Source organism: Tinamus guttatus, unplaced genomic scaffold (assembly GCF_059628265.1).
Source record: "Tinamus guttatus ecotype Peru unplaced genomic scaffold, ASM5962826v1 Tinamus_guttatus_pri_ptg000261l, whole genome shotgun sequence".
Lineage (NCBI taxonomy): Eukaryota > Metazoa > Chordata > Aves > Tinamiformes > Tinamidae > Tinamus > Tinamus guttatus.
Window position 1 is genome coordinate 1,455,172 of NW_028288795.1, and position 66,063 is coordinate 1,521,234.

General features: G+C 56.9%; 6 protein-coding genes across 7 annotated transcripts in view; 3 read left to right on the top strand and 3 right to left on the bottom strand.

The window, feature by feature from the left end:
* The first annotated feature begins 1,959 nt into the window (after positions 1–1,959).
* LOC148594287 (uncharacterized) lies at positions 1,960–7,097 on the top strand. Its single transcript, XM_088527168.1, has 5 exons — positions 1,960–2,035; positions 4,741–4,862; positions 4,971–5,449; positions 6,716–6,972; positions 7,039–7,097. The coding sequence occupies exons 1-5, from the start codon at positions 1,960–1,962 to the stop codon at positions 7,095–7,097; spliced, it is 993 nt and encodes a 330-aa protein (XP_088383294.1).
* Positions 7,098–7,914: 817 nt separating this feature from the next.
* Positions 7,915–37,076, top strand: ARHGEF18 (Rho/Rac guanine nucleotide exchange factor 18). Its single transcript, XM_088527145.1, has 26 exons — positions 7,915–7,979; positions 8,228–8,272; positions 8,657–8,737; positions 9,120–9,225; positions 9,562–9,730; positions 18,063–18,130; positions 19,301–19,361; positions 22,346–22,490; positions 23,294–23,406; positions 23,559–23,699; positions 24,899–25,149; positions 25,612–25,737; positions 26,693–26,810; positions 27,258–27,506; positions 28,318–28,394; positions 29,599–29,777; positions 30,170–30,261; positions 30,505–30,693; positions 31,246–31,383; positions 31,844–31,965; positions 32,406–32,462; positions 33,051–33,098; positions 33,656–34,123; positions 34,453–34,774; positions 36,309–36,431; positions 36,514–37,076. Exons 1-26 carry the CDS (start codon positions 7,945–7,947, stop codon positions 36,672–36,674), a joined length of 3,684 nt encoding a protein of 1,227 aa, XP_088383271.1. The 5' UTR covers positions 7,915–7,944; the 3' UTR covers positions 36,675–37,076.
* An 8,213-nt stretch (positions 37,077–45,289) lies between these two features.
* On the bottom strand, positions 45,290–48,027 carry LOC104567609 (ectoderm-neural cortex protein 1). Its single transcript, XM_088527187.1, has 2 exons — positions 46,228–48,027; positions 45,290–45,322 (listed from the first exon to the last, which is right to left on the bottom strand). Exon 1 carries the CDS (start codon positions 47,959–47,961, stop codon positions 46,243–46,245), a length of 1,719 nt encoding a protein of 572 aa, XP_088383313.1. The 5' UTR covers positions 47,962–48,027; the 3' UTR covers positions 45,290–45,322; positions 46,228–46,242.
* A 1,341-nt stretch (positions 48,028–49,368) lies between these two features.
* PEX11G (peroxisomal biogenesis factor 11 gamma) lies at positions 49,369–50,736 on the bottom strand. Its single transcript, XM_088527169.1, has 5 exons — positions 50,611–50,736; positions 50,359–50,544; positions 50,109–50,287; positions 49,965–50,015; positions 49,369–49,850 (listed from the first exon to the last, which is right to left on the bottom strand). The coding sequence occupies exons 1-5, from the start codon at positions 50,734–50,736 to the stop codon at positions 49,625–49,627; spliced, it is 768 nt and encodes a 255-aa protein (XP_088383295.1). The 3' UTR covers positions 49,369–49,624.
* Positions 50,737–52,808: 2,072 nt separating this feature from the next.
* On the top strand, positions 52,809–58,138 carry ARRDC2 (arrestin domain containing 2). 2 transcript variants are annotated; one of them, XM_088527147.1, is made up of 8 exons: positions 52,809–53,064; positions 56,236–56,302; positions 56,397–56,544; positions 56,795–56,897; positions 57,115–57,371; positions 57,575–57,734; positions 57,845–57,993; positions 58,079–58,138. In XM_088527147.1, exons 1-8 carry the CDS (start codon positions 52,809–52,811, stop codon positions 58,130–58,132), a joined length of 1,194 nt encoding a protein of 397 aa, XP_088383273.1. In that variant the 3' UTR covers positions 58,133–58,138. The 2 variants fall into 2 exon arrangements, with proteins under 2 accessions (XP_088383273.1, XP_088383272.1); XM_088527146.1 differs by lacking the exon at positions 52,809–53,064 and adding an exon at positions 55,100–55,376.
* Positions 58,139–62,169: 4,031 nt separating this feature from the next.
* Positions 62,170–66,063, bottom strand: part of IL12RB1 (interleukin 12 receptor subunit beta 1) — a 6,484-nt gene continuing 2,590 nt past the window's right edge. The window contains exons 3-15 of the mRNA XM_088527170.1: positions 66,038–66,063; positions 65,323–65,492; positions 65,102–65,253; positions 64,733–64,961; positions 64,573–64,655; positions 64,274–64,502; positions 64,036–64,206; positions 63,861–63,962; positions 63,568–63,708; positions 63,323–63,496; positions 63,181–63,265; positions 62,535–62,616; positions 62,170–62,448 (exon numbers count right to left, since the gene is read on the bottom strand). The exon at positions 66,038–66,063 is cut by the window's right edge and continues 89 nt beyond it. Of these exons, the coding sequence (XP_088383296.1) occupies positions 62,170–62,448; positions 62,535–62,616; positions 63,181–63,265; positions 63,323–63,496; positions 63,568–63,708; positions 63,861–63,962; positions 64,036–64,206; positions 64,274–64,502; positions 64,573–64,655; positions 64,733–64,961; positions 65,102–65,253; positions 65,323–65,492; positions 66,038–66,063 (1,923 nt within the window). The remainder of the gene's footprint in view (positions 62,449–62,534; positions 62,617–63,180; positions 63,266–63,322; positions 63,497–63,567; positions 63,709–63,860; positions 63,963–64,035; positions 64,207–64,273; positions 64,503–64,572; positions 64,656–64,732; positions 64,962–65,101; positions 65,254–65,322; positions 65,493–66,037) is intronic.

Below are 66,063 nucleotides of genomic sequence, written 5' to 3' on the forward strand. Positions count from 1 at the left end.
GCTTCATGGTTCCTTCCAGGCCTCCACCGGCTCCTCCCGGGCCCCGGATACGGCGGGACCCCCCCGATGCCTTTTCTGACACTCGTCGATGGGCCGGGAAGGGCAGCGCTCGCTGCGGGCACCGCGCTCTGCCGATGCCATCGAGCGCCGCGCGAAGCCAGCGGGGCCGCACGAAGCCCTGCGGAACTGCAGCCCTTGCTGGGTCCGTCCGCATTCCCGTTACCACAGGAGAGCAGCGAAAGCCGAGCGCATTGTAAAACGCTTGGGATTGGGGCCTTTATCCCTTCCGCAGGGGCAGAGCCTGGCGTGGGCAGAGCCCTGATCCCTGATCCTTATCGAGATCTTGTGGACTTCAGAGAAATTAAACCCTAATTCCTCCTCGCTCTTGTGGTTTCCCGGAGGTAATTGCTGTTCCAAGCTCTGCCAAAGCTGCGGTCTCTGAGTAATTGGAGCGCGCGCGGATCTCGCTCCGATTACGGCTCGGCGGGGCCGGCGCGTGCTCGGGACGCGGCGGCTGCCGGTGCCGAGGGCCGGAGCGAGGCCCTGGACTCCGCGTGCCGGGAAGAGCCGGGGGCGGCAGCCTCGTCCCGCGTCCCTGGGCCAGGCCCGGCCTCGCGCTCCGCCGTCGCCCTCGGCCTCCTCTGCAGCTCCCGGAGCCCCGCGTCGCCCCGCGGAGCGGGGAAGCGGCAGCTCCCGGGGAAGCGGCGCGGGCCGCGCGCTCCCTGCGGCTCCCGCGGGCCCGGCCCGGCTGCGCAAGCCTCGCACGACACGCGGCGGTTTTTCGCCGAACGGAAGAGGAAGCCGCTCGTGGCAAGCGCTGGCCCCGCGTCCATCGCCCATCCCGCCGCTCCCGGGCTCCCGCGCTGGCGCTTCGGGCCGCACGGCCCCGAGGCGGCTCCGCTCCAGCCCCCGGAGCCGCGCGGGAGCGGAGGGCAGCGCCGAGCCCTCCGTCCACGGAACCGCGGGATGGGAAAGGCGGGTTTGTTTGCGCCTTCCGAAAGGGGAAGTGGTGAGAGGATTGAGCCAGAGCGGCCCCGGAGCGGAGCGGCTGCGCGGCGGCCGCTGCCCCGCTGAACCTCCGCTCGCTGCCGCCTTCCAGCACCGGCGCAGGAGCGGCGCCGTCGGGAGCGAGCGCCCGGGGACGGTGCATGGGGGAGATGCCCCCGGCCTGCAGGGTAAGTGACCCCGGCGCGAGCTCCGTCCCGCTGCTCCTCTTCCTCGAGGCCTCGCGAGGAAGCAACGGCCTTGAAGGGAAAACACGAGGTGTTGCCTTTGCTGGGCCTGCCCCTCCGCGCGCATTGGAGGGCAAAACCCGGCCCCCCGGGAGCCTAAACTGCCCCGGCCTCATTGAGGGGCTGAGGGCTGCACTGGGGCTGCTGCTAAACAGGAGCATCCGCTTGGGAGCAGCCAGGTGGGGACGGTGCATTCGGGGCATTTGGAGATGGGCCCCGTGCGCCTGAGAGCCCGGAGGGGCTGGGAAGCGCTTGGAGAAGGGTCCTCGCTGGGGACGAGTGGCACGAGGCGGGACGGGGGCTCCCGCCTTCCCTCTGCGTCTCGGCGCGAGGCCGAACGGCAGCGTCGAGCCCGTGCCCCGAACCGCTGCCCCGGGCTTCACCGCGACACTTGCTCCGGCTGACGCGTGACAGCGCGGAGGTGTTGGCGGAGCGGGGGGTCACGGCGCGTTGACGGCTCCGCTCCCGGACCGGGGCGCGGGGGCCGCTCGTCCCCGTTCCTGCTGCGGGAACCCCTGGCCCGTCACCCAGGTGGGAACGCTGGAGCCCAGGAATTTCCCGCTGGCTACAGCTCCCATCAGCTGATGCTTCTGACAAAACACTTGGCTCCTGCACTCCCCCCTTGGCAGCCCCTGGGCTGCAGCCGGCGGCGCTGCCTTAGTGCGCGCCGCGCTCTGCCCCGCTCCGCGCGCTGCCCCGCGCCGCGCCGGGGCCGGGGGGCTCCCAGATGTCGGACTCGCTGCTCAACCACTCGTGGCCGTCGTTCTCCAAGCGCTGGAGGAAGAGATGGTCCTTTAAGCGAGGTAACGGCCCGGGGGGAGATGCCGCGCGGGGCCGAGCGCCCAGGTAGCCCAGCGCGCTGGCCCGCTCCGGGCTGCTCCTCGCTGCGGGGCGGCCGTCACCGCTGCTCCTTCCCTTCGACGTCTCCCAGCGCTCGGGAACGGGTTAAGCGGCAGCCGCTGCTTTCGCAATGGATGCGGTCGCCGCCGGCAGCGCCGCCGCGGCCCCGGGCTCCGCGGAGGGCAGCGAGCGCCGGGGCAGAGCGCGGCGCGGGCGGCAGCACCGGGACGGCAGCGCCGGCACCAACCGGCGCCGCAGCCCCGCGGGGACCCCCGGAGCCTCCGCTGCGCTCCCTGCCCGGTTTTGGGGGGATCTTGAGTGGGTCGTCCCCGCTCCCACCGCGCCAGGGCCCTCCTGGCGCTCGGGCAGGGGCCCTGTCCCTCCGCGGGCACAAAACGCACCCAAAACCAGGGCCCCTGGACGCGATAAGGCGGCCGCTCCGGCCCAGCGCGTGCCGGGCCGCTTATCTGCCGAGCGGCGGCTGCTGCCCGTGCCAAGGCCGCGGGCTCCGCAGGGGCTTCATCCCGCCGCTCCGGAGCGCCTGGAAGGGCAGAGGGTGCTGGGCTGCAGCCCGGGCTGCGCCTCAATGGTTTTTGGTTCTTCTCCGCGACGCTCTTGGTGCTTTCCCAGGCGTCTCGTGCTGGGAAATGCCCCGACGCTCCGGTCCTTCCTTCCTGCTGGGCCTGTTCCACCTCACACCGCAGTCCAGCACCTTTCCCCCCGGGAAGCGCGGGGAGGGCTCGACGCCGCCTGCACGGATGGCGCCCGCGCGTTCCCGCCGCATCCCGCGAGGAAGGGCCCCCGGAGCGGAGCCGAGACCCCCGGACCCTCCCTGCCCGCCCCGCGCGGCCGCTGCCGGCGGCTCCGTCCTTCCTCCCGGCTCCGTCTTTCCTCCCGGCTCCGCGGCGGTCGCCCTGCCAGGAAGGCGGCCCCGGCGGCCGCGGCTCTGCCTTGGGAATTCCTCCGAGGAGGCTCCCCGCGCAATCACCTTTTATGGTCCCCGGGCAGAGGCGAGTTAAGCAACCGCGCGGCCTAATCTGCTTAGTGTTGCCTTGAGGCAAACAGAGCGGCGCTCTTGAGAGTGTCACGTTGTCATCCCGCCTCCAGCCCGGCCGAGGAGCAGGGAATTCTGTCGTCCCGCGGGCAGAGACGCCCCATCCCCAAGAAGGAGCCCCGGCTCCAGGAGCCCGAAGAGGCCCTTGGTGGCCCTTGGTGCCGGCGGCCGCCCGGCTCGTGGGCGCAGGGCCCTGGTGACCCCCGTTCCCGTGTGCTCCGCACTGCCCTTCCCTGGCTCATCCCGCCGGAACCCCGGAGCGTTTCCCGCTCCGTCCACGCCGCGGGGCCCTGCGCACAGGCTGGGGGTGCGGGGAGCTCACGTTGCCTAAAATGGTCTCTGTGGCGCCGCGCGGCTGATTTATCGTGTGCTGAGCGGCGGCTCCGCGGGGCTGCCGAGCGGCTCGTGCCGCAGCCGGTGCCGTGTCCGGGTCCGGAGCCCCGCGTGGCGCGGACGGAGCGCGCGGATCGTTCCCCAGGCCTCCGCGGAGCCGCTGCTGCCTCCCTGCGCGGGAGCCACCCCAGGGGTGCGAGCGGCTCCGTCTCGGCAGCCTGGCCCCAACCCCGCTGCGAGGATGGAAAACACGTCGCTTTGGGCAGCTCCGGCTGGGAACGGGCTCCGGCCTCTCCCGGCTCCATCCCTGCAGCCTCCCGGGGCTCCGCTCCGCAAGGCGCCTTCCCAAGGCAGCAAAACTCCTTTGCTTCCTTCCTTGGAGGTAACTTGTACGAGGGGGAGCAAAACGCACCTTCTCCCCGGGACCTTCCCAGCCTCCTGGCTGCTCCGGAGGCCGCTGTTCCCGCTGTTCCCGGTGTTCCCGTGTCTTTGCTCCAGGTTTTAGTGACTTTTCTTTGCTGCCGTCTCTGGCTGCTGGCTTTTCTCAAGCGCTGGGCTCGTTGCACTGCTCGTTCATGGCAAAACACTGACTGTTGGTCACGGAGCAGCGCCGTTCCCAATGGGATGTGCTGAGCCCCTGCGGGTTCCGTGTTTCGGACAGACCCTTCCAGCCGTGGAGCGAGGCCAGTTCGCGGGTCCTGGGCAGGAATTCAAACTCTGCCACTTTCCCAGCAAAGCTGTTTAAATTTTCACTGCTCTTATAGCTAGAAAACCCTTCACTAAAGTAGCACCTTGAAGGAGCGTTTCCTTTCGTGTGTCATTTACGGCCCTTTGCATTAAATCAACCAGCGTGTTTAACCCCCGCGGGCCCCTCCGAGCGCCTGCGGCCGTTGCAGCGGGATCCACGGCGCAGCCCTCCCGCGTTCGCTGCCTTTTCTCCTTGGCACCGGCTATTTCTGGCTGCAATGTGTGGCATTAAACCCCCCAGCAGGACCTACCACTTCCAGGGGGGTGTTTTTAGCTATATTTTGCTCACGCTGATGTTTTCAGCCGCGACTTTTCCGGATCAGGCCGGGTTTCCAGCGGTTTCCCTTCATTCCCGTTGGGTCGGCCTGGCATCTTGCCGTGTCCTGCTCTTGTTCTCCCGCGCAGGGAAAACCCCCGTGCGTCGCACGCGCCCGGCACCGGCGCTGCCGGATTAGACACCAGGAGGGTTTTCTGCTCCGAGTAGCTCCCGCCTCCGGGCCGGCCGGGTCTCCATGTGGCTCCTGTCTCCCGCAGGCTCCGAGGGCAAGCCGGCCTTGCGGGAATTCAGCGCCCGCAGCGCTGCGGCCTCGCGGAAGAGCGTCCGGCCCTCCCTGACCACGGAGCAGGGCTCCTCCAGGAGCGTGGCCGAGGAACAGGCAAGTGTCCTGCTCTGCTGCCGCTCCCGGCGGGCTCTTTGCCGGGAAGCGGGCCGGGATGCGGGAAGGGCGGCCGGGCCGGCGCGCTGAGCTGCGCCCCCCTCGCAGGACTCGTCCCTGGAGCTGGACGTCGCCGCCGCAGACGCGCACAGCAGCACTGAGGACCTGCTCGCGGACTCCGCTCTCCATGGCACGGAGTATTTCCGAGATCTGGGATTCCTGAGCGCAGCGGCAGAGCCCGCGGCGCCGCCCGAGCCGGCTGCCCGCACCGCATCCACCTCCTGCCCGCGTGAGGAGACGCCGAGGGCTCTGAGCACAATGTCTGTGGACATCACGTTTTCCAAGCCCGTCTCCTGCTCGGTGCGTTCCGGGGAGGCCGAGCGCCGCTTCCCGAACAGCGACTGCGTTTCCCCGTGCGCAGCGGCTCTGCAAGAGGGACCTGGCACCTCTGAGTGCCCCGGAGCGCCGGGCAGAGCCCTGGAGCCGCAGGAGGCCGCGGAGACCTTCCCCACGCTCGTGAGATCCATGTCCACGTCCCGGAGACACAGCTGGGAGAGCCCCGCGTCGCCGCCGGGCTGCGAGCGCAGGTAGAGCCGGGCCGGAGCCGCGTCCCACGCGGGGCCAGGGTGCTGCATGGAGCTGGGATGCTGCACGGGGCCGGGATGCTCCATGGAGTGCTGCACAGGGCTGGGATGCTGCACGGAGCTGGGATGCTGCATGGGATCCAGGTGCTGCACGGGCCCGGGATGTTCCGCAGGGCCGGGATGCTCCGCAGAGCCGGGATGCTCCATGGCCAGGGCCCTCGTGCTGCCCCAGCCCCGGCTGCTGCTGCTGGAGGGTCCCCCCTGCGGCTTGGGATCTACCGAGGTGGCTGGAAACCTCCTGCTCGCCCCAGGATAACGGGCACTGCGGCAGCAAGAGGCTTTGACGTCTGCTTAGCAATAGGAAGAGCCTCTTCTGCCCGTGGGGCTGGGAAGAGGGTCTGTCTTTGGGCAGGGGGCACAAAACTCTGCCCAGGGGAACCCTCGAGCAGCACCAGCCGCCCCAATGTGCCCCAGCCCAGGGGCAGTTCTGTAGGGGCAGGACGGTGGGGCTGTGTCCCATGTCCCGTGGGCTGTGACGCCGTGGGCTGTGTCCCATGTCCCGTGGGCTGTGTCCCGTGTCCCATGGGCTGTGTCCCATGTCCCGTGGGCTGTGATACCGTGGGCTGTGCCCCGTGTCCCGTGGGCTGTGACGCCGGCACCGCGCCGTGCTCCGTCCCATCCCCGCGGCTCGGCCGGGCGTTTTCGCCCCCGCGCTTTCCCTCCCGACCAACATATCCATCCCGCTGCTGCCTACGCCTTAGGTGCAAGCCCGCGACGACTATTTTCCCCCCTCCTTATAAGATACCCTAAAATCATCCCAGCCTGAGGTCTGGACCACTCTTCTTGGAGCTCAGGCTTCGCTTTGCTGCCGCGCTGCTGCAGAACAGCCGGTTCACGCTGTGCAACAGGCGCACAAGCAACAGCGGCGCAGGGCGGCTGTCACCACGTCCCCTCGCTGTGCAGTGGAGCCCACGTGGGTGCAGGGCTGGGGAAGGGCCACGTGCCCCTATGTCCCCTCAACAACAGTGTCCCCCCCCTGTGACTGGCAGCAGTGACAAGTGACACTGATCCGCACACAGAGGCCGCTGGTGACACTAAGATCCCCCCTGGGCCTTGTCCATGGTTTTGCTCCCATGTTGGCACTGCCACAGCACCCAGTGTCCAGGGAACCGCGGAGCACCGGGAGGGCTGTTTTCCCCCTCATTTTTCCATAAAAAGCATTCCCAGGCCGGGCTCGCTGAGCCGCCCTGCGCCTCTCTCCCGAACCAGGTTCAGCCTCGACGCCACCGAGCTGGGCAGTGACCTGGAGCAGGAGGACGTGGCCGGGGGGGCCCCGTCCCGCGCGCGGCCCCTCGTGTCCCTGCAGCGGCGCCCGCGGGGCGGCACCGTCATCCAGGTGCAGATCGGGCCGCTGCGGCCCCGCGCGGAGCACGCGGTGAGTGTCCGCGCGGATCCCTGGATCCAGTTTAAAACCAGCGCGGAATTGCACGGCAAAGGAATTGCGCAGCGGTGCCACGTGTCTTCCAGTAAGACACGGGGAGGACCTTGGGGCACAAAGGATCAAGAATGTCCGTGACTTTTTACTCCTCCAGGAATGCGGCAGCAATGGGAAGAGGCTGAGGTCGAGGTCTGCGCCCTCCGCCTGCGCTGAGGCGTCCTCGCCGCGCGGCGTCAGCGCCCCTTTGCCGGCCGTGCAAGGTTCGTATGTGCATCCGCAGCAGCGAATGGATCCAAAACACAGCCATTTTTTGTGATTAAGAAGACACAAAACTGGCGATGTAGCCTCTGGAAGCCCAGACATCCTCTGCCCTTCCCTTCCCAGGAGCTCCCAACAAAGTCACGCTGACTTTGAGTTTGTTCCAGGTGCAGCCCGAGGGCAGACGTGCCCGTCTCCGGGGCCACATTGCCTTGGAGCCTGTCTGTGGCCACGGCACTGCTCCAGGATGGTATCCTAGGAACAAAATGCATCATCTGCTCTTAAATGCCCTCCTAAGGAGGCCTTATGAGCCTGAGGACAGAGAAATCCCTGCTCACAAGATCTTTCCTTAGCTCCAGCTCTTATTGCTGCAGAAGGTGGTGACAGGGCTTGGTTCATACGAGTGTGTCCCAGCTGACCTCGTCAGCACCACAGCTGATGCAAACTTAATTGGGGGCCAGTGCTGGGATTTATTAAGCTCTCCCACTTGTGAGGACCAGCCTGGGAGGTGAGGGGGAAGCTGGCTGCCATGGGGGTCCCCCTTGTTGCCCCCTTGTTGCAAACAGGATGCTCAGAAGTCACACAGAAAGGAGGGATAACACAGAAAGGAGGGATAACGCAGAAAGGGGATGCAGCCTTTCCCTCGCTCCGAGCATCCCTCTCACCAGCAAAGGCAGAGTTTGAACCTAGAAGGATTATCGGGGTCTAGCTGTGTAGCTTGAAACGTGGTGCTGGGCAAAGCAAGGCAGAATCCCTCCTGAGGGCATTTTGTGTTCCAGGTGTGGAGCCCCCTGCTCTGGAGATGCTGGAGAAGGACCACGTGTCCCCAGACCACGTGTAGGTATCGTCAGCCCTGGCCGCGCTGGCTCGTCTGGGATCCCCAAGCACATCTGAGCCCCTGGAGATCCCATATAGAATCACAGAATTCCTATCAATCCTTATCGTATCAGACCTTAAGGCCGATCCTGCTCCAAGCTGGGCTGGGCAGTTGGTCATAACGTGGCGCGTGACGCTTCATGGGGAGCAGAACGGGTTTGAAGGGCCTTTTCTAATCCCTCCTTTTCCTTTTGCCTCATCCTGGGCAGGCTGATCGTGCAGCAGGTCCTGCAGGAGCTGAAGCAGTATCATGGGTGAGTGTTTGGGAGTGGGAACCACGGCTTGGGAATGGGATCTGCCCCCTCGCACGAGAGCATCCCGCATTGCCCCGGCTCCTCTCCGAGCGCAGGGCTGGAGCTCCCATGTCCCTGCACAGCGCCGTGGAGGCCACGGGCCCCATCTGGCAAATGACACACAATCCTCCAGGGACAGATCCCTCGAGCCTTGTAATCGCTGGATTCTTCCCACGTTTCTCAAACTGGGGTGAAATCGCAAGGGGAAGTCGCCCTGTCCTTGCCTGTCCTGTCACCCTACGCACAATGTGACTGCCCGTTCCCCGAAGCCGGGGCCTTTCGTATGACCCACAAGTTCTGCTCTCGTGTTTCGAGCTGCGTCTCCGCTGCCTTCTCCCCGCACAGGGCGAAGCAGAGAGCGTGTGTGCGAGAAAGCAGCGCCGCTTCCCAGCAGAACCTCACGTGGTTCGAGTTCCTGTCTAATGAGTAAGTGAGTCCCGAGCCAGGCAGGCGCCTCGTGTCCCCGAGCGCATTCGGATTCCTGGTCCCCCTCCACCGAAGCTCTACGGCCCTGCTCATCCATGGGCAGGATGCTGGTATCAGCCAGGACTGGGCCTTGGTTGTGCATGGAAGTGGTCAAAAACATAGAGACAGCCAGAAATGGCACAGATAATTTGAAAGCTCAGCTCCATATTTGCAAATTTCCCTGTGAAAGACATGACTGATGCTGAACGTGATCCTTGTGGGATGGAAAAGTCAGAGATGGGGTCCTAAAAACATGTCAGGCGCATTCCATGGGTGATCCACGAGAGCTCTGTGTGCCTGGTTACCTTCCCCATGGCTAAAAGTTTGGGGGGACTTTTTTCAGAAATGAGGACAGCGGGAAGGCGGATAAAGCAGAGAGAGGCACGAAGGTGATGCGGCGCCTGAGTTCCCTGCGGAGCCGAGTCACGGGGTCCTGGCAGAAGGATAAGGTAAGGGAGAGACGCGGAATTTTCAGGGAGTTTGCTGAGTTCTCCGAGTAGGAAACACAATCTGGCCCAAGTAGTGTGTTGGACGGCTTTGGGACGGCCTCTGTGCTCATCAGCAGATGTAGTGACTTCTAGTATTACGCACTGGACAAACCGATGCCTGATTTTCAGTGCCTTTGGGAAGGTATTTGGGAAAGCCACTTGAATCCCAAGGACTCAGGCACTGTGGGGCCTTTGTGCTTGCTGTGGCCACCTCTCCTCATGCTCGTTTTTATCGTGAGGAAAAGGGGTTTTGGGGAGAGCAAGTCCTTTAACGGAGCTGTGTTTTCTCTCCTCCAGGGTAAGAACAAAGAGCAGCCCAAAGAGAAGGAGAAAGAACCAAAGGAGCCAAAAGAGAGGTGGAAAGAGATCAATGGGCACCAGCTTGTGCCAGGGGTGTTCTCCAGCTGCACCAGCTGCTCGCTGTGTGCCAAACCTCTTGGGAATAAAAGTGCTCTGCAGTGCCTGAGTGAGTACGGCTGCCACCACCGGCTCCGCCACCCCCTGCCCAAGCAGCCTCATCCACTGCTTCACTTTCTGCCTGCCTTCCCCGTGCCCCACCACCCTGCTTGGCCTGGCTTGGCTCTGCTCCGGACAGACCGAACGAGCTCCACATCCCACCTGGCATTAGCTTGTCCTCATGATCTTTGGCCACCTGAGCATTTCCTGCCCTATTCCCAAAGGGAGCCTTCCGGGTCAACTCCTCCTTCCACCAAGTTCTGCTTTGCCCAAGCTCCTGCTGCCTGAGTCTGGCTGCTCTTTAAGCTCTTTTTCCCCAAACACGGCAATGTCAGCTCCGCCACCACCCCACAGCTGGGCGCAGGGTTCCCTAGAGCACCCAAAGCTTCATTAGCCGACCCCAACGTGCTCCGTGGAGCTGCAAGGGCCACGTTGCTGCTTTGCATTCGTAGCACACACGAGCGGCACCGGCTCCTTTGCTGGAGCTCCCCGTGGCAGAGGGCACACGCGGGCTTCGCTGCACGGGCCCACGGGCAGCCCCTGCCCCTGCTCTTCAGGACAGGCGCTCAGGGCACTGAAGAACATTTTCTTTCCAGAGGGATTGTCTGTGCGCAGAATAAATCTTTTGGAAAGGAGAGACTTGCTCTCTTTCTCTACCCTGTATCCTCAAGCAATGCTCACTCTCAAGTAGGAGGCTCTCAGAGGATTTAAGGTCAGTAAAAACCTTCCCGGGACAGAAAAGAACTGGCTGCCCTTGGACACGTGTTGAGGAGCAGGAGGGCAGCGTTTCTGGAGGGACATTGAGAAGTGTAGTGAACATTCTGCAGGTTGCAGCCAAGGACAGCAGGGAACTGAGTTGGAGCACGTGCTCCATGGGTGCTTGAGGATGTGAGAGCAGGAAGAGTCATGCCAAGGCCTTACTCCTGTTTTCCCAAGGAGCTTCATGGCCCGCTGCTGCACAGGGAGGTTCTGGCTCCACGAGGATGCGGTTGGTCACTGGTTGGTGGTCACGGCTCAACATATCGCGTGGGAATGCGTGGGAACGCGTGGGAACGGCGCCCGCTGCGGTACCCCTGGCCTCGGCTCTGAGCCCTGCTGGGAGGAATCTGTGTTTCTGAGTCGTGCTAACATTAAGGAGAAAAACTGCAAGGTGACGGATGAGCCGGACGCCCCCGGGGCTCTGTGACACCCCGTCTGGCTTTCGGGGCACAGCTTGTTTTCCTGTGTCCCCTCGGTGGTGGCTTGAACCGAGCAGCTGTGCAGCGCTCGGAGGTGCTTGTTAAAGTTATCGGCCTGTCTCTGGTCGGGTCTGGGTTGGGACCTGCCGTCCGACAACCGTTACTCCGAGAGCGCCCGTGTTTGGGCGATGCCGACCGCGGACACCTCTGCAAGCCCCGCTGGGCACCGGAGCCGATGGCTGCGATCCGCAGCCCCCGTTCTTGCAGCACGGAGCGGCGCGGGGTCTCCACAAAAGGAGATTTGGGGCCGGGCTGTCATTCCCGCTGTTCCGCAGGGAGAGCGGCTCCGTGGGGTCGCGCCGAGCTGCGGTTCGTGGCCAGCAGCCGGGAACAGGCGGCTGCTCCGCGGCTCTGCTCCCGCCGCGGCCGTCCGGCTCTGTCCACCTCACTGTCGGGTGCTCATGTTTATTTGTTATCTCCATGGTGTTTTTAACGGCAGCACCACCACGTGGTGGAAGGCAAAACAGGCTCCTCCAAAGAAAATAATATAATAAATGGTAAAGGAGAGGGATGAGCTGAAGGCAGAGAGGAAGGATGGGGGGACAGTGAGGCCCTCGGGACACGCAGGGTCAGGCGGCGACCACGACTGTGACGAGGTAGAGACAAGAGCTCTCCTTGTGCCAGGAGTGACAGCAGAGCCGAGCGCTTCATTCGGCACAAGTGGTGCTGAATTTGTGTTTGAAATTTGTATTTCTTCTGCTAGGGCCGCAGCGTTTCTGCTGCGGCGTGTGTCCGGAGCGCGGATGCGAGACGGTTTCTGCAGCTTCCGAGGGTGGCAGGGATGAAAAGCAGAGGAATGCTCACGGAAACCGGGATGTCAACAACCGCGGCCACCCAAACTTCACTGTTGTGTAGCCTTCGAGAGAGCCGCTTGGGTTGTTGTTCACCTGGAAACGCGACAGGCTCCCTTTGCTGCCAAGGGTGGAAAAGGTTCTGCGCCCAAATTAATCCTTTCGCATAAACTCTGGAAGCGTGTTTATAGAACAGGAGTTAGATGAATCCCAGGAAAGCCCTGGCAGGAGGAGAGCTCTCCGAGCGGGCCGTGCCGGGGAGGGGACGCCGCGGCGCAAAGGGATCGCTCCGTGCCGGCGACCCCAGCTCGAGCACGGGGGCCAACGTGGCTCTAGGGGCGCATCGCCGGCCCCGAAAGCTCCCCAAATTGCAGCTAACGCGTTCAGAAGGCTTCAAACGAATCCTTCTCTTTGCAAAGGCAAAAGATTTGTTGGATCTTCACGAAAAATGCAGGCAGAGGGCTGGGACATCCCCCAGCCGGCTGTCCTAGGCCGACTCGCGCTGGCTGCAATGGGGTGAGTTGCAACAAGGGGTTGCAACAGGCGACAGGGCTGCTTGGAAGCAACTTGCAGGGCGCTTCCTTCCTCCTCGCAGCGTCGCGGGTAGCGGCAGGACACGGCTCTGCAGTCAGCACAGACTGTTTCCTTCCATCTGCGAAGGAAACAGGCCAAAATATCGCTTGGTTGGGACTGGAAATGCAGAGCGTGAAGTTCACCTCTTTGCAGCCGTCTCTGAGCACTTTTGCTTTTGGATTCCTGGTGCAATAAGCAGCTCTTACGAGAAGCAGAGGCTTGGCTTGCAGTAAGGAGCCGCTGCCTGGTTTTATGTTATGCAGTTTTTTGTATTATGCAGTTTTTTTTGCTGCTAGCCCGCTCAGAGGCCAGAGAAATCTAAAAAGCAGCAGGCAACCTGAAGCTTGCATTTCTGGAAAGAAACACAACTGCCAAAAAGCTGCTATTTTGGGGAAAAAGAGATTTGGCTGCGGTAACATGATGACAGTGATAAATGGACTGGGAGTCCCACTTGGAATAAACGATTACTGACAGGAGTCCAAATAAAACAGGCAAAACCAGAGAGACTATGGGCTAATGCTGTTAAAAAGCCAACAAAGCAGGATGTAAAGCAACTGTGAAAGCGGTCGATGGTTTTGGTTTCAGAGGGAACGCTGACTGAACTACGAATCTGCTGACATGGAGCTGGCCCTGCTCAGCACTCCCTGCAACCCTGGGGGTTTACAGAGGGAGCTGCAAAACATTTTACTCGAGTCCTTCTCATTTTCTGCTTTTCACTTTTGTCTCCTATCTGGGCGGTATTGCCTTTGCCTGGAGGGTGTCCAAGCTGCTCTCCCGCGCCTTCCCTTATAAAACCTCAGGATCTCAAAGACTTGGCCTGAGAAACGCGTAAGCTGATCGGGTGGTAATCTACCCACCTCGACCAGGGAGAGGCGTTTTATTCTCACTGCTAATTAAACAGAATTAGGAAGTGGGTGCTATGCTCTTCGCTGCGACCCAGGCCTTAGCTCCAAGCCACGGCGTGCTCGTGCGCGCTGCCGCGGCAGATTTTCCTGTGATTTTTGCGGAGATGCCCCGGGGGCGGCCGTGCAGCACAGGATGTTCTCTGCGAACGCGGCTCTTGGGCAATCTGCGGTGCTTTGCCTCTGTGTTACAGCAAAGCACCAGGTTTGAAGCGCCTGAGGGTTGATCGGTCAGCACGTGGCAGGCAGCTGTTTACCCCCAGATCGCTTCGTGTCCTGATCATTTCCTTGTATTACTTTAGTGCTGAGAGGCCCCAATAAAGGACTGGGACCTCGTTGTACTTGGTCCTGTACAGGAGCAGAACAAGAGAGAACATTTCTGAAAGGCTTGCAACTATTGGATAAATAAATATATATCTATATATATATACACATATATGTGATGGATAAATAAATATATATCTATATATACATATATGTGAAATGGGGTCACAGCATGGAAGCAAGAGAGCATATTGGTCCCGTGGTAGTCTGTGGTTTCGCAGGCCCTTTCAGAGCAGTGCTGGAGAGATGGAGGGTTTGCAGAGGAGGGTGTGTTATAAATAATGCGCGTGTTGCGTTTTCCAGCGTGCTGGCAAACACGGATAACGTTCGTGGTGCAGGAGACCGGCGATGGGGATGGTGTTGTTGGAAGCCCCTGGCAGCGGCGGCTGTAAACGCGGTGCGGATCAGCCCGGGCTTCCCTGACGGAGCAGGGATCGGGCAGAAATCCCAGATCCAGTGTGGGCCCGGGGCAGCCCGTGGAGCCGCCGCTGCCGGAGAGCGGCTCCCCCGGGATGTCCCGGCCTCCCGGAGCCGCCTCTCCCGGGAGAGCAGCGTGGGGAGGGATGCGGCGGCTCCGGGCACCGCACCCGGCTCCAGCCTCCCGGGGGGATGAGGGGACGCGCGGGCTCGTGGCGGGGGTCACGCTGAGACGCGTGGGCTCGTGGGGGGTCGCGCGGGCTCGTGGGGGGGTCGCGCGGGCTCGCGGGGGGGTCGTGTTGAGGAGACGCGTGGGCTCGTGCCGGGGGTCGCGCCAAGCGCGGGCTCGTGGGGGATTGCACGGGCTCGTGGGGGGTCGCGCCAAGCGCGGGCTCGTGCCGGGTCGCGCGGGCTCGTGGGGGCGTCACGGTGAGACGCGCGCGCTCGTGGCGGGTCCCGCGGGCTCGTGGCGGGGGTCGCGCTGAAAAGCGCTCGCTCGTAGCGGGTCGCGCGGGCTCGTGGGAGGGTCGCGCGTAGGAGACGCGCGGGCTCGTGGGGGGGGTCACGCTGAGAAGCGCGCGCTCGTGGCAGGTCGCGCGGGCTCGTGGGGATCACTCGCAGTAGACGCGCGGGCTCGTGGGGGTCGCGCGGGCTCGTGGGGTTTCGCGCGCGCTCGTGGGCGGGGGTCGCGCGGGGGGGGGGGCACCGCCCTCTCCCCCTCCCTCCCCTCCCCTCGGCGCACGCGCGCGGCCTCTCCCCGGTCGCCGTTTCGCTTCCGGGCCGCGGCGGCGCTTCCTGTTGCTGCGGCGGCGGCTCGGAGCGCGCGAGCGGCGGCGGCGGCGGCGGCTCCCCGGGGAGGCCGGTAAGAGACGGGGCCTCCGCGCGGCCCGGCCCGGCGCTCCGCAGGCCCCGGGGGCGGCCCGGGCGCAGCCCGCAGCGCGCTCCGGTGAAGGGAGCTGCGTGGTGCCGAAGCCGCGAGTGACCCGCCTCAAACAGCCCCGCTGCGGACCCGTCCCCCCGTGGGGAAGCCCCGGGTGGGGCTGCCGGCTTGTAGGTTGGAGCGCTTGGAAGTGCTGGAAAAGGAGCCCCCGCAGGGAGCCGGGAGCAGCGAGGGGCTTTGGGGAGGGCTCGTGAATAAACTGGGTTTGTAAGGAGTGCCGGTGTGGTGTTTGGGTTCGCTGCCCTGAGAAATAAGGGGAATAACAAATAATGCGCAAAGAGTTTGTGCTGTGGCTTCATTGTTGTAACGTGTTTCTACAAAAACCTGAGAACGAAACCAGCTCGCTCCCAGTTGTTGCCCCCCGCCCTTTAAAGCTTTTCGCCTTTATTCGGCATATTTTTAAAACCTTTAAAGTTATGAAGTGCTCATAAGATCCTCCTTGCTATGGTTAAAAATACACAAGCGTGTGAGCTGTGGCTGTGACCCCGGAGCCGTCGGGTGCTGCGTGGTGCGGTTCCACCTAATGTTTACCCACCAAATAGTTCAGATACCTTTTGTGATGGTCACACCTGCTGCTTCGGCCCTGCCGCAGGGCCCCGGAAAACAGGGAAGGGTTCGGGGGGAGAATCCACACGGCGCTGACCACCCCTTCAGGACAACATCCTAATGTTACTTAGGAAGAGAAAGCCCGTCCGCCACAGGGTGCACTTTATTAGGAATGATATAAAATGTTCTAAGCAGTCTCCCTGGTATTTTGATAGTAACAACAGCAACACAGAAAATAATTCGTAGGTTGTTTATGAAGAGCAAGAGGAATGTTTTAAGAGGGAAACTGAAACCTAATAATTTGGGGTTGTTGCTGTCTAGTGTGGACTGTTTCTGACTGTATCTTGTCACTCTGCACTTCTCCAGTCTTTGGTTTCTGCCTTTGCTCAATGAGGCGTCTTAGCAAAATAAACAGTAGTTGCTAAAGCCATGAGGGCAAAAATTAAATCTGTTCAGAATTCGTGAGGATACGTGACCTGGTTTTACCGAGTTCCAGTGAAACTCCTCCTCTTCCTGCTTTTTCTGGAATGCGGTAGTTTGAAACGTGTCTTGGGGGTTGTGTTGTGCGTCTTCACGTGTAGGATCAGGAAAAAATGTTAGTTTTACAGGAGGAGGTTTTGACCACAGCTCATTTCTGATCGTTGGATTTGATAGTGGATTTGCCTTAGCATTAAGCATGTTCAAACACCTCGTATCGTTAGAATCAGCACTAAAGGCTGTCTTCGTTTGAGGTTAATTTCAATCTGCCATTAAAAAATAGATATATGATTGGGGAAAAAAAAAAGTTAATAGTTAAATTTTAGGTTAATTACAGCATATCTAAGTGTCAATCTGCAAGTGGCTGTTGAAGAGTTATTTTACGGGCAGTATTGTTCCATACCAAAGGTTGGGTCATAACGTTCGTAATATTTGGTGAGTCAGAGGTTTGTCCTGGGATTCGGTTCTGGGAGACGTTTCTGGGGCCTGGCCGGTGTCCCCGCCGGGTGCTGCCGCTCTGCCCTTGGCTTTGGCTCCTGGCCCTCCTGGTCCCTGTGGATCAGCGCGTGGCTCCGGGGCAGCGGAACGCCCGGGAATGCCGGGAAAACGCTCTGGAGCAGCTACCTGCGAGTTGTTATTTCTGAGCCTTTGGGAAGGCGTCTCATTAATAAGCAACGTTCTGATTATTCTACCAGAAATCGCTTTCATTATCATGAACAGGGTGTTTTGTGCTGTTTAGCCAATGCCACAGATGCAGTGACGTCCCCTAGGAAGCAGAGGAGGACAACGGGGTGCTGCTAAAATGCTCAGAGTAATCACAAACGGCTTCATTTAAACCCAGAAACCACTAGGCTGGTTTTACTTAATTCCTCCTTCTGTTGGTGGGAATGATTCCTGCTAACCTTATGATACAGGGAAGAAAATTCTTCCCATCTGCCTCTCTTAAAGTTAGGTATCTTTTATTTTGTATCCTTCTACAACGATTCTTCTGATATATTTCTATTCTTAAATATGAAAGTCTTCAAAGTAGGATTGGTTTTACTAATCATTAATGAGGGGGGAAATACTGAACTTAATCACTAAAGTTATGTGTCAAAGAATACAAATGTGCAGTCAGAGTTTGAATAGTTGGTTATGGAGTGCTGGATTGCACAATTCTAGAGAACAAAATAACTTCAGGTTTATCATAAAATCCTACTGTAAACTGTTATAAATTTTTATATGTATATAACTAGACTTTTTGTATAATCTACCTCCAAAATGTATATCAAATCATAAATATATATATACAAATGTCAATAAATCTCTGAGAGCATGAGTAATAATTATGAAAAAAAACAGTTCTAAGTGAGAATTAGCCAGGAGCCCTAGGGCAGGGCAGCAGTCTTGGGGCCAGCGATGGGTGATAGTTCTGTTTGGGTAAACGGGCCTTAAATTGTTTTCCTTCTGCAAATACAAACACAAATGGGCTTTTCTCTAGCAGATGCAGTGTCCAACCTCCTGGTTTTGTTCCAGTTTGTTTGGTTCTGTAGAGGCACAGAGAGGCTCTGAGGAGTGCTGATAGTACCAGTTTTCATCATCCTGTTTCCTCAGGAAATAGAGAAGAATCGAGATGGGATTGAACTGCAGTATTAATGGTTCTGTTCTACTTCCCTGTTCTGGAAATAGCTCCTCTGTGAAGCAGGAAGGATGGCCGTGCTTGTGGGTTCAACAGCGTGTTTTAAACTCTTTTACTTTAATTACTTTGGCTCCTGTTAATACTTTATGTAGAAAGGGCATCTACATGCATGGAGCAAAATAAATTGCTTCCTTTTTGAATATATTAATTCTACATTACGAGAGAGATGGAAATAACATTTTAGGAACTGAAGCTGATGCTGTGGTCAAGTGGAAGCTAAGGAGAATAGTATTAGTGCATTCAGTGGTGACCCTGTGCTTGAATTTTGTTACCTGTGATTCTGATTTTTAAAAGTTTGAGGATTTGATGTGAAATCAAGAACATGCACGACAGGGATTCTCACTGAAACACCCACGATTACCTGCATCTCTTTCCAAATCTGTTATTGCTCAGCCTATCTTTCCCTAGAACAGAATGGCAAAACCAATTTAAGATTTTGCTTGTTTTGCATTTCAGATTGTGCAGTGAATGTCCATAAGAACTGCAAGAATTTACTGGCTGAATGCAGCAGCATCAGACCCAGGGTAGGTTCTAAAATAATGTTTCAAAAATGATGGTGCTTGAAGTCATAAATTGAGTTTAGTGCAAGTGTCTTAATTTCCATCAGTCTGGAGCCTTGCCCTGCACCTCCAAGACGCTGAATGATCATTGATTTGTCCTTATAGTAATTTATGAGAATCTGTGCAGGGAAAATAAAGCAAAACGTTTTACTGCTTTGCTGAAAGCTGCTTTGCATTGTTTGTTTGTCAGATTTGACTTGCTCTTTGTATGCACCAAGACCACAAACATAACTGAGTTATTTCTATCTTTAAAAATGGGTATTTTTGATTCGATACATCTACGTTTTGTGCTGCTGTGTTTATAAATACGGTGCCGTCTCAAAGCTGATAGAGCAGCAGAGAGGAACAGCAGAGCAGGATAAGTGCTTTCATTTCTGAACTGTGATAAACTTCAGATCTTGCCAAGGTGTTCCCTTTTTATCTCTGTCACCGGGATGCCTAAGGCAAGGTCACAGGTTGCTTTGGAGAGCTGTGTACCTGGCACTTCCCTTCTGCTCTTGTGCTCGAGTGTCATTTCTGCCTCCTTAAAGCCATGTAGACTTTTCAGTTTGTATTAACCTGTGTCTGTTGGTGATTTCAGGGCCTGACAGCACATTAGGGAGTGCAGTGAGAGGGAGAAAGAGCAGAGGAGCTTTTTGGGGGTAATTAAAGGTTAGAGGAAATGCTTTCGGCCTCTGGTGATTTATTATAAATCTAACTACCTACCTCTGTGTATAGGTATCTGTGTACATAGGTATATACACATACATATATACCTTTGAACTTTTAAAGTCCATGTGTGTTTTAATTCCAAACATAAACATTCTGTTCTTATTGTGTACTAAATGCAGTAGAGAGTTAGTTTCCAGCCTTGACTGTCTCCAAACTTTCATCCCCACTGCTGATCCAGCTGTAACTTTTCCTTTTTGGTTCAGCTTCAGCCTGGATAAGACGTGGAGTATTTATATGTAATGTAAATGTCAATATACCATTGTTCCACAGTGAAAAAAACAAAAGTGCTTGTGTCAAATCTTCTATATTTTCAATATAAAGCTCTGCTTACAGTTAGTGTTATATGATGGGGAAAATATGATTCATTTTGGACTGAAAGTTCGGTCTGTATGTGTAAGAATATTGTATTTTTCCCTATAACAGAAAGATTTCCAGCACAGACCTTCTGGATCTCCCCAAAGTTCGTCCCAGTGCATTTCCCCAGGTTTGTACTAAAGAATGATTTCTGTGCTCAAGGCTTATCTGTTCAATTGTATCTTTTTTCTTTAATATGTTTTAAAGGCCATACACAGTGTGTTATTGAAGTATAGAAAAGATCTCTTTTAATAAGATTGTTTCGTTTCTTTTCCTATTGGGAATGGCTTTAGAGGCTCCTGGCAATCTCCTGTGTGTTTTTATCTTTTTATCTTTTTATTTTCCTTTATACCTTCTTGCTGTGTAACCTCAAAATATCATGGTGGAAAGGGATCAATAAGCTAGTTTCTCATTGATTGTCTATTCTCTGGCCTCTGAAAAGACTAGAACTGTGAACTCAGTTTTACATCAGATTTTCATAATTGTCTATTTAAAACTTGCCTGCAGCTACTGGTTGCTAGAAATCTCTAAGACAAGCTAGCATAAATGGTCAGAACATAAATCTGTGTTGAAACAAAGTGGGAAAAGGGCTGATCTGGGAAAAAAAAAAGAAGAAAGAACAGCTCTTCTGCAGCATGGGCGTTGAAATAGCTTTTTGCTACTGGAAAATACCAAATAGCTGTGTGTTCCTTTTTTCTTTTACCTGGTTTTCCTGAATTCTTTGGCATGTTCACCATTTAAGAGAATTTTTCCCAAACTGTATGATTGTGACCTTTCTTTTTACTCATATTCCAGAATTGTGGAAATAATACTTGTAAAAGGGACAGGCGGTAGATTTCAGTGGTACATTGAAAAATGTTTTTTTTTTCCATGATATGTTGAATTTGAGACCAATTACATTGTCAGTTCAATTTAAAAAACTTTTATTACATATAAAAACAATTTGCTTTAGTAATTACATAACGTGATAGAGAGACACTGTCCATTCTGCTTTTTGTTATTTGGGACTAAGGTTACTCAATTATGCAATACTGACAGATAAAGGAGACATCAGAGCCGCTCGTTTAAATGGCATTTTAGTTGGTAGAAGTTACAAAGTCTTTAACAGAAACATTTCTTGGGTCCTAAGATGTTTGTTGATGGCTAGCACAGAATTATTTCTGCCTTACAGTTGGTCTCTCTGGTTGCTTTGCTGGCTGTAGGAAACACAACTGGTGAGGATGTCTGGGTGTTGCTCCGAGTGTCGCATCCATCTTTCTTCGGCATCCTCTGACTGTATTTCAAGCTTCAAGTTCTTCAGGAAACAATCCTTCCTGAGGATTGCACAGAGGGAAGAATTGTCACAACAAGTGGTCGTTTGCGTTGCCAAGAACGCTCTTGTCCACTTAGGGATAAGTGCAGGGACTGAAATAGGGAACAGTAAGGAATCATAGGACAAGCTGTCCATGGGGCTTGGCACCGGGGCCGCGCGGTGACACAGAGCCTGCTCTGCTGTGACAGCCTGGCCGCGATCGATGGGCCCTCTCAGCAGTGTGCACACACTGCTAATTGAGCTCAGAAGAGGGCTTTTTGGTGGCGCAGGCTCCGCTCGGCACTGCTTGTTTGCCACAGTGAAAAGCAGGAGCAGGAGGTTAAAGGAGCAGCTAATAGCATGGCCATGGTGTGTGTTTACCCGTAGCATTAACGCTGCAGACACGAGTGCCTCGCAGAAGGAGCCAAAGGTATCAACGTGAAAGGGAAACACGTTTTGAGAGGTGCAAGCTGGGCCCCTTTCAGATTTTGCCTCTGGAGATTTTTAGGTTTGAGCGAGCAGGGTTATGAATCAACCTCTAGCACTGTGAAACAACATGCTGCCAAAGGAGACGGTTGTCACTTTATCCAGTGTGAGAATCAGCTAGATGGTGCAGTCAGGAAATTTGGAACGTGCTCCTGGGAGGGAGCAGGAGTGGGTAAAAGCTCTGCTGGCACCGTTTGTGCTGGAAGTCACTGGTGAGATCTCGTGTGCAGCCCTGCACGCACCTCTAGTCCAGGGTTTTAAGGAAGAGAACTGAAAGACAAGCAGATATGGAGCACAGGATGTTAGGAAATCTGGGAAAACCTGTCTCATGAGAAGAACCTTGAATGCCTTGGCTTGGCCTGGCTGCAGTCGTAGAGACCGGGGCTCAAGGATCCATGAGGTCTCTTCCACTTGCATGTCCTTAAAAGCACTTTGAAGAAAGGGCAGCTGCAGACCTCACCCGTGACACTGAGTTTGGAAGATTGGCCGAGTCCTCATCTTTGACGTCTCTGAAGCTCCCTTTTTAAAAAGGGTGTATTTTGTCTCCTGCTCCTTATCATTCAGTATAGACATTAGTGCTAAAAAATTATATCCATTTTTTATAAGTCTATTACAAGCTTCCACATATCGTGTAATAGAGATTGAAGTTTTAAATATCTTTCCTGTTCGCAGTCTGTCTAGATTTGAAAAGCATTAAAAAGCTGCAGTATTAAAATTAAATTTAGCTCTGGGATCTTTTCCATTCAGCGTGTGTGCATGCAGATATAAATCACTATGCAGCAATAAGCTTTGCAGAGAACTTGTGGTTTTTATGTGATCTCAGATTTTTCTTGTTTGCCATGAAATGTTCTGTCCCCTTATACGGCAGGGTGTGAATAATTGTGTGTAGGTTCTGGTGTTTTACTAAAGGAGAAGATACTTTGCAATTTCCACACTAAATGGGCACAGTAGGGACCAATTTCCTGCACTTCAGACCTGCTGATTTAGCCGATACAGTAGGTTAAGTGGCAGCTTTACATTTCTAGAAGGATCACAGGTAGTATAAAAACAGTGCATCTCTGGGGCCACTTTACTGTGCCAAGTCTTAGGGCAGCCAGTAGTGAGCATGGGGAATACAAATTCAAAAAGCAGCGGCAGAAGCAATGCAATTCCAGCTCATCCTGAGCTGTCTTTTTGTGGTTCGTTTTCAAGAAAATGGAATGAGAATGTCTTTTTGGACAACGAGCTCCTGACATCCAAGATTCTGTCTGTTCTGCGTCCGCATTCAGAGAGAGGCTTGCGAGCAGGCGAGCTGCAGCCTCATTTTCTGAGCACCAATTCCATCTTTGCCTCTCTAGCCGCTTCGCTGAAGGAGCAGCCCCGAGGGCTTCTCCTGGGCCCGGATGGCACCCCGGTACTGCCGCGGAATCTCGGGATGACTATCGCCCAGAGGGGAAATTCTCAGTCTTCACTGAATACTGCGGGAGCTGTTAGTAAATTTGGGTAAGTAAACTGCTTCTCATCCACCCGCTTCCACTGCAGCCCCTCCTTTGCAAAACTAATTACAGTGCTAAAACAAGAGCTCGCATTTATTTTCAAGCTCAAAACAGATTCAGTCAGCTTCTAATGCTGAATTTTATTTAAAATATCCCTTAAACAGTAAGCTATTTGTTTCTGGAAACTACCACCTTCTCGTTAGTCCCCCTGCACTATACCACAAAACATTATATAAACAGGGAAATATTTCAGTAACTCTGTATTTTCTTTTTCATGGGTATATTAGTCCTCAGGCTTGCTGAAATTCAGCAATATTTTCTGAGATCATTTATTCTAAGTATTACTAGTTCTGACTAGTGTAGGAGGCAGCAGTATTTTGAATTGCAGTACACCTTAATTAAAATATTAGACAATTCGAAACATACTGCTTGTATTTTATGTGTGTTTAATGTGCCACAATTATGCTCAATTCTCAGTGAAAATGCCCTTTGTACTTTGGACTGGGCATGGTCACCAATGATGCCTGTGAAAATGCCATACCAGAAGTTGCGTGTTCAACTCTTCTAATTAAAACTGTGACATTTCAATGATTATTATTAAGTTACTCGATTGATTTGACTGTTTAAAGTTGGAGTGCAAAGATTATTTGAACTTAATTACACCATAATTAAGGGAAGATGCTTGTTATAGGAGTTAGAGGGTTGTGGGGTTTTTTTAGATAAGCCATTTTATATATATATATTATATATATTTTTATATATCTATAAATGTTCTGTTCTCCTTCTTGTCTAATTTCTTTGGCCATTCAGACTAATTTCAGGAGACATGGATGAAGGGGATTCTGGATTTATAAGATTCAAGCAGACATCAGATGATGTTGTCTCGCTTGCACCTTCAACATCAGACTCCATTTTTCTGGAAGGTATGGAATTTCTGTGCTTTACAGGATTCTATACAGTTTCTAAAACAGTCTTAAGATGGATATTTTCCTCTTGTTGTTGTTAATGATGGTAATGAGGGCTATGGCTTGGCACAATTTGCTGATAAGTGAAATAAAATGTGTTTTTGATGCAGATGCATATTCTGTGTATCTCCGAAGTGAAATAGAAACCGATGCTCTTGAGTTCGAGGCAGAGTCCTGGAGTATTGCAGTGGAACAGCCTTATGCAAAAAGGCAAAAGAAAGAAGTTATAAAAAGGCAGGATGTCATTTATGGTAAGAATATATATGTATATTTATTGGATATTTCTTTTATTTCGTAATGCCGTCACTTTGAAGTGAAGTAGAAATCACTGCTTTAACTGGCTCCTGATTTTTACTTGTGTTTGGAAATGAAAACCAAGTGAAGATTTTAGAGTGTGTTTCCCTGTCTCAGTGTGCATAGGTTCTCCTACTAATAATGTTGAGCAGCCTATAGTTTTCAGTATGCCCATGTGAGCAACAAAGCCTGTACAGGTAGGATGTAGCCCTCACTCAGCTGGGAGATGCCATTAAATAAGCAGGGTCAATCTCAGTGACTGCTTAGATGGGAGATTAAAGGGCCAAATTTAAGAACTTTATATCAGTGACATTTGTATTCTTTTCTCAATGCTGACACATACGTTAGCAAAGCCGTATGGACAGCCCTGGAGTGCTTTACTGCTGTTGAGCTCCAGAACAATACAAAAGATAAACTAGAAGGAAAATTAAGATGCCGTTTAGTCCTCATGGTTGGCCTGCTACAAAACCAGCTGCACCTAGATGTCAGGCTTTTCTTTAACCTGTTCTTAACCTTTGAAAATGGAGATTTCAAAGGTGCTCTTTGCAATTTGCTGCAGTATTTATCCTTGTGATGATAAGGGACTAGTTATTCCTGATGTTTGATATGAATCTCTCTGGCTTCAGGATAAGACTTCTGCCTCTTGTGTCTCTACTCCTGCATCTCTGATACTGAAAACAGTTTATTCTCTCCTCTTTTTAAGGAATTAGAAGTAGTTTTGTATGTTTTTGTCCTAAATAATAGGTGTAGATTACAGTAGACACTTCATCTGGACAGTTGGTCTACATTAGACCACATTTCTCATGAGTGTCTTCTTTTAAAAAGAAGGTATTTGTTGTTTTTACTGAAAAAAATAGCATGTTTGGCAGTACTTAATTTCAGAAACTAGAAATGTGTATGTCTGCCCATAGAAGTGGGGAAGGTTTTATGGCATTGAATATCTAGCAATATAGCTGTCCTGCTAGCAGTTTATACTGGTAAGAGGTAAATAGTAGACGTGTTTTATAGATCCAGGGTAGTCAGCCTAGCTGTTGTTTTTCTGGTGATGGGTTTGGTGGTTACTAGCAAAAGATACTGCCTTTCAGAGTCTGCTCATCACTGTACTAATCGCTGTAAACGACTTGTGATAATTTGTATTATGTTTCTTTTTGCCTAGAACTAATGCAAACTGAAATGCACCATGTCAGAACACTGAAAATTATGCTGAAGGTGTACTCCAAAGCCATGAGAGAGGAGCTGCAGTTCCCAAACGCAGTCATCAACAAACTCTTCCCATGTGTGGATGAGTTGCTGGAGCTGCACGGGCAATTCCTGCTGCAATTAAAAGAGCGTCGAAGAGAATCCTTGGAAGAAGGCAGTGACCGGAATTATATTATCCAGAACATAGGGGACATCTTGGTAAAACAGGTGTGAATTAAGTTCTAGTAACATGAGCCAGCCCTATTAAATTCCGAGCTCTAAGCATACATTTAGGTTTTTGTCCTGTAAAGCTTGAATATAATAGATTCTTCATTTAAACCTGGGTTTAAGATTGTCTTTCTAGTGTAGTGTGTGATCCTGGCTCCCAGGAATGCATCTGGTACAGATAATGTGGAATGTTCACTAAATGATTTGGGTCCCTGCAGTCTCTATTGTGGTGTGCTGCTGTATGATTCAGTTTTATTTTTCATCTGTTCCAAAAGTCAAGTAACATATTGCCGGTGTCACTGCATGTCACATTGCATCACTCTCACCTCTGATAAAGAAGTTGAAATATCAATGAAAGAAACATTGCCTCAAGTCAGTTATCGTAAAACCTGGTTAAATCCAGGTCTTTAGTGTGCAGGTATATTGTTAATGCATGTTTTCTATCCTTTTATTTCCATTTAGTTCTCAGGTGAAAATGGGGAGAGAATGAAAGAAAAATACGGTGTGTTCTGCTGTGGTCACAATGAAGCTGTTGGTCACTATAAAGATCTTTTCCAAAGCAATAAGAAGTTCCAAAACTTAATAAAGGTAAACACCAGTTAGAAACCTTCCATTCTGACTGAGCAACATATATTTGACTGCTTTGTACTTGACAATCAATTAAATTCCAGCAACTGGAATTAAAGAAGCACGACCTTGTTATTTGATAGACTGTTAGCTTTCTGTATTTTTGATCTCCTGGGCTCTTTGGACACAAACCCACAATAAACAGGTGTTAAACTTGAGGCAAACAGATGTTTTCTTTTGAGAGTGGACCTGGCTGGGACTATGTTATTTGTTTTATTCGTGGCTCTGTCGCTGACTTCTTAGTAAGGGATGGTTACTATAAATTGGTTTGATAAAGCAGTGATTCATGCTGCTGATAGAGCGCTATAGGAAAGGTAGGTATTATTGCTCTAGTTCTGCACGCTAAGTCTTTCCAAAACCAGGAGATTGGCTCTAGTGTGTTCTGTTTATCTGCTCTACACTGTAATGTGCAATTAATAGGAAGGGCTGGGGAAAGGCAGCCAAACGGGAAGCCTGTAACCTGAGCCTTAGATGACATTGCACAGTTCAAAGTATTCTCATTTTCCAGTCTTTAGTAAGTGATACCGTGTGCACTTTCCAACATGGCTCTGTAGTTACAGTCTTAACTAGCTGTCTTCAAAAGTAAAGAAGTTCTCTTTTCCATGAACCAAATAAGTGAACAGATTGACTTTTAAAATATATAGACTCCGTTTTTGACAGGGAAGAGCTTGGTATTGTGTCCTGCCACCTGGAATCAGGCCAGCTATTGAGATTCTGGTGTTACAGTCTTTTTTTTTTTTTTTTTTTTCTAAACAGAAATGTATTGTGTAGATCAGCGTAAATAGTGGTAGAATAAATATGTATTATTATTATTGTACAAAAATGTTTTGAGAAGGAAATGTGGGAATGGAGAAGGGAGGGAATCTGAGGAGCAGTAGATACAGAGCCTGTGAATGAGCTGCCTTTTGTTTTCTAGAAAATAGGGAACTGCTCCATTGTGAGGAGACTTGGTGTTCAGGAGTGTATCCTCCTGGTTACACAGCGCATCACCAAGTACCCCGTGCTGGTGGAACGGATTATTCAGAATACCGAAGGTAATTTGTTTAATCCTTCCCATCTGCCTGACGTTGTCTGCTGATCCCTCGTCTTCCTCGTCCTCCTCTCGGACAAGGGGGGCAGCCTGGTGCTGCTCTAGACCTGCTTCCTCACTTCTTTGTTGCCAGAAGATGTGGTTGTAGACACAGATCCAAATCAGTAACAACTCATCAGAGGGTCTAGAGCAGGAATGTTCAGTTTCAAGCCTGCCACTGTGAAATCATAGTAATTAAGCCTTTTATTTAAGGCTTATTTAACTGAATTAAGGCAATTCCTTGGGGATTTAGTACTTTAGGAATCTTTTCTAGCATTATCTATCCTAATACTCTTAGAAATTATTGTTAAATATTGAGTATGAAACTTTTTGTGTTAAAGTATGTTTGGATGGCTCATTTTGCGTTCCAGAGTTCAAAATCTGGTTAATTGCTACTCTCCCCTCTTTGTAGCTGGAACTAAAGATTATGAAGAGCTGACACAGGCTCTCAGTTTAATTAAGGACACAATCACTCATGTGGATGCCATGGTAAATGAGTGTGAGAAGGGGCAACGCCTTAAAGAGATTATGCATAAAATGGAGCTCAAATCATCCGGGAAGTTTAAGAACGGGCTCTTCTTCCGCAAGGACGATATGGGGCAGAGGCGGCTTCTGCTGGATGGGATGCTCTACTGGAAAGCAGCGTCAGGGCGGCTCAAAGGTAAAGGACTAGGAAGGGAAAAAGTGCAACTGGGAAACAAGATTTCTCTTTGTTTAGTAACTGTTTATTAGCAATTGATTGAGTATAAAATAGGATGGCAGTAACCTTCTTTAATAGGATGTTGAAGGAAATAGCACTTGTTCTATTCTTGGCTTGTCCAATACGCATCTCTGTGATGGTGCATGATAAGTTCCTTATGCTGTTGGCTTATTATCTCTCTGATCTGCTTTCCCATTCAAGTGGGAGGTCTTTAGATAGATGACAAAGCTTTGAGTCATCCAGACTTAGTCTCCTGTGGAAAGACATTATCTTGTGCGAGCTCTGGTTCACACTTTGAAAAATCGTGTCATGTCAACCCCATGACACCTCCATTCTCCATAATACCTGTTTTGCCAGAAAATCAAAGCAACATCCATCAGTGAATATGTTACGAGCTTCATTGCTCAAATGTTCAAAGAGAAGCTTCAGTGACTTATATAATGCAGCTGAGAGTCCCCGGTGCTGCCAACATCTGCAGTTCCAGAAGAATCTGCAGGTGAGGGAGACAGTGTATCCTCATGAGCGTTTGAGCCCACGTGTAGCAATCCTAAGGAGGCCTTTAAAAACTTTAAATGAGCCCTTTGTGGTCTGCTGGTTCTGCATTTACACAGGGTATTTGTGGGGATCCCAAGTACAAGGTGGTAGGAGACCCAATGTTGCCAGTGTTGATATGTCCATATCCCACAGGAAATTTAAGTCAAGTGATTTTGGCTGTGCAACAATCCTTTTGATTTAAAATAACTTATTTTTTGTCCTTCTGTTTCCACCATAGATATTCTGGCAGTCCTGTTAACTGATGTGCTTTTGCTATTACAAGAAAAGGACCAAAAATATGTATTTGCATCAGTGGTAGGTATTGCTTTCCTTAGTTAATACACTTGCTCACTGTATTTATGAAAGTGGCAGTAACTGCAGAAGAAATACAGATAGAAATGTTAGATGTTTATCATGGCAGGTTCAGAAGGAGAATGAAGTTAAAACAAATCAGCTAGTGTAGAGTTGCTTCTGAAGCAATCCTGGTGCTCCTGCAGTCTCTTGGTCCAAAACAACGTTCCTCTGCGTCACTCTGCTCTGGCTGTGGCATCTCCTGTGGGTTTCTGATGCCTCGAGCATGTCCCGGGGTTCACTACTTTCTTCTTATCTTACCCTGTGTTTTCCTTTCACCAAGTTCTGTTATGCTGCTGTTTGTACAAGTCTTGTATGTTAAACGTGCTGGAACTCTAGTGTGAAAGGCACTTGCAAATAAGGTTTCCTTCTGTACATTAATACGAAGGGAAAAAAATCTTCCACTTCAGCTAGGGAAATGGTAAGCCATGACTTTAGTGGAGGTTGAGAATTTTCTTGAAGCAACTAGCATTAAATGCAAAGGTAATTACTGCAGCACTCTGGGGCACTCAGTAGATTTGCCTGTTTTTCTCAGGCATTTCCACAGGTATCCTCAGAGCAGTTAATTGTGCACATTTTGTACTGATCTAGTTCACTTACAACTGTGATGGGACCAGGAACAGAGAAACTATTTATTTTATGTAATTGCTTTTTTGGATACATTTTTTTTTTCAAGACATTAACGTAAGAGCCGAGTTGTAATGGCTGGAGCTATTTGGATGATTTCAGGGGTATCAAAGCAATGGCTTTTCAAACTGACCATGTTCTAATGCACAGAGTGGGGATACTTTCACAAATCATACTGGCTAACTGAAAACGCTGCTTCTTGCCTTTAACCTGTTTTGCTTTTGCTTGTTCTGCTTTTGCTCGATTTCTGGGACCAGTGGAAATGTTCAGGTGCTTGTATCAGTGCATGCTTTAATACTCAACCAGGTGCCAAGACCTGTTATTTTTGCAATGTACATTCTGTATTCAGTGTTTTGATCTGTGGGTGATGAGTAAAAAAGGACAAGTGTCGAAAGTGTGACGTGGAAAGGCCGTAGTAGTGAAGTAATAGTGTTACAGCTCATTATGGTCCTATATAAATAGGAAATGGGCGGGGGCTGAGAAGCACTAACCCTAAAGAATGTATGTAATATAGCGCAATAAACTATATTTTGTTTCACAGGACTCTAAACCACCAGTTATCTCATTGCAAAAGTTGATTGTAAGAGAGGTAGCTAATGAGGAAAAAGCAATGTTCTTAATTAGTGCTTCCTTAAAAGGACCAGAAATGTATGAAATTCATACAAGCTCAAAAGAAGAGAGGAATTCCTGGATGGCTCACATTCGCAGAGCTGTAGAAAGGTAAATTATGAATGAAAGCCGGAGGGCTTGATTTCTTGCTCGTCTGTCTCCTCTTCAGCAGGCCTCATAGGAATAACCTTAGCTAAAAATACATTTAACTATCCCAAAACACCTTTTTTTTTTGTGAGTGAAGTGTGTACTTCTGTGTATGCCTATTGTGAAGAATTCATGCATAAACAATGCAAGAAAAAACATCCTAAGACTGTCGTGTTTCTTTTTAAAAAAAAAAAAAGTGAGTTCACTGATGCCGAATGAATCAGGGCTTCGGATAAGGGAGGAAGATTAGCAGAAGATAAAGCACATCCTAAGCAAAGACCTGGGTTGAATCCTGAGATGGCTGTAGTTTATCTAATGTGTAAGATGTGCATCTTTCTGTTTCCCCCTTTTTACAGCTGTCCTGATGAAGAAGAAGGAACATTTAATGAACCTGAAGCAGAAAAGAAACTGGCTGAAGCAAGAGCTGCTAAGCTAAAAGATTTTCAAGGTAATGGCTTGGTTATATATTCCATGAACAGCTTCTCGGCATCACTTGTGATTTATGACCATCTTGTTCTTTTGTCCTATGATGTGAGCAAGCTTCTCCTTTATAAGTCTTTCAATGTATTTATCTATTATCTATATAATCTATCTATATATTATCTATTCAACATAGATATTGCCAGACTGTGTAGAAATAGTTAAATAAGTTAATTCGGAGGGCAGAACTTGAGTTTGTTTCTTTCCTCAGAGCGTTTGAACATGAAAGACGAGCTGATCGTGCAAACTCTGACCGAGAAGCAACAGATTTATCTGGAAATGTCTGAAATGAACAGATTTGAAGACCAGTCCCAAGGTGTCCGATCCAGACTGCTACTTCGGGGGGATATCTCAGAGAATCTGCAAGGAGAGGCCATCTTGAAGTCTGCAGTGACAGAAGGTAAATGCAGTGCAGCAAGGTGTGTGTGTATAAACAGATGCAAGTGTGGATCAGCACACAAGATCAAAGTGCAGCTTGTTAGTCCTGAAAATCTTGCAGTAGTGACACCTGATGCTGTTCAGATTCCTTGGTCTCCGAAGCAATCTTCAAGACAGGTAAGTGCACCCTGTGCATTTGGATAGAGAATCTTAGCTACAGTTGGGATTATTTATTTATTTGTGTCAGAGACTTCTAGAACAGAGAGCCTGTCTAGGGAAGGCATATTTAGAAAGACATCTTTGAGTCTGACAAAAAAAAAAAAAAAAACACTCAAATGCTAATAACCTAATCTTATATTCAAGGAGAAGGTTATCTTCATATGTGCAATATGTAGAGCCTGTCATAAGAAGTTAATCATGTAGGAAAATTCATTTGTACTGTACAAAAGCTGTCCAACTTCCTGATCTTTTTATATATGTGATAATTGAAGTACTCTTTGTGACTTGCTAGCCCGATGCAGTTGTCTCACCATGTACACGTCTATTTAAAATGACCTGTTCTCCTTTTTCCTAGCTGAAAATCTCCAAAACCTCATCTTAACTCATTTGGGCAATGGATTCTGTCAGCCCGAGGAAAGCTTTGGCTCGGGACTCCCCAGGAGAGCAGAGACCTTTGGAGGATATGACAGCAGCCCCTCAAATTCAAGTAAAAGTAAGAAACGGGGACTATAGGAGCCAATGCAGGTTTTTAGATGCTGTGTGGAATCAGCACGTTGTATTTTGTGCTTCCAGTCCCAACACTAGAGAGCAGAGCAGGGCTCCTAATACCCTTAGCAAATGCCAATTATTACCTGAATTCCTACTTTTTAATTCCCATAATTCCATATAGCATTTTACTTTTGTTTGAAAATTAAGCATGAGTGTAATATTACTTGATCTTATTCTCCCTGTTTATCTTAACTAATACTCTTTAAGTTTTTAATATGCTTTTGAGTAGTCTTGTTCTTCCTATTGTCTATCTCTCTACTCTTTGAAATCAGCGTGGATAAGCTGTGCAGTTACGATACGGTTCTACCTTCAAAATCACTTTTTTTTGTGCCTGTTCTGTTATGCAGTGAGTTTTCACAGGCTCTGTGCTGGCATGAGCCACTCACACTCCACTCTTCTTTCAGGTGGTGGTTTTAGGAAGAACAGCAGTGGTGACCAGAGGCAGTGGGACTGGAAAGGCCCTGCAGTAAATTCAGATACGCAGCTCCACGACCTCCCTTTTGATGCAGAAGAAGGATCTCAAACCGTATGTTGGACTTATGTATAACTTGAATGTATTTCCTGATGGCCCTTGTCATAACAGCAGTGAAGGACAAACCTCCGAAAGCCAGAAGTCTTCATTGCTGCTAGGGCTGGGCTGAAACAGCATTCTGTGCAATTACTTAACTCTATTAAGGCTATTTTAAGGGGGGGAATTGACGTTTTTTAGCTAAGCTCTTGGGAGGCATGATAATTTGGTTTAATATTTGTTAATTTGATGCTGTATCTTTAGTTCCAGCTTTAATGATCACGCGTTTGTTTCAGCCTGGCCTCTGGCTTCAGTACTTTTGATGTTTCGTTCAGGTTAGGGCAGCAATCTGTGTTCCACTGTTCCCTCATGAGCTGAGCGCTCCAAAGTGTTTTGGCAGCACTGCCCCTGCCCAACATGGGTGCTCTGGGACCCACGTTGTTCTTTTCTTTTTCCAGGGTGATGCAACAAGTCAGGGTGACAGCAGCGGTTTGCAGCCCACCATAGAGTCTGAGGTACGTTGCTTCTGCTGTTAGGAAATGTAAAGGGAATTAACTGTAATAATAGCATGCAAAAGAAAACAGCATTTTAGTGTCTGCAGAACCTCAGGCTCACTAACAAACTGTGCCTTACCACTCCTAATGCATTATGAATGCAGAGATAAAAGCCCCATTAGAAAACAGAGATGGGTTCTGGTTAGGTAGGAAGATAATGTTTCAAAGAGGTAGGTAGCTACTCTTCTGTGTCTTTGGAAGGATTGCATGTTCCCGGCTCCCTGACAAAATTTGCCCCGAGCCTCTCATGAATGCTACATGTGGGCAGAAAAGGTCATTAAATAGCCCACGTAAAAAAAAAAAAAAAAATCATCAGATGATGAAGATTTCTCCCAGTGAGATTTGGAGGGTATATTTGTGCAAAGGTTAATATTCTCAAATTGGGTTTTTGCCTGCATATTGCTCTATTAGCTATTACCACGTTAGAATGCTCTTGTCGCCATACTTCCACTGTGTGTCTTCGGTTATGTTTATATAAAAGTGTTAATTCTGCATCAAAGCAGAGATCTCTTCCCCAGTGCTTAATATCTTCTTGCCTCCCCTCCTCAGCTGGTCCAAAGAATACAAACGCTGTTGCAGTTGCTCTTCAGTCTACAGGTAAAACAACTAAGTACTATCTAAGAAATGTTGTGAGGCGTCAAGTTTAATGAATTTTAAGGAGCGGTGCAGGGAATTACCTTGGACACCTAAACATGCTAGAGTGGACTGCAGGGTCTAAGACGGGAGTCTCAAGGAAACACTGTGCCCAGTTTTTGGTAGAATCGTCAGAAACAACTGAATCCCTTTTCTTGCTTGTTGGAGCTTCAAGCTCTCCCTAATCTCCCTGCTCCTGCAATGCATCTCTTAGTAAAGTTGTTATTGATAGATACTTGTACGTATATATTTACTATACCTTTACAATATGTAATATTTAAAGTGGTTGTGTTTAGATTCAGAGTCTTAGTTTTACATGCAAAAGGTGTTAATTTTGCCGTATGTAAGAATACCATTTTGCCTCACTGGATATTCCTCGTTCGGGATATTATGTGCAAGTTAGACCTGCATTTAAAGACAGAGGTGTCGGTGAGCAGCTCTGGTAGATGCTGCTGCTTTTGCTTTGCTGTGCGTGGTTTTTTTAGCCCCTGGGCCTCAAGGTGAACTCCTCTTCCCCCCAGGCAGTGATATCCCAGCAGGACAGCTACATCGAGGTGCAGCGAGCCACCATGGTGGACCGGGAGAAGCAGTACCGGCTGCAGTCCACGCGGGGCAACCTGCTGCTGGAGCAGGAGAAGCAGCGGAACTTCGAAAAGCAGCGGGAAGAGCTGATGAACGTGCAGAAGCTGCAGAGCCAGCTCAAGCTGGAGCAGCAGCGCTGGGAGCGGGAGAGGAGCCGGCAGCAGCGGGAATTGGAAAGCACGGACACCCGGCTGCAGGAGCGCGAGGAGGAGATTCGGCAGCTGAAAGAGAGACTGAGTCAGGAAAAGGAAGAGCTGGAGAGGCAGCGAGAGGCCTATCAGCACGACCTGGAGAGGCTGCGGGAAGCGCAGAGAGCAGTCGAGAAAGAGCGGGAGCGCCTGGATCAGCTGAGGAAGCTGAAGAAACAGAACACGGTGTCAGGCACGTGCTCCCCGGAGCTGGGACAGGTAAGTGGCTGCTGGTCTTGGGGTTTGGGCTCTGATAGCTGCTTGCTTCTGAACGAAGGCTGCCTTTGTTGGGAGTGCTAACGTCGTCTCAGCGACGTAACCTGGAAAGAGGCCATCCTTGTTTGCCTTTTCCAGGGGCTCGTGTGCCATCATCTAAAATAGCTGACAGGGACTGCAGTGAGGGACATCAGAGCTTGGCAATTCCTTAGTCTTTCATTTATCACAAAAGAGTGCAGCACTGAGAGTGGTTTCTCCTCAGTATATCTTGGAGTATGAAAATGCCAGTTTCACTTAGAAAACCCTTTTTTCCCCCTCTCATTTAAAATCAGATGCTGGGCCATTCCCTTAGCTTCAATGGAGAAGGGCTAGAACCATCTCTGCCGGTCTTGAAAACCTCTGGGAGAGTCAGCGTGTCCGGGATGGATTACCTGGAGCGGCCGGAGCTGGCTCGCAGGGACAGCACCACCATGGAGACCCGGCCGGTTCTGGCGCTGAAGAACGAGGTGCCGATCCATCTCCTGAGCGCCACCAACCAGATCCAGAAACCAGCTGCCGTGCAGCAGCAGATCCCTACCAAGCTTGCGGCCTTCACAAAGGGAAGCAAGGAGAAAGGTGGGAAGAACAAAGCATCTCACAGGACAGACAGTTCGGGTAAGTGCATTTAAATGCGTTTTTGAGCATCACAGGAAGACAGAACACATTAGTTTAAGCCTCTGTCTGCCCGTGTAGGAGTAATTAACCAAACAGAACAGAGTTGTGGTGAGAACTTGTAGGTCTGCATGTAAAATCTCCCTGCCTGATAGGCCACCATAGTAGTGATGATGGAAATAACAAATTCTTTGCTTGTTCTGCGTGTGTGGAACATTGAGGCAGGCTTAGCCTTTTCTCCCTGGCTCTCCAGAGTTGTAATGACATCAAACATGATGCTTTTCTTAGCATCAGTCAGTCATTAAATACAGTCTTCCAGGCCAGAATACAGATGCTCTGTGTGTTGCAGAACTCAAAGGGGATGATTTTGTCAGAAATAGAAACAAGTGAAAATACAGCCACCCTGTCATAGAGTAATTTGTGCTGCTAACTGCTGGGTACTGAAGTGGTGATCTCTGCCAATGACAGACCTAGCAAAAACCACCTTTTTTTCCCTCTACTGCTTAAAAAAGCCTTTCTTTCAGCTTAGGAGAATAGCCTAGTTACGGAAATATCTTTTTAGCTTTATATAGAATTCAGACCTGTCAAGTTCATGTGTTGCCTGGGTTGTCACTGCTCTAGTGACCTGGGGCCCTCTCCTAGGAGAGGGCTTCTGCACGGTGCAGAGATGTGTCTCTGTGCCTGAACTTTAATGCAATTATGAACTTGGCTTGTGTTTCTGTGCGTAAATAAATGCTGCTGTCTTCTTACCCTGAATACCAAATGCTGGTAAATGGGAAAATAAAGCTCTAATACATCTCTACAGGTCCCTTTTTTAATAACTCTTACCTAATGCTCTCTGTAGTGGAAATGTACTTAATGGTATTTTCCTGGAATTTCTGTGAAGGGTATAAGACTTGGTACATGGATGTGTGTTCTCTCATGAGCATTAAGGATACACACTCGTTAGGCCCACGTGTAGATCCTAGAATAAAATGGAACAAGGACTTTGTACCAGAGGCCAAATCCTGCGTATTGAATTTGGTTTGTGTGGGGTGGAAGGAATGCGTGCCGGGAGCAGAGGAGCTCTCTGGGTTGAGAACAGTTGTTTTGGTGAATTGCTTTTATTGTTGAAGTGAAGCAGCTGCCGGGCCGCAGCGCCCGCGTTCTGCGCTGCGGAGCAGCTGTGGGACAGATGCAGAGCAGGGACGAAAGCTCCTCACAGCTCTCAGCATTGAAAGTGGCAAGTAGCCATTGCCACTTGGCTACCAGGGGCAAGGACACATTTCCTGACTGTTCTCTCTGATACTCTCTTTTACATCTGTGGTTTTGGGGGCTGCTAGTAGCTGAAATAGAGATCCTAATGAAAGAAGAGAGGGAAAGTACTTATAAGCAACAGGAGGGGAAAAAATGTAAGGATGTATAAGGAATCGGGGCTCCTGTTGGGACAGCAGCTTTCTTGGATATGCAAGGGTGTCAGTAAAATGGACCCAGGATGAAACAATGAAATCTGTGTACTGCCAGGATGAAATAGTAATTCATAAAATATTTTCTTCAGCATCTATTGACCAGAAGCAGCTGATTCCCCCCAAGCTTGCTGGACGAGAGGAGGGTCTCCTGAGAGGCCGGCGATCAGCAAGTCCCGTCCTCGCCAGCAGCCAGAGCCCTGCGTTCCAGCCAGGTTTGTGTCCCTTCCCGTCCGTGGGGATGCACAGACCTCCTGGGCACGATTGTGAGTCTTTCTTCTCTCTCTCCTTCTCCAGAATTGTACGGCCCAGTTGATGCTCAGCCAGAAGCACTTTCGTCTGCCTCAGCAAACTTATTCAAGCCCAGTAATGCTCCTGTCCAGACCCTGGTGGCCTCCCAGCCAACACTGTTGAATGTGCAAGATGATACCAGCAAAGAAGATGTAATTTTTTTCTAATTGTCTCCATGTAAAGATTAGTCTTTTGACATACTGTTTCAAGAACTCAGGCCCAAGTGTTCTACGTGACAGAGACCTGATGTGCATGTCTTTTCATGCCTGCCCCATTCATACTAGCAAGAACCAGACCAGGATTACTGTTGTACTTTGTTGGTTTCTCTGCCAGCAGCTCAGAATGAGGACACAGTAGTAATAACTTGCTTTTAATTTCTCCAAACGTGGAAACATATTGATACATGGCAAGAATATATAATTTCAGAACATATTTAAATGCTGCTATTTACTGTAATTTGCTCTTTTTGGTGAATCTATGCTCTTCGTGAGCACCATTTTTTTTGAAGTAAACTGTTTTAATTCATGTCAAACCTCCCAGATCTTTTATGTAAAAAATTTTAGTAGTAGACCCACACTGGCTGAGGATTTTTAAGTCCATTATTTGTGTCTATTATTTGACCATGTATATGACACAGGCAGTCAGTATAACGGATTATGCTACGTATGTTGCAGTAACTAGTTGGCTACCAAGCCAGTCTCCTTGCAGCCATCCTGGTACCCGCTCCCAGGAGCCAGACTCTTCCTTCAGTGATTCCATGGAACACGTGGGCTGGCCAGGTACAGCAAAGGGAGAGGTAAGCTTCCCAAGAAAGAGTCTTCAAGGATCAGGAACTCACCTCCTTGTGGACATGAAGGGTTGCACGTGTCAAAGTACACAACAGTAATGAAGACTTGGACTAAATGCATGGTTTTGGCCCTCAACTTGCACGAGGGGTAACTGTGTCCTTAGATACCCACGTGGGTCATTCTCCGTGTTAGTGAGAGCGGGGCAGATTCCCATGCAAAGCTGATGAGCTGGTTCAGAAGGAACTTGGAGACTTGCTGAAGACATCAGAAGTGTTTGAACACAGTCATTTATTGACTCGCCTGATCCTGAGCTTTCTGCCACTGGTGTTTGCCTGCCTGCTTGATGGGACCTCGCTCCGAGTGGCAGAAGGTAATAAAGCTGCTGTTACTGCAGAGCCTCCTCTGCAGCACTGTTAGGAATGAAGGGAAAAGAACTGTTCCTTAGAAATGTGCTGTTATCTAAACCTCTGCTGGCTTAGCAGCTCCGAGCCGAGCCAGCTGCACCCCTCCTGTTCAATGGGTCAGTTCTTAATTACGAAACGGTGATGCCATTAACGTGGGCGTGGGCAAAAGGCATTCTGCACCTTTGTAGGAATTTGCACACTCGTCTGGTGTCTGTTATTTTTGTATCTCAGTTTTTACCTAGGGACGTGTATTCCAGTTCGTGTTGGAGGCGGCCAGTCAGATCCGTGGTGCACAGAAGAGGTGGTTCACAGGGCACTGGTACAGAATTGGAGAAATCAGTATCTCAGAGCTCAAAAACATGGGTTAATACCTTTCAGAATCTGAGTGCTAATAGTTTGCCATGTCTTTAACCCTGGTTTAAAGGGATTTTGGCACAGGTGGGTGGCAGGCCTAGTCACTTCTCCATCCTGGTAAAGGAACTGAATTGCAGTCCAGCAGTTCCTTTGCAAATCATTCGACTCTATCTCAGTAGCTAGGGCCGAGCTGACACTAGCAATGTTCTTTAAGACAGTAATTTCACTGGGTGGAGGTTTTAAAAGAAGCTCAGAAGTTGCAATGCAAGAAGCATTAGAATTTTCCACCAGGAAACAGCAAGTTTTGTTTCCAGCTGGTGGTAATTTGGGATGTTGAAATATCCCAATTTACTGGTTGGTGTGATAGGGGAAGGATAAGTGATGAAATACTGATCCTGTATCCTGTACAGGAGGAGCAAGCACTCCTTCCTGCATTTAGTGCTTATTTCTTAGTGATCTGATACTGGTGTAAACCTAAAGCAATGCTGTTGAATTCACTTGGGTTGCAATGTTATGAATGAGGAGACTTCAAACCATCTGGCTTGTTACTAGAACCAATTATTACTATTAAATAGGATTCACTTCACTATAGTACCAAAGTCTTGCTTGGTAAATCATCAGTCTTGCAGAACTGCTGCAGATTATCAGTGGCTGAATTAGTGAAATACAGTGTGGTCACTATTGGGAGAATAGTGATTTTTGTATCGTTTCTGTGATGTTGATGACGGTTAGAACGTCATTCTACGTTGTATTCATTTTCACATTCCTAAATGGTTGAAATGGAGGAAAATTCTTCCTAAAATCAGTTTTGCTTGAGCCAGCATGGGAGACCCAGCAGCTTTATAGGAAAGGCTTTTCCATCTGCAGATGTGGAGGCTCCAGTCCACAATCCCCATGGATTTTATTTCCATAAACACACAGTGAAGCAGCAGGAATGCACGGGATGTTCTTGCCTTTATGCTGTGGTTTGGGCCACTCCTAGGGAAAATGCTGTGTCCCCTTTCCTTGGATTACCGGGTTTTGAGGAATCCCTGGGTGAAAACCATGATGTGCCATACCAGGTATTGATGTGGTTTCCTGTGCAGTACCCAGTTAGGGAGAGGCTTCACAATTAGCAAATACTGATATAGTCATTATTAGCACAATGACAAACCAGCGTGTGGTATCATTATTTGTAGAAAGCAGAGGGAAGTAAATGAAAGACTTTATTTAAGGAAAAAAAGAGTCATCTCTTCACCCTTGCACAGTTTAATTGATAAATTGTCATTAAATTGCTCCAGCTACATTATTTTGAGGCAAACTAGATTAAAAAAATAATCTTGAGCTAAGTGACCTGCTTTATATTCTGAGTAAAATCCTCGCATTTGGGTTCTTGGTTACATGACACAAAGTTGGTTCCTAACCGATGTCGAAGGATTGGCCAGCTGGAAATGCCGTCCCTCCCGGGTGCTCCTTGGCTTTTTCCCTGCGCTGGGCGGAATCGGAGCGCGAGCTGTGACCTGCCTTGCTCCGTGTCACAGCCTCGGAGCTGGACGTATCCGTGTTGAATATCGCGGCGTTGGTCGGTAGGTTTGTGCCCGGGTTTCCCGTGCTCCTTCCCGCCCGGTTTGCACGGAAGGTCCCTGCGTGTCCCAGAGCTGCGCGCGGTGACACCCCCGGGGCCGCCCCGCGCACAGACCAGGGCCACTCGATGCGTCCCGCGCGGATGGGACCGGCTCCCGCGCGGATGGGACCGGCTCCGGGTGCTTTGCCATCGGTTCCGTGTCTCTGCGTAGTCCGTAGCCCATCCTGCGCTCGTGGAACTTGGCGGTTGCCATTTGCATTTGCAACAAAAGTCAAAAATTAGCCGAAAAAAAGCCCTGGTTGGTTTCTCCTCTCCGTTGGGTTGCTCAGCCCGGGGGCTCCCTGGTGCTGCTGGCGGTGCCCCTGTGCGAGGGGATTCGGAGCGGTTTGTTGTCTTCCCCCTCGAGAAAACACACGGGAAAACTCCCCTTGGCGCCAGCCTGCGGATTTGCCCTCCTGCATCGGCCTCTTCCTGAGCAGGTAAAAGCAGAGCCCCCCCTGCCCCTGCACGGCCAGACCCAGCGTCCCGGTGGCCCCACACACTGCTCGTGCCATGTTTATAAATCAGCGTTTTATATTTTTGTACTGAAAGCAATTGGAGCACTTTAGAAAAGCTTACGTGAAATCCCCGCCGTGTTTGTCCCTGGAAGGAAATCCCGGTGGTGTCGTCGCGTGCGTCCCCCCCAGAGCTGTGAACCCTCTTCGTTAGGATCAGTCTTAGGTCTGGTTTCTAGGCCCACCTTGCACTGAAAGATTTAATAAGTAATCATGGTTTGTGCTTAAATTGAACATTTTGTTGGGGAAGTGTTTGGGGTTTTTTTGTTAGGATGTAAACATTGTAAATAGTTCCTTTACTGTTGATACTCAATAGTAACATCTTTGTAGTCCTTATTTTATTTGTAAAGTCGATGGTGAAATGTTAATATTTTGTTGAATTGTGCACTCTTGATTAATTGTAAACTTGATCTTAGCACACCAAATGATGATTTTTACAATGATTGCAATGTTTCTCCACTGAAGGATTTCAGAGCTGCAATAGGACTGAAACCAACCTCTAGCAATAAAAAAAAAGGTTAAAAACGGAGCGCCTGGCGAGATTTTCTTTGTGCTTCCCTTTGGACTGACCGTTTGCACCCAGGATCAGCGCTGCAGTTCTCACGTGTTTCTCGTGTTCCACCCTGGACTGAATTAACCTGCTGGGTGAACGGAGCCGAGACGCGTCCGGAGAGGAGGACGACGTAGGATGAAGTAAGTGGCGGGTGCTGGTCCCATTCCAAGGATGAGCCGGGTGCAGGGAAGGGGGAACTGAGCAAAGCTGCTCCCTGGGCAGGCAGGTCCTGCCGGGCCGTCCCGGACGGCATCGGTTCCCGTTCGGAACAGGGATAACGGGAATGGGACCTTCCCCGCCGGTGCGCGCGGGCAGCCCTCGCTGTCACTGCTGCTCTGCAGAGCCAGCAAACTGCGTTACCTCCAAAAACCCTCGTTAGTGGCTCGCTAACGAGAGAGCCCGGGCGCTGCAACCTCGGATAGTCCTGAAGATGGGAGCAGATGGAAAACCAGGGAAAGAGTGGGAGATCCAGGGCTCGGATAGACTTGCATAGGGGCATTCATCCCCCCGGCAGCGCCGTGCCGGGCCCGGGCTGCCGCGGCTGGGACGGCGCCGGGATCCATTTGTGCAGCCGTTCGCGATTCCAGAGCCTTCCTGCCGGCTCCAGGCTCTTCGGGAGCTGGAGGCTGAGAAATGCCGGGCGGATTGCAGTGAAATCCTCTTGGCCCAGGCTGCAGCTCTGAATGGAAGATGGTTTTTTCTCTAGTTTTCCAGTGTATGTAAATAATTTAAAACTTGGTTCTTGGGATGCTAGGTGCTTGCAGTGCTTTGATCAGCAAGGCTGATGTTTTTGAGGAGGGAGTTTTAAACGGCATGAGGATTTTATTTGCGTTCCAAGGGGGGATGTCTCGGATCTCCTCTTGTGCTCCAGCTTCCGCGGAGCCGAGCGGCAGCGGCCGCTGGAGGTCACTGCCTCCGCGCTGCGCCAGCGCTCCCTGCTTGGAAATGCAGTTCTCCGTGTTCGTCTCCAAACGTTCTGCAGCAGGAGCTGGACTCAAAGCAGCTGCTCCCCGGCTGCTCGGAGCTCTCCTGCAGCCCCGACGGTGCCCGGGAGCGACGGGAAGCGGCTCAGGAAGGCCGAGGAGCCTGGATGCGGCGGGAGCAGGGAGGAGCGTGGCCGAGAGGGTTCCCTGTCCGGCTGCAGCCCCAGCTCCGCAGGGACAGGTTTAATTCCGGGGCAGAATTTGCCTTTGCTAAAGCTCTGCCCGGCTGCCGACAGGCGCCCGCGGCAGCGTGGGGGTGTCTGCTCTGCCTGTGCAACAGCCGTTGCGGGTGTGTGACTGTCCCTGGGTGACGCTGTTGTCACCGCGCGGCTGTGATCTCGGGGCCGCCGCGGTGTCTTCAGAGCAGCAGCTCCACCCTGCCTTGTCTCAGTGAAAATCTGCAGATAATTAACCCGAAACCCAAGGCACATTCCTTGTGTTGGGGTGAGTCATGCCGAGGCCATAGGCGATGACCGGCTCCTGCTAAACCTTCCTCTTTCATGTGGGTGCTGGTTCCCATGCGGCGTCCGGGATGCAGCTGCTGGAGGACAAACGCGCCGGGAATATCGGCTGCTCCGGAGCGGGAATGTGCTGGGTTTTGCCTTTCCCTTCCCTCCCTCCTGTGACTCCAATCCGCCCTGTTTTCCCATCCCGGAGATGGGCCAACCAGACGCTGTGTGCGGCTCCGTCCTGTGCGAAACCCGTGGCTCCCGTTGGCTGCCGCTGCCGGAGATCGCCCAGGCCGTGTCGGAGCCGGCAGCGCTGGGTGTGGAGCAGCCGGACCCGGGAACGCGCAGGGATTTGCTTTGCAGGGAGCAGGGAACACCCTCGAGCTGCCCTTCCCGCATCCCGAGCTGCTCCATGCACGGATCGGAGCTCACGGCACAGCGACCGCGCGGTGCGGCGCCTCCGCTCGCTCGTGCGGCCACCATGTGTCACTGAGACCAGCAGTGCCGGGTCCTAGCGGGAGCACCACGGACACACCGATGATCCACGGCCGCTCTCATGGGGAAGGGAGCGTCGCGGTTCACTTTGTGCTGCCTTTTGCAGTCAGCAGCTCCAGCTGCTCCAGCGGAGACGGGAGAAGGACTCTGCTCCCCTCCGTACCCCGGCAGCCGGGAGCGCTGAGCGGCGGCCGCTGGGAATCCAGGCTGCAGCGTCCGGGTGACGCTTCCAGGTTGTTCTCTCTGCCCTGAATCCAGACTGCCGGGTCCGGGTGACGCTTCCAGGTTGTCCCCTCTGCCTTGCTGGGCTGGCACCGAGTGGCCGTGTCCCTGGAGCGCGGCAGGGAGCCGGGCGGCTCTGCCGATGCTCCGAGCGTTTGCCCGTTCTGCGGGGCCGGCAGGCGCTGCGGGACAGGAGCAGCACCATGGCAAAGCCAAGTCACGCTTGGATTGGGGCTCTGAGCCCTGGGAAGCCTGGGAGAACCTCGTCCTGCCCGGTGGGAGGACACAGGACGTCGGTGCGTCGGGCCCAGGCCGGGGTGGCCAGCGCAGGGCCCGCGCGGATGCGGTTACGCAGGGAGAGGATTTTTTCCTTTCATATCCCAAAGAAATGGCCCTTCTCGTCCCGGCCCTGCCTGCGGAAGGCTGCCCCGGTGCCAGGAGCGGGACCTGGGGCCGTGGGGATGACGCGCGCGGGTCCCTGTGTCACTGTTGGCGTAGACAAACCCGGACCTTATCGCACAGACGCGGGAATCCCCCGACTCCATGGGAATCACGCATCTCCATGGGAATGGAAGCCTGGCAGCTTTCCTGCACAAGCAGGAGATCCCGTTTTGGGCTCTGCTGGGAGTCCAAGGGGATGGTGTTAATCCAGGAGGGCTTCTCTCCCATTCCCCCCATCCCGAGCTGCAGCTCCGGCAGCCTCCGCGGTCCGGCCTCGGCACCGAGGCGGGGTTGGATCAGCGCTCAGAAATGTCTGACTGGGAAAACAGGTCTGTGCTGCGCGCGCGGGGCCCGCAGCGGCGCTTGCCCCAGGAAAAGGTGTCTGGTTTTCCCCGGGAGCCGCTCTCCGCACCTGGGAACTGGTTCCTGCTTGGAGGAGCCGGAGAGACCGGCCGGGCCTTTCTGCCAAGTGACGGGAGGATGAAGACAATAAACAGCAGCTCCTGGTTGCCAGGAGCGGGGAGCAATGAGGAGCCGAGCCCCCGTGTGCTGCTTTTCCAGGGCTGCTTTTCCCTGCGGGGCAGTTTGCTCCAGGAACGGCTGCAGTGAGGAAACGATTCCCTGGTGCCTGCGGAGGCTTCATCGGGGACCCTCCCTCCCTGGCACTGCCGAAAACGCCGGGAGCGGGAGCCGGTGCCGCCCCCGCGTCAGGAGCGGCAGCAGACGGAGACCTGACGCTGCCAGAAGCAACTTTGTCCCCGCGCACAGGGCGGACGTGGCCGGGAGCCAGCGCCGATCGCTCGGCAGCATCAACAAAACAGCGGCTGCTCCAGCGGCCGCGGAGAGCGCGGCTCCTCCGGGAGAGCCGGACTTTGTCCGACCCTCGAGATTAGCCGGAGATTTAAAAAGGGAGAAGCAGCTTCCTGCTAACAGGGATAAAGGCGCTTCCTGCCGGCTTCTCGTCTCAGCTCCGTCCCGTTGTGCGGATCACACCCGAACCGGGTGTTGAACCGGGTGTTGAACCGGGTGTTGTGCTGGGTGCATCCGAGTGCGCTGCAGCGCCTGTTCCTTCTCCCCGTGCCGGTTCCTCCCACCACCCCCTTCCATAGAGATGCCCTTTCCCAGCCGCTCTCCTTCCTCCTCACCCGCAGCAGGGCCCGGAGCACCCAGCCCTCCCCGAGAAGCTGCAGCTCGATCCATTCCTCTGGCATGAGGAAAACGGGAGCAGGTAAGGGCTGAGAACGGAGAAACCGGCTGGGGTGTCTGTCAAAGCACCCGAGCTTCCCCTGAGCCCTGTGTGACAGCAGTGGGGGACGATGTGAGCCCCTCTGTGCAGAGGAAGGTTTGGACTCTGCAGCTCAACGTTATCCTGAGCGTGGGCTGCAGCCTGAGCGCACAGACCAGGCAGGGCACACGGTTGATTTTATTCAGATTTACTGAAGCAGCTCCAGGGTGAGTAATAAACACACGCAACTGCTGTATAAAAATATAGAGAACCAGCCCACGGGCAAGTAACTGTCAAGTGTTAGGAGACTTTGGGCAACTGCCTCTGGTGCTGCCTGCGCTCCGAGTCACAGAGACGCAGGGAGCAGCAGAGCCCAGACCCGCGGGCGAGCTGGAGCTTCCTCTCCTCTTCCTGGTAAGCGCCATTCAAAGCAAAAAACAATAAAGGAAAGGATTTAAAAGTTCCTCCAGCTCCTGCCCTGACATCACGTGAGTTCATGGAAAATTTGGAAACTCCTGCAGTCTCCAGGGACAGCACAAGCTGCTAGTCCATGGGGGCCTCTCCAGCGTCTCCCCCCACCGCATTTCAAAGCAGTTCAAACCTGAAGCTGTGACGAGATCCCTGCGGATAAGAAGATCCCTGCAGATAAGATCCCTGCAAGGGGAACGTCCAGGCGTGGAGGGTCTCGGACTTGCCAGGTAGACGGGAGGCTCCCCTGCTGCCCAGGTCTTCGGTCGGGATCCTTGGGGGGAAGGAAGACCCTGGCAGAATCAGATGTGAAACCTGCAGTGCAGAAGAGAGTGTTATGAATAAGGTGCCTTAAACCTTGGGGCCTTGGAATCTGTTACTGGGGAACTGCTCCTTCCTTCCCTCCCCTTCACTCTGTGCACAGAGCCAGGAGTTGTCTGGAGGTGTTAACAGAAGGTTTTACTGCATCAGATATTCATTTGGGTAGTAGATATCTCCTAAGGGAAAAAGAATAATCCCCCTCCCCGGGATCTGTGATTCACCGGCCTCTTTTCTGCCAAGAGTCTCTAGAAAGGCCTAATTTCAGTTGCCAACTTTTAAAAAAATTAATTGCTGTGTAGCAGAAAAGAAATGGCAAGCAAGGGGCCAGAGACTAATTAAGATGGAGAAACCCTGTGTTTATATGTAGACAGGGCTTGTCTCGAAAATGCAATTTCATACCACGCTGGGACCACATCCCAGCTGTAATCTGTCCTGGCACCAGCCCTGGCGTCCCCCAGGCCGGTGGCTGCTATTTGGGACGCTGGCAGACGCGCGGTGGCACCAGGGGACAGGGCTGTGCTAAAAGCAGCCCCGGCCGGCGCCTGGCGCGCGCTCCGGACCGGGACACCCGATCCCGCTCCCGGGGAGCATTCCCCAAACTCCTCGCGCGGGCCGAGACGCGCTGCCAGGGCTCCACGTTGGGTTTTATGTTCTGTTATTTATACTTATCGTCTCCCGCAGCCTGTGAGGGGCTAAGGAGACGCCTGCAGGGTTGGAGGTCTCAAAGTGCCGGCCCGGCAGCGCGTTCCTGCAGCCCGTGTCGGCACGGGGCTGCTCCAGGACGGCTCCAGCAAGGATGCACTTACATCCATGCCACTGGCTGTAACCCTGGGGCAGCAGCAAGGACAGAGCTCCGGGCCCAGACTCCCTGTATCCCTGCCGGGGACGCGGCTCTTTACCTGCACGGCCGCGGCTCAGGCGGACAGGTACTTCCAGGTGCTGACGAAGGCCGTGGGGATGAGCGAGTAGGGCACCGTGGTGACGCTGCTCCACGTCTCGGACGCCGGGTCGTAGCAGTCCAGCGTTTTGCAGCGCTGGGCGCCGCAGTAGCCCCCCACCACGTACAGCCTGTTGCCCGAGGTGACGGCCCGGCAGCTGATGCGCTTGGCGGCCACGTCCCCGAACTTGGACCACTGGAAGCTGTCGCTGTGGAAGCGGAACGCGGAGCTGGCCGAGAACTCCGTGTCCCCGCCGAGGACGAGGATGTGGCTGCCCACGACGGCGGCGGCCGTGTAGCGCCAGGGCCGGGGGCAGCTGGCGGGCACCGTCCAGCGGTTCTGGCCCGGGTCGAAGCACTGCACCTTGGGCAGCTTCTCCTGGTTGGCGCTGGTGCCGCCGAAAACGAAGAGCTTCATCCCGGCGCCCACCACGGCCGCGTTGCTGACGCCCTCCCGCAGCGGCGCCACCAGGGACCACTTGTCCAGCTGCGGGTCGTAGTGCTCCACTTGCTTGAGCGACACGGACGGGGAGGCCGGGAAGGCGCCGCTGCCGGCCGTGTGGCCCCCCACCACGTAGAGGCAGTGGTCCAGCTCCGCGGAGCCGTGGCCGAAGCGGGCCACCAGCATCGGGGCGGCCTTGGCCCACTCGTCGTGGAGGGTGTCGTAAACCCAGACGTCCTTGGAGGCGCCGTTCTCGGAGCCCTTGCCGCCCGTGATGTAGACCTTGCAGCCGATGGCGCAGGCGCTGCACTCCTTGCGAGGGCTGGGGATGTCGGCGCGGGGGATGATCTCGCTCGTTTTGCGGTCCAGCACGTAGATCTTGTCGCACATGAAGGTCTGGCCGCCGAGCAGCAGCAGGGCCTGGCTGACCTTGCGGGGCCGGGCGCAGCAGCCCGTGACGAGGCCGTCGTTCTGCAGCAGCCTCATCTTGCACCGCACCGCGTCGGCCACGATCTCCTCGCCCAGCTTGTGGCTCGTCACCAGCTTCTCGCAGGCCACCCGCTTCCGCAGGTAGGGCTCGGGCAGCAGCGCCAGGCGCACGGAGCGCAGCAGCTCCGGCAGGTCCTCGTGGCGCCGGGGCAGGTCGTAGCGGATCCAGCCCAGGACGGCTTCGTACACCACGGTCTCGTCCTCCACCTCCAGCTCTTCGCTCTCCACCAGCTCGAGCAGCTTGGCCTTGGGCAGCCTCAGGAAGTCTTCGGTCTTGCAGAGGGAGGTGAAGTTGGCCAGGGCCATCCTCCAGGAGAGCTCCAGCAGCCGCTGGCAGCAGTGCGCGTCCGAGAGCAGCAGCATGTTCAAGCAGTTGCCAGGGTAGAGGTTCTTCTCCAGGAAGTCGGCCGACGCGTCCCGCACGTCGTGGAACTGCAGCATGTCGCCCGCCTCGAGCAAGGACTCGGCGTTCTCCTCGTTGATGAGCACACGCGCCGAGTAGGCGTAGTCCAGCAGCAGCTCCAGCACCTCGGGGTGCAGCGAGTCGTGGAAGTTCACCTCGGCGTCCCGGCTCTCCTTGAGGCCGCCGCCGAACATGGCGTCGAAGTAGCGGCTGCAGGCGGCGAGCACGGCGCGGTGGCACGGGAAGGCGCGCGCCCCGGCGCGCAGCACCACGTCCGTGAAGAGGCGCCGCTGCCGCAGCAGGTTCAGCTGCGTGAGGAGGCTCTCGGCGTGGCCCGGCTTGTGGAAGAGCTGGATGTTCATGGAGGCTGGATGTTCATGGAGCCCGAGCTCGAGCGCGACTTGCGGGTCTCGTGGCTGCTCACGGACATCGCGGGGGCAGAGCCGGCCCCCGCGCGCGGTGGCGCCGAGAGGAGGTCGCTTCGGACAGGGGGACGCGGAGGAGTCCGGACCGGGACCGGGACCGGGCGCTGCCGCCGCGCTCTGCGCCGCCGCCCCCGCCGCCGCGTGGCCTCCCCGCCGCCGGCCACGCCCCCCCGCGTGACGCAGCCGGGCCGCAGCCAATCAGCGCCCGCAGCGCCTTCGGCTCGCTCTTTTGTGAATGGGATCGCGGGGCCGGCAGCGCGCATGCGCCGCTCCGCAACACCCCCCTCCACCCGCGGGGGACCCCCGATGTCCCTGTCGCGATGTCGTTGTCGCGATAGCGCGGCAAGAAGCAGCTTCCCCCCAGCGGGAGCACCGCTCCCTCCTGCAGCCAAGCAGGGAAGCGAGAACAGCGCAAGGGACAAAGAGTACAAGGGGCTGGGGCCCCTCTGTGCAGCAAGGTAGCAGCTGAGTCCCCCTTCTCCTTGCCAAAAATACTAAAAAATAACAAAAATCAAGCCCAACCCTGGCTAGGAGGAGCAGACCGGCCATTATTAAACCACGCGGAACATGAGCACTGCGCAGGCTAAGTGGAACTGCTTCAAAAGATGCATTTTTAGGCAAATCAAAGTAGTTGGGGCTCTGAATTGAGCAGTCCAAGCGCAGACGCTGGCCACTTCCCTCGCGCGCGTTTAGCCAACGCAGCACAAACGGCTTTTGTTGCCCCGGGAACAGTTTGGAACTTTCCACGGCCAGCTCAAGAGCGGGTCCCCCGTTATCAGCTGCAACGCGCGCTCAAGGCCACCTGTGGAACATTCGGCTCATTTATTATTGGCACAGCTTGGAATCCGATTGTGAAACTCCTCTCCGCGGTTGTTTGATCCCTTCCGCGGAAGGTGATTAATAGATTTGCTGCTTTTTGAAAACGGCCCGCGGAGGCTGGTGGAAGGGCTCCACCCCGTGGCCCTCTGTCAAGGCACAGCTCAAGGTCCCGTGCGCGTTGGCCGCGGACGTCCTGACGTCTCCCGTTTCTCCTTACACGGTAACACTGACTGCAAGGAAGCTCAGCAAGAGGTTGGTAGCGGTGGCTGTTCCTTTCTCACGTCACCTCCAAAGAAACTGAACTGTCACGGCCAGAACCCACCTCCCTCGGCCACTTGCTGCCGTTGCGGTGGGGTAGCTGGGGTGGCCTCAAAACCCCAAATATCTGCTGGAGAATCCTCCGGGATTCAGGTCACCTGCCGGTTTCTGATGAGGCCTCAAGCGCTGAGCCTGGAGCTTAAGAATCTCTCAGCAGCTCTATGTCTCTTGCCCAAGTTTTGCGTAACAGAACTGTGGCCACATCTCTTACCCATAACCTAATTTTCCCCGATGAGATTGCATAATTTTCAGAGCATTCGCCTCAAAGAACTTAGTGTGATGAAAAGCCATTAGAACTATTTTAACCCTAATCCATCCTCTCTGTAAAAGGGATCTTGATCCCAGTTTCAATTATGGGATGCCCAGAATCACAACCATTGGCACCTAGAAAAATTAAAACATACCCTGCTTACAACACGCACGGCTTTTTCCATGTAGAAAATGGATTCCTGAAGCCTATGGATCACTCAGCCCCGGAGTTTCTCCCTGCAGATGCCTGGTAGATACTAATCAGGGAAGATATGGTCCCAAACAGACCGACTAACCACGGAGGAAACCGGCCGGCCCACAGAAACCCTGGGGGCAGCCAGTGGATGGCGTTGCAGAGATCTGCCAGCCTGCCAATGATGCTCAGGACTTCAGCCTTCACCTGGGCTCTCATTTGCTTTTGCCTCGGAGACGCAGAGTTACTGTTGGAAATAAAAATCGCACTGTTAGGAGACTAGAGGATAGCGATATCAGTAGTTATTCCGAGCGGGAAATGCTCGGGTTAAGTCGCTCGCGGCGAAGGCGAGCGGCCGTACCCCGCACGCTGCCTCGGGCTCCGTCTCAGCTGCAGCAGAACTCGCAGCGATCTGGAAGGGAGAGCGGCGTCACGGCGGGCGGGCGCCGCCGGCGTCCTCGTGCCGCGGGAGGACGCGCTCGGTCCCAGCCCCGGCCGTTCTTACCGCAGCAGGCCCAGCAGCAGGGAGAGCGCCCAGAGCGCGGTGCTGAGCACCCACCAGGCGTGCGAGCTGCCGCGCAGCACGCCGGCGTCGGCGGCCCACGCCACGTGCTCGCACGGGTAGTACAGCTGGTCGGCCACGTTGACGAGCACCGAGAGCGCCCGCACGGCGCCGTCCTCGTCCTGCGGAGACGGCGCCCGCTCAGCGCGGCCTTCCCGGCACCTCTGGCAGGGAGGCCGCCGCCGCCGCTCACCTTGGGCCCCAGCCCGTAGCTGCGGCTGTAGCTGAGCATGGCGAGGTCGTCGAAGAGGCGCAGCACGGTGCGGCACTGGCTCAGCTGCGCCGCCGCGGCCAGCAGGCCCGCGGGCAGCCCCGCGCCCGGCGCCGCCGCCGCCAGCGCGCCGCCCGCCAGCTGGCAGCCGTAGCCGAGCGCGCGGACCTGCGGGCAGAGCGCGGTGAGAGCGCGGCCTCCCCGCGCCGCCGCCGCTTCCCCCCCGCCACTCACGGCGCGGTCGCGGCCGCGGTAGGACTCGAGCACGGCCACCAGGCCGCCCGCCGCCATGGCAACGCTTCCGGGTGCCGGCCGCGCGCGGGGGCCGCCGGGAGCGCGCAGCGCCCGCGGCGTCTCCATGGCGACGGGCCGGGCCCGGCCTCCCGCCCCGTGTCCAGCGGGGCGGCCCCCGTGTCCCCCGTGTCCCCGCCGTGTCCCCGCCGTGTCCCCGCCGTGTCCCCCATGTCCCCTTCGTGTCCCCGTGTCCGCATGTGTCCCCCGTGTCTCCTCCGCGGTGCTTTGTTGCCCGGCGAAGCCCAGGAGCAGCAGCCTTGGCCGCACCGTGCCAGGCCACGAGTGCAGGCGCGGGGCGGCAGGGCTGTGGGGAGGATGGAGACGCAGCGACAGGGCAGCACGTTCCCGTGTTGGATTCTGTCCGGAAAAAGAGTTTGGTCCCTGCAAGTGCAAAGCAGATGGGAAAATGGAGGCAGGAGCCGCTGCCACTGCCGCCTCACAGGGAGGGGACCTGGACAGCGGGTCCCTCCCAGCAGCCGCCTGGGCCTGCGCCAGCGGCGGGTGTTCCCTGCCGTCATGTGGCAATGTTCAAAATATTTGGGTGACGCGAGTGTTTTCTGGCCTGAACCAGTGGCCTGAACCTCCTTTACTTGCAGTTTGTTTTGTTTTTGCAGTCGCATTTGTCAGGAAGGACGGTGAGGATTTGAATCCAAGGAGGGCGCGTTTGGATTCAGACAGAGGCATTAAGCAACTCCCCGGCGTTGCCTCCAGTTGCCGACGCTGGTCCCTCGCCTGCCGCGTGTCCCTCGGCACTGCGGCCTCTCCGTTTACAGCCCGCAGCGAAAGCCAAGCGAGCCGCGTGCTGGGCGCGCTGGAGGGACTCCCTGTGCTGGGTCTGCCACTAAACACCTCTCCTTAACTGTCCCTGTGCCTCTTGGCCAGCTGTGTCCATCTGTGTGCTATTCCCGGGAACGTTTATTTCAGGAGCGGGATGAGAACACAACAGGGTGTTGAGGCAGCAAGAATAAACATGGGAAGATGGAGCAAAACCAGCGGGGCCGGTGTCAGGGTTGCGGGACCCACCGAGTGCTCCTAGGAAGAGCGGGGGAAAAGGCAGAGAGGTGGGAGGCAGAGGGGGGCCCTGGGGCTGCCCCCATTCCCTGGCTCTGGTGCCAGGGGCTGAGCCCGGAGCAGCGGGCGAGTGGGAGCGGGGATGAACGGGCGCTTTCCCCGCGGATGAGCAGAGTGTTTCGGAAGGGCTGGTAGCGCCCGTGGATTTCCTGAGTGCTGAGCTGGCATTATCTGCACCCAGGTGTTTTAAAGAGGGCAGGATGGTCCCTGCCTCCCTCCGAGGCCGCGCCGGGCGCAGGGGTCCCGGGCGCAGGGGTCCCGGGCTCCGCACGAGGGACGCAGGTCCCATGGGCCGGCCACAGCTCCTACCGATGCCGCAGAACCCCCCGGGCTGCATCTCCCACTGCGTGGGAGGGACCTGTCCCTGTGCAGGGCGGCACGAGCGGCTCCATGGGGACACGCGGCAGCGACGTGGGCAGCCGCAGGGCCCTGCGCCTCCCGCTGCGCTTCGCACATGCCAGCCCGGTGCAGCTGCAGACACAGGAGCAAACTGCCCTCCGGAGCGACAGGCTCCTCTCCGGGAGCTCCCCTTGAAGCACCAAAAGTTCCACAGGAGCTTAAGGAAAAATCCCTTCCCAGTGAGGGTGCCAGAGCACTGGAACAGGCTGCCCAGAGAGGTTGTGGAATCTCCTTCTCTGGAGATCTTCAAACCCGCTTGGACGCAGCCCTGTGCCACGTGCTCTAGGTGACCCTGCGTGTGCAGGGGGTTGGACTAGATGATCCCTAGAGGTCCCTTCCAACATTAACCATCTGTGATTCTATGATTCTATGATTCGGGAGGCTGCGACGCCGGGAGAGCCCGGCCCGGGGCGCCGAGCACAACCGTCCCCGTGTCCCCCGGCTCCGCGTGGCCTGCCGGTGCGGCCCCCACCCTGGCGACGGCGCCGTGGGCACGTCCCGGCACGCGGCACCGCGGGCTGCGCCGCCGAGATAAGGCAAAGCCGCAGATTTCCCGTGCAGATTAAAACTGCGCACGTCACCGTCCCCTTCTCCACCTCAGCGCATCCGTCGGGGATAAAACGGGGGATTTGGGGGTGGCCTTTGCTGTTGTCCCCCTCCGCAGGGCGATGCTGCCGCCGGGGCAGGTGCGGAGCTTGGTGGTGGAGCTGGAGGGCAGCGGCGCGCGCCGCGGCGGGGAGCTGCTGCGGGGCCGCGTGCGGCTGGAGCTGCGCGGCGCCCTGCGCCTGCGGGCGCTGCAGGTGTGCGCGCGCGGCCACGCCGCCGTGTGCTGGCTCGAGAGCCACAGCGTGGGGCTCAACACCATCTACTGCAACCACACCGCGAGCCAGACCTTCCTGCACCGCCACTGCCAGCTCGTCCCCGGTAAGGGCGTCCCGCGGGACACGCTCCTGCGCCCGGCCTCGTGCTCCGTTTGCTCCCCGCCGCGCGCACGGCAGCGTCGCCGCTCAAGTGTGGCAAGAGCACTCAGCACTCGGCAAATATTTGTTTTCTCTTGGGAGCGATGCTGGCACCATCTGTCCCGCCGGCACGTTGCTGGGATCTGCCGCGCGAGGATGAGCCGCTCCGATCCTTGCCGGGGTCCTTTGCGCTTGTTTGGCACCGCTTTGCCGTGGCCACGAGCCAGGATCCGCCCGTGGCTTCCCGCTGGGATGGGGTCCTGGCTGTTCCCTGTTGGGTGCCGGAGCGTGCGGTGATGATAGCGGGAACAGCCCCACTGGGGCAGGCGAGGGGAGGACACCCCGGATTCCTGTGGGATTTTGTGGTCTGTGCGGGCTCTAGATGGGGCTGACGAGTTGCAGGCGCTCTCGTGCAGGTGGACATGATTCATGGATGCGGTTCATGGACACAATTCATGCCCGCGGTTCAAAGCGGCCCTGCGCGGCCCGCGGGCTGGGCAGCTGCGGGCACGGAGCGGCTGCGGGATGCGGATGTGCCGCAGGAGCAGGGATGCGCATCCCGACCAGCTGGGACTGCAGGGAGCCAAGGGAATGGTGACGGGCTGTAGGAGCGGGATGGGCTGCGGGAGCAGGGACGGATGGGCGGCCGGGTTGGATCCTTGGAGTGGGTCCTGGAGACACCCTATGGGAGCAGGGCTGGGTTATAGGAGTGTGGTGGGCACCGTAGGATGGGCAGAGGATACAGGCAGGGCTATAGGGGCTCAGCAGGCTCTATAGATGGGCACAGGCTATAGGCAGGGCTATAGGGGCACAGCAGGCTCTGTAGATGGGCACAGGCTGTAGGCAGGGCTATAGGGGCTCAGCAGGCTCTATAGGACAGGCACAGGCTATAGGCAGGGCTATAGGTGCACAGCAGGCTCTATAGATGAGCACAGGCTATAGGCAGGGCTATAGGGGCTCAGCAGGCTCTATAGATGGGCACAGGATATAGGCAGGGCTATAGGGGCACAGCAGGCTCTGTAGATGGGCACAGGCTATAGGCAGGTCTATAGGGGCACAGCAGGCTCTATAGATGAGCACAGGCTATAGGCAGGTCTATAGGGGCACAGCAGGCTCTATAGGACAGGCACAGGCTGTAGGCAGGGCTATAGGGGCACAGCAGGCTCTATAGATGAGCACAGGCTATAGGCAGGGCTATAGGGGCTCAGCAGGCTCTATAGGACGGGCACAGGCTGTAAGAGCGGGGCTATAGGCAGGGCTATAGGGGCACAGCAGGCTCTATAGATGGGCACAGGCTATAGGCAGGTCTATAGGGGCACAGCAGGCTCTATAGGACGGGCACAGGCTGTAAGAGCGGGGCTATAGGCAGGTCTATAGGGGCACAGCAGGCTCTGTAGATGAGCACAGGCTATAGGCAGGGCTATAGGGGCTCAGCAGGCTCTATAGGACAGGCACAGGCTATAGGCAGGGCTATAGGTGCACAGCAGGCTCTATAGGACAGGCACAGGCTATAGGCAGGTCTATAGGGGCACAGCAGGCTCTATAGGACGGGCACAGGCTGTAAGAGCGGGGCTATAGGCAGGTCTATAGGGGCACAGCAGGCTCTATAGATGGGCACAGGCTATAGGCAGGGCTATAGGGGCTCAGCAGGCTCTATAGGACAGGCACAGGCTGTAGGCAGGGCTATAGGGGCACAGCAGGCTCTATAGGACAGGCACAGGCTATAGGCAGGTCTATAGGGACTCAGCAGGCTCTATGGCTGGTCCTGCAGCCGGCGCGGGAAGGGGCAGCGCGGCCCCTCGGGACGACGCGGGCCGCAGCAGCAGGAACGACCCGCGGCAGCGGCCGGGCCGGGCCGGGCCGGGCCGGGCCGGAGCCGCCGGGCGGGGCGGGGGCAGCAGCGGGTCCCGCCCCGGCCCGGCCCGCGGGGCCGCCCCCGGGCCATAAAGCGGCGGCGGCGGCAGCGGCGCTAGCAGTTCCCGTAGCCGTGCGGAGGCGCCATGTTCCTGGAGCGGCTCAAGCGCTTCCTCGTGGTGCTGGAGGGCGGCGAGGCGGGCGCGGCGGGCGCGTTCCGGCCGGGCCAGGCCGTGCGGGGCCGGGTGCTGCTGGAGCTGGCGGCGGCCGCGCGCCTGGGCCCGCTGCGGCTGCGCGCGCTGGGCGCCGCGCGCGTGCACTGGAGCGAGGCGCGGAGCGCCGGCTCGAGCAGCGCCTACACGCAGAGCTACAGCGAGCAGCTGGAGTTCCTGAGCCACCGCGACACGCTGCTGGCGCCCGCAGGTACCGCGGGGACCGCGCGGGGACAGCCCCGCCGCGCCCGAGCGCGAGGGAGCGCCCGGCGCCCCGGGACCGGCTGCGGCGGCACCGGATCCCCGGGGACTGCGCGCGGGGGACGTGCCCGCACCCCCGGGATGGGGGACGTTGGATCAGGGGACAAGGGACCCGCCGGCACCCTCGGGATGGGGGGCATTGGGTGTGGGTGCAGGGGATGCCCCGGCACCCCGGGACGGGGGACATTGGATCTGGGGACAAGGGACATACCGGTGCCCCTGGGATGGGGGACGTTGGGTCTGGGTGCAGGGGATGCCCCGGCACCCCTGGGACGGGGGACATTGGATCTGGGGACGAGGGACCCGCCGGCACCCTCGGGATGGGGGACATTGGAGCAGGGGACAAGGGACATGCCGGCACCCTCGGGATGGGGGACATGGGCCCTGGGCGCAGAGGACGCGCCAGTGCCCCTGGGATGGGGGACATTGGCTCTGGGTGCGGGGGACCCGCCGGCACCCTAGGGATAAGAGACGTCAGGCCTGGGTGCAGGAGACGCGCCGGCACCCCTGGGATGGGGGACATTGGGATGGAGCACCCTAGGGATCAGCAGCGCAGAGCACCCGGGTGAACGGGCGCAGCGGGCGCTCCAGCATCTCCGATATTGGGTGCTGGGGGCACCCAGGGAGCAGCCTCCCCAGAGACTGGGTGCATGGGGCGCCCTGCCCGCGTGCAGCCCAGTCTGCGCGAGCGGCACCCGGGCCCCTCCGGGAGGACGCGACGGACGCGTCCCGCGGGGCAGCGAGCGCGGCCGCCCCGTGCCGGAGCCGCGCAGGGAGCGAGCGGCACCTCCCGTGTGCTCTGCCCACAGACAGCGGCGAAGTCACCGTCCTGCCGGCGGGGAGGCACGAGTTCCCCTTCACCTTCCAGCTCCCCGAGTAAGTTCCCCCTTTTCGGTGCCAGCGGGGAGGGAGCCTCTTGCGGCGGGAAGGGGACAGGGACGGAAAACGCTGAGCCCCGCCACCTCGACAGGACCCTGGCCACCTCCTTCGAGGGCAAGCACGGCAACGTGCGCTACTGGGTGAAGGCCAAGCTGCACCGGCCGTGGGCCACCGTGAAGAAGGCCAAGAAGGAGTTCACCGTCATCGAGCCCATCGACATCAACACGCCCGCCCTGCTGGTGAGCGCGTCCCCCGCGCGTCCCCTGTGCCCTGTTGCACCGTGTCAGGGTGGGCACGAGAAATCGGGGTGCTGCCCTCCATAACTCGTGCCCTCCGGCATTCCCGGGCTGGATGCTGAAAAGGCCTCGTGGGTCTTAAACGTCCACCCCACGCAGTGACTCTTGCATAGGGTGCCCAAGTGGGTGTCCCCGGGCAGGGGTTGTTGCTGGCGAGGGGCTGGCACGGTCCCTAATCCGGCCCTTTCTCCAGGCTCCCCAGGCGGGTGCCAAGGAGAAGTTTGCCCGTGCCTGGTATTGCAACCGCGGGCAGGTGTCCGTGACCGCCAAGATTGACCGAAAAGGCTACACCCCCGGTGAGACAACGCGCGGGAGCGCCGGGCAAACCCCGCGGGGAGGGAGCTTGGGCTCCAGGGAGCCCTGGTGGGAAACGGGGCAGCGTGGGGGATTTCGGAGACCCGGCCAAGGTGGGCAGCCTCCTCCGGGCCGAGCTCCTGCTGGGTTTGCCAGGGTTTGGGGAGCATCCTGGGCAGCTCCCCGGGAATCCCTCCTGCAACGTGTCTGTGCCGGCAGGTGAAGTCATCCCGATCTTTGCCGAGATCGACAACGGCACCAGCCGAGCCGTCGTGCCCAAGGCCGCCATCATCCAGACCCAGACCTTCGTCGCGCGGGGCGCCAAGAAGCAGAAGAAGCTGGTGGTGACCAGCATGGTGGGCGACTCCATCGCGGCCGGGAAGAGGGAAGTGTGGCACGGGCGGGCGCTGAAGATCCCCCCGGTGGGGCCTTCCATCCTCCACTGCCGCATCATCCAGGTGGAATATTCCCTGAAGGTGAGGGAGCTCGCACGGATCTGCTTGTCACACCCCTGCTTGCAAGAAAAGCCGCTTTGTCCTCCCTTAGATCACGCCGGCAGGGCCGGCTATTGCGGGTTCCGCTCTCCGCATCCCTCCCCGGCAGCGCCAGGAGATTCCTGCCCCTCTGCATGGGGCAAAGGGCAGCGTCTCCTCACCGGGCTCGTGTCCCATCTCCGCAGGTGTGCGTGGATATTCCCGGCAGCTCCAAGCTGATCCTGGAGCTGCCGCTCGTCATCGGCACCATCCCGCTGCACCCGTTCGGGAGCCGCACGTCCAGCGTCAGCAGCCAGTGCAGCGCCCACATGGAGTGGCTGAGCAGCATCCCGGAGCGGCCGGAGGGTGAGCGCCGGCCTCGCGGCTCCGCAGCTGCGACCGGGCACTCGGGACGCACCGCCCGGCGCCTCCGGGGAGCGGGAATTTCCCTCCTGATGCCGCTGCTCCTTCCGCAGCTCCCCCCGAGTACTCGGCGGTCGTGTCCAGCCCGGAGCCGGAGCAGAGCCTGGCGCTGCCGAGCCCCGAGCTCCGCTCCGCGCTGGAGGGGCCCTTCTTCGCCTACATCCAGGAGTTTCGCTTCCGACCGCCTCCGCTCTACTCGGAGGTAACAACCGCCCACCCCGCTCCGGGGCTCCGGGGGTGGGATGTGTCCCCTGCTCTGGGCCCTGACTCCCAAATTCCCTTTCCAGGTTGATCCGAACCCGCCGTCGGAGGCCGCGCGGCCGCGCTGCATGACCTGCTGAGCGCCGCGGCAGCCACGAGTGACCACGCCGGGATCCTAGGGATCCCGGGAAGGGGGACACGGTGCCCGAGAGGCGGCGGCAGCGACACCGGAGCCGCTGCAGCACCGAGTTCCCGGCGGCCGCCTCGGACGCGGCCGCGTTGCCGGCACCGCGCGCGGCCGGTGGAACCAAGGGCTGGCGCCGCCCCGGCCGGCGCTGGGGTGAGCAGGACGTGGAGGTCGGTTCTCAGGGGCGCCGGAGCCTGGCACGGCTGCGCTCCGGATCCAGGTGCCACAGGAGGCAGCGGCCGGCGCACGGAGCCGCTGCCGGGCTCTGCCGCGAGCCGGGCGCTCCCTGCGGCGCCGCGGGCTCTTCCGCGCCCACTTTTTGTGACGAGGACTCTTCTCTGCTTCTTCTTTTTGTACAACTTGCTTTGGGGAAGTTTGTTGGCAATAAACTCCTAACCCTGCCTGGCTGCCGGCTCTGTGTCGCTCCAGCTGCTCCCTCAGCCCACGTGGGTCTCCGTATTAAGTCCCTGTCTCCGGCTGCCCAGGGCAGTTTTCCTTGGGCCCGGCTGGATCCACGTGGCCGGGAACAGGCCCGTGCGCCGCCAGGGAACCCGATGCCGGCGGGCACCGGGCCGAGGCACCACGCGGCCGCAGGGGTGGAGATGTTTTTGCAGCAGGAATTCTTCCCTGTCCCGAGTGCTCCAGGTTTCATATAAGGCAATGGGGGGGACAGGAGGGGCCCTCAGTGCTACAAGTCACTCCAGGTGGCTAAAAACACCCTGTTGGGCTCTGTGCCGCGGGGCCACGTGTGCCCAGCCGCTACGGCCCCCCTTTTGCCACTTTGCTGCCCCGCTCCCGTGTCCCGCCGGGGTCTCCGTGGTACCCACACGGGGTGTTTTGGAGTGCGGTGCCCACTCGGGAAGCACGTGGGGTCGGTGGGACACGAGGAGCCCGGTGAGACCCGTTATGCAATTACAGTGCGGGGGGTATTTATAGCACCTGGAAAGCGCTTCCAAGGGCTCCGGGCGCTTGGCACGGGCTCCGGGCCCGGAGCGGCGGCGGCACCGCCGTGTCCTCGGGTGCCGCGGGAGGGACGCGCGGTGGCACACGGAGACGGGGACAGAATGTGCCGGGGTGGCCTGGCGGGGGCCGGGATCAGCCGCCTCCCAGCCCGGGAGCCCTTCCAGCTCCGGGAAAACGGCAGCGCCTCCCAGCTGGAGCGGGGCCCCCGGGCCAGGTGCCGGCCCCGGCCGCAGCAGGGGGGATGGTCCGGGGTTAAAAATGCCCCTTTTAAACCCAAGGTTTTTGCCCCAGCGGGGGCCGGGCCGGGCCGCATGCGGCTCCTCCGCCCGGTGACTCAGCCCGTGCCGCCGCCGCCACCGAAACCGCCGGCCCCGCTTGGCAGAGCCCCGCGCGTCCCGGCCCCCGCGGGCTCTCCCCACCGGTTCAGCAGGAATCGCAGCTTGTGTTTTTTTCCCCCAGGATGAGCAAATCCTGCTGCTCCCGGCATCACCTGCCTCACCCGCTGCAGTTGGATCCTGCTCCGGCCGGAGCTGCCCGGCCGGCGCATCCCGGCGCTCATCCCATTCCCCCCCCGGGAAGCCCCCTTTCCCAGCAGCATCCCAGCGGCTCCAAGCGCAGGAGACGCTCCTGCCCATTCCATGCTGTTTTGTTATTCCCGGCTTCGCACCCGGCCCCTTGTTTTGCGGCCGCGGCGCTGCCCTTGCTCCGGAGGTCGCTTGGCCGCCGCGCGCCGGCCCCGCGGCTCCCTGGCTTGTTTACCCGCCGCTTCCTCCGACAATGGAAAATTTCCACCGCGTTGGACTCTTCTGCCGGTTGTTTTGGAAGCGGCGGCGCTCGGCTCACAAACATGTCTATGGATAAACAGGCGGCTCCGGGCAGAGGGGTCCGAGGGCAGCGCGGCGCTTCCAGCATCCTCCCTGCCTCCTGGCCCGGCTTTGATGGGGACCGAATCCGCAGTGTCGGGGGGTTTCACACCGGGAAAAACACCCGGAAAGGTGAATATCCCTCCCAAACAGGCAAACATTCCCCCAGGAAAATGGCCAATATTGGTGCTTTTAGCAGCAAAACCCGGTCCCCCCCGGGCGCAGAGATGCTGCGCTCGGATCACCGTCACCTGCGGGGATGTTTTCGGCTTTTCCTAGGAAACAGCTTGGTCAAAAAAACAAACCAAGGAGCAGCCGGGGGCAGCGGCGGCCGCGGCGCGTGACGTGTTGACACACAAACAGGGAGCCGCCGTGCCCGCGCTCCGGGACTTTGCTCCCGGCTTTGCCGGCACCTGCCGAGCGTTTTCCTGGCCCGCTCGCCATCAAATCCAAAGGGATAATGGCGGGAGGGAGGGAAGCGGCTGGCTGGGATGCGCCTCTTGCGCGCGGCCGCTCTCGGTCCCCGCGGTGGCCTTGGTGGCAGCGCCGCTGTGTTCAGGCGCCCTTCGCTCCGTGGCACCGTCACAAACTGGGCCCGGCTGCCTCGGACTGCAGCTTTGGCTGAGACCCGGCACATCCCGTGCCTTTTCCAGCAGCTTCCTGGTGCTTCCCGCGGCTGCCGTGTGTCCATGGAAAGCCCAGAGCAGTAAAAAGGCACCTCAAGGGGCCACTCAGGCAGAGCTGGGGCTGGTTGGGCTTTCGCTTCTCCCGGTTTTTATCCAGGGATCGGCCTCCAGCTGGATGCAGCTTAACCCAGGTGCCGGGCTGGGTCATCCACAAACCTGAGCCCAATTGCTCTGAAATGCCGGAGCTCGGGAGCTGCTGATAAGCGGCCGCTTCCCAATGGAGATGGAGTTTGGTGATAGCCCGCGGGGAGCGGGACCGGCTCCCGTTGGAGAGTGCGGCTCCGCGGGCGGCTCGGAGCAGCCAGCGCCGGGTGCGCAGGTAGGGGCACCCCAGGGCTGGTTTGTCCTGTTTTCCTGGTGGTTTTGCTTGGGAAAGAGCAGGAAAACAGTCAATGTGTTTGCAAAGAGGTGCCTGCGGTGTGGGAAGCGACTCCGGGGCCCCGAGCTGCCTCCCGAGCGGCACCGTCCTCAGCTCAACCCCACAGAGCAGAACCCGTCCGTGCCAGCTGGGCACTGATACGGGCCGTGTCCCTTCCCGCGGGATGATCCCGGGGCCCTGGCTGGGGAACGGCGCCGAGTGCCCCTGGCTGCGTCACTGCGTGGGGGCTCCCGCTGCTGTTTAATAGGGGTTTGGGGTCCGAGAGCCTCCCCCAGCCCCACGTGCGCTCGGGGCGCCGGGAAGCTCCCGTTGCCGCTGCTGCTTTGGTTGACCTGGTGTCATTTGTGTCACGAGCTGCCCGTTCTCAGGCAGCGTTTGCTGGCACCAGCTTGGGGAAGACGGGGGGGCTCTTGTTGCTCCCGCGGCCCGTTCAAAAACAGGGTTTGGAGCCGCTATCCCGGCCTGAACCCGCTGCCTCGCGCCGGCTCCCGGCAGGACCCGCCGGCCACGTTCGCTGCCGCGTGACCCCGCGCGGGCGTAAACAGCGGCCGGGTGTAAACAGGGGCCCGAGGCCACGGTGAGGGGCGCGCGCGGCTGGTGCCACCTCGTGGCCGCGGGGCCCGGAGCGGGCGGCACCGGCGGGGCGGAAACGGCGGCGCTGCCCGGCCCGGGGCTGCCCCGGCTTCCTCTTTCCGCTGCTCTTTGGAGCGCGGCCGCCCCACGGAAAACCCTCCCGTGGGAGCGAGGGAAGAGCGGCCGGACCCGTGGGTGACGCTCCGGGCGCATCCGCAGCTTGGCCGCTCCGGGGGGAATCGCGTTTAATGTGTTAGTTCTGGGAACCAGGAGCTTCCCCCGAAAGTGTCCGTGTCTTGGCTCGCGACCTGGTGCCGGCGGCTCCCTGGTGCTGGATGCCCCCATCCTGCCATTCCTGCACCGGGCATCCCGTTATTCCTGTGCTGGACGCTTGCATCCCACTGATCCCACGCTGGACACCCGCTGTTTCCGTGCTGGGCGCTCACATCCCGCCGTTCCCGCGCTGCTCCCGTGCGGTCCCCGCGCTGGGCGCTCCCGTCCCGCTGCTCCCGCGCGGGTCCCCTGCTCACAGCGGCACCGGCCCCTCCAGCGGCGCCCCGAGGTCTCCCTGGCCCCGGAGACCCGCGGCCTCCCGGGCGAGCAGGAGAGGCCGGTGCAGCCCCGGCTCCTCCAGGCCGGACGCCGCGGGGATGGGCTCCTCCTGCTGCCGGTAGCCGCAGGGCGACTCCTCCGGGGCCGGCGGGCGGCCGGCGGCACCGTCCTGCTGCGGGCCGGGCTGCGGCAGGAGCAGCTCCGCGCGGCTGCATCGCTCCGAGGGCTGCACGAAGCCGCGGCGGCACCGGCCCTGCGGGCGGCGGGACGTTGGGCGCCGCAGCGGCGCGGCCGATGGCACCGCGCGGCCGATGGCACCGCGTGGCCGCCCCGCCTCACCTGCCCCATGTCGGCGGGCGAGAAGCGCAGCGCCTCGGTGCCGCGCGGCTTCGGCAGCGGCGGCCACAGGCGCCGGGCGGCCCTGCGGGGAGTGCGTGTGAGCCCCCCTGCGCTGGGTCTATCTGTATCCCCGTGTCCGGAGGATCCCGCAGTGCCTCCCGTGTTCCCAGGGGCTCCCATGGGGATGCGGAGCCTTCCCTGTCCCCATGCGCGGGGGCGCTCCCGGCACCACGCGGAGCCCTCCATGGCCCCGGGTGCTCCCGTGGGGATGCGGCGCTCTCCTTGTCCCCATCTCCCATGGGGATGCGGCGCTCTCCTTGTCCCTGTCTCCCATGGGGATGCGGCGCTCTCCTTGTCCCCGTCTCCCCAGGTTCCCATGGGGATGCAGCGCTCTCCTTGTCCCTGTCTCCCACAGGGATGCAGCCTCTCCTTGTCCCCGTGTCCCCAGCTCTCCCGTGGGGATGCGGCGCTCTCCTTGTCCCCATCTCCCGTGGGGATGCAGCGCTCTCCTTGTCCCCATCTCCCCAGCTCTCCCATGGGGATGCAGCGCTCTCCTTGTCCCCATCTCCCGTGGGGATGCAGCGCTCTCCTTGTCCCCGTGTCCCCAGCTCTCCCGTGGGGATGCGGCCGTCCCCCCGGTGCCCACCTCTCCTTGCCCCGGCGGCAGAGTGCCGCCAGCGCGGGCAGCGCCAGCAGGATGCCCAGGTACCACAGGTTGGGTCTGCGCGGCCCTGCGGACGGACGGACACGCGGACGGGCTCAGCCGGGGCGCGGAGCAGCCGCGCGACGGCCGGCCGGGCCCGGGGGCCGTTTGTCACCTTGCGCCTTGGTGATGAAGCGCCAGCGCGCGGCGCAGGCGGCGCCGGGCTCCGCCGTCACCTCCCGCACGCCCACGCGGTACACGGTGCCGGGCCGCAGCGCGCGCAGGACGTAGCGCCGAGCGGCCGCGGGGACGTCGCGGTCTGCGCGGGGGGAACGGGGCGGGAGGAGCGGGGCCTCCGCGCGCCCCGTCGCGCCGCCCGCCCGCACTCACGGCTCAGGTTGTGCCCCTCGGCCCCGTAGCAGACGCGGTACTTGCGCAGCACGCCGGGGCAGGCGGCGCGCGGCGACGGCTCCCACTGCAGCACGGCCGAGTCGGCGGCGGCGTCGATGCGCACGGACGTGGCGAGCGACGCTGCAACGTGGGGAGACGCTGCAGGCCTGCGTGCAGAGCAGGCTGCAAATGCAGGACCGCGTGGGGACCCCTTCCCCGGGCTCTGCGCGACCCCATCGCATCTCTGGGCGCTCGGGGACCTCGTGGGTGCTTCACCGCGCTGCCGTACGTACCGTTCCCGACGTAGCGGTGGGTCAGGAGGAAGGTGGCCCAGCCGCGCTCGCGCGCCCAGCCGTGCACGGCCAGCCGGTAGCAGCCCCGCTCCGCCAGCCGCCCTGCGCACACGCGGAGCTCGCGCCGGGCGCACGGGGCCGGCGCTGCCGCGCGCGCGGGGCTGCTCTTTGCTACCTGTGTCCACGTGGGTGCTGTTTGCTGGGAACTCCCTCCGCACGCAGTCGTCCTGCCGCGGCGCCGCGGCCAGCGGCTGCTTCTCGAAGCAGTAAGCGAGCCCCGGGCTCGCCGCGTCCCACCGCGCCGTCACGGCGCCGCCGGCCACACGGACGCCCTCGCCACCCAGCTCTGCGCCGAGCGGGGAGGTCAGCGACGCGTCCGCGTCCCGTCCCGGCGCCCGCGGTGCCGCACGTACCCGCTCCCGGCTCCGGCGGCACGTGGAGGCGCCAGGGCGGGCCCGGCCCAGCGGCATTGGCGGCCGTGAGCGTCACGTTGTAGGCGGCCCCGCTCAGCGTCAGGTTGTGGCCGGTGGCCTCGGGGCCCAGCAGCAGCAGTTGCTCCCGGGCGCGCGGCTCGGCGCAGCGGCAGGGCAGGATGCGCGCGCACAGCTCATACGCGACGGCGCCGTGCTCGGCGCGGGACGGCTGCGACGGGGACGGGCGCCGTGAGCGCCGCGGCGCCGAGCGAGCGGCACTGGCGCCGCGCGCTACCCACCTGCCAGGCCAGGCGCAGCGTGCGCTGCCCGTCGGCGCCGAGGCGGCCCAGCTCGTGCCGCACCGCGGGGCTCTCCCGCAGCTCTGCAAGGGCCGCGGCGCAGGGTGGGCACGGGCAGCGCCGCGCGGCCGCGCCGCCCGCGCGCTCCCCGCGCGCTCACCCTCGGGCACCAGGAAGGACTCGCTCCACTCGCTCCAGGGGCTGCTCCAGTGCTGCGGCTTGTGCCGGAGCTGCAGCTCCGCCGCGGCGCTTCCCGCCAGCGCGCAGCTCACCGCGGCGCGTGGGGCTGAACCGCGCGCCCCGCTCTGCTCCGCGCCGCCCTCCGCGCCGCCGCTCGACCCACTGGCCTCCTCCTCCTCAGCCTCGTCCCGCTCCGTCCTGCACGGCACCTAGGAGGGAAGCCGGGCACCCGGCAGCTCCCACCTCGGCACTGGGGTGCACGGGGCCAGGGAAGAGCCCGCGGTGGCTTTGCGGGGACAAGCACCGGGTCACGTCGCCGGTGGCATCGTCACCGCGCTGGTGCTCTTACCCGCGTCCACTCGGCCTCCCCCAGGTGCCGGTATCGAGCCTCCCGCTGCAGCGGCCGCGACCCCTCTCGGCACCGCGGCTGCGGCAGCCGCAGGTGCAGGCGGCCCCCGGCTTTGCCCAAGCTGCTCCCCAGGGCCGGCGGCTCCAGTTTCACTGCGGGGACGGCCCCGTCGGCACCGGCGCTCGCCGTCGCGCCGCGCGCCCGCGGTCCCGCTCGCTTACCGGCCTCGCGCAGGTGGAGCGTGAGGTTGGGGCTGCGGTGCAGGCGGGCGCCCCAGCGCGCCTCCACCCAGGCCGTGGCGTTGGTGAGCACGTAGACGCTGCGCGACGGCAGCGCCAGGGCCGCGCGGGCGCCCGCCGGGTGCTGCCGGCACCGCCGCGGCCCCACGTAGCTGCGCGGGGACGTGAGCGCGGCGCAAGGGGGGCTCAATGTCCCCAGGGGGCTGTGGAGCCCCCCTGCCCTGGGCCTGTCTGTACCCCCGTGCCCGGAGGATCCCGCAGTGCCCCCGTGTTCCCAGGGGCTCCCATGGGGATGCGGAGCCTTCCCCGTCCCCATGCGCGGGGGCGCTCCCGGCACCACGCGGAGCCCTCCATGGCCCCGGGTGCTCCCGTGGGGATGCAGCGCTCTCCTTGTCCCCGTCTTCTCAGATTCCCATGGGGATGCAGCGCTCTCCTTGTCCCCGTCTCCCCAGGTCTCCCATGGGGATGCGGAGCCTTCTCCGTCCCCATGCGCAGGGGCGCTCCCGGCACCACGCGGAGCCCTCCATGGCCCCGGGTGCTCCCGTGGGGATGCGGCGCTCTCCTTGTCCCCCTCTCCCCAGGTCTCCCATGGGGATGCGGTGCCCCGCCACATCCTTTAGGGTCTCCCCTGGGGCTGCGGTGCTCTCTGCACCCCCGTGTCCCCATGTCCTCCCGCAGGGCCACGTCCCCCGCTCACCAGAGCGTCAGCTCGTAGCTCGTGTT

Bases quoted from the DNA above. Each gene is read 5' to 3' on its own strand.
- LOC148594287 (XM_088527168.1), top strand. From the start codon at position 1,960: ATGTCGGACTCGCTGCTCAACCACTCGTGGCCGTCGTTCTCCAAGCGC. The intron at 4,863-4,970 runs GCAAGTGTCCTG...CCCCCCTCGCAG, and splicing joins GGAGCGTGGCCGAGGAACAG to GACTCGTCCCTGGAGCTGGA. The intron at 6,973-7,038 runs GTAAGACACGGG...TTACTCCTCCAG, and splicing joins GCGGTGCCACGTGTCTTCCA to GAATGCGGCAGCAATGGGAA.
- PEX11G (XM_088527169.1), bottom strand. From the start codon at position 50,736: ATGGAGACGCCGCGGGCGCTGCGCGCTCCCGGCGGCCCCCGCGCGCGG. The intron at 50,288-50,358 runs GTGAGCGGCGGC...CCGTCTCCGCAG, and splicing joins GCTACGGGCTGGGGCCCAAG to GACGAGGACGGCGCCGTGCG. The intron at 49,851-49,964 runs GTACGGCCGCTC...TATTTCCAACAG, and splicing joins AGCCCGAGGCAGCGTGCGGG to TAACTCTGCGTCTCCGAGGC.
- ARRDC2 (XM_088527146.1), top strand. From the start codon at position 55,100: ATGTTCCTGGAGCGGCTCAAGCGCTTCCTCGTGGTGCTGGAGGGCGGC. The intron at 55,377-56,235 runs GTACCGCGGGGA...CTCTGCCCACAG, and splicing joins CACGCTGCTGGCGCCCGCAG to ACAGCGGCGAAGTCACCGTC. The intron at 56,545-56,794 runs GTGAGCGCGTCC...CCCTTTCTCCAG, and splicing joins TCAACACGCCCGCCCTGCTG to GCTCCCCAGGCGGGTGCCAA.
- ARHGEF18 (XM_088527145.1), top strand. From the start codon at position 7,945: ATGCTGGAGAAGGACCACGTGTCCCCAGACCACGT. The intron at 8,273-8,656 runs GTGAGTGTTTGG...CTCCCCGCACAG, and splicing joins GAGCTGAAGCAGTATCATGG to GGCGAAGCAGAGAGCGTGTG. The intron at 25,150-25,611 runs GTGTGAATTAAG...ATTTCCATTTAG, and splicing joins GGGACATCTTGGTAAAACAG to TTCTCAGGTGAAAATGGGGA.
- LOC104567609 (XM_088527187.1), bottom strand. From the start codon at position 47,961: ATGAACATCCAGCTCTTCCACAAGCCGGGCCACGCCGAGAGCCTCCTC.